Source organism: Rhineura floridana, chromosome 8, assembly GCF_030035675.1.
Source record: "Rhineura floridana isolate rRhiFlo1 chromosome 8, rRhiFlo1.hap2, whole genome shotgun sequence".
Classification (NCBI taxonomy): domain Eukaryota; kingdom Metazoa; phylum Chordata; class Lepidosauria; order Squamata; family Rhineuridae; genus Rhineura; species Rhineura floridana.
The window spans coordinates 35,259,771-35,331,859 of record NC_084487.1 but is presented as its reverse complement, the minus strand read 5'-3'; the positions used below and the strand labels follow the sequence as shown (position 1 = coordinate 35,331,859).

Below are 72,089 nucleotides of genomic sequence, written 5' to 3'. Positions count from 1 at the left end.
ATTGAGGTTCTCGACAACACAAAGCAGCTAAAGAATTTAGCTGATGCAATTAGCAGTAAGTAACTGTCTTTCCTCTACAATTGGTTTCCCCCTTCAAATTCCCAGACCCAGAGCACTGTGTGCGTCTGCTTCAATATCTGTGAAGAACTCATGCACGTGTGTATTGCTTCTTTCCTTTTAATGGAGCCAACAGATTCTTGTGCATACCAAGAAGCAGGGCTGGCCCTACCATTAGGCAGAGTGAAGTGGCCACCTCAGTTGTCAGTTGCTGGTGGGAGGCAGCAAGCCCCTGGCTGTTCCTTCTCACACACACACCCCTCTGATCCTCGCTGTTGGAGGTCATAGCTGTGTATACTTACATGGCCTGCCCTGGGACCCCTCAAATAGTCTGCTGCCTCAGGTGCAGTGGGAACAGATTCCTGTTGCTAATAAGATTCAGCTGCCAGTCCAGTCAACTCTTATACGTGGATTAGGGAAGCTGCACATAGGAACACTTACACTGAGTTATATTTATACACTTACGGCACTTATACTCTAATGCATTATACAGAGTCAGACCATTGGTCCATCTAGCTCAGTATTGTCTACACTGACTGGCAGCAACTCTCCAGGGTTTCAGACAGGGAATCCCTTCCAGCCCTACCTGGAGATGCCAGGGATTGAACCTGGGACCTTCGGCATGCAAAACAGATGCCCTGCCTCTGAGCCAAGGCCATTTCACCGCCATCTTGTCCTTTATTGCCTTAGGTGTCAACATGTCTTGGGCTGAAACCATTGCGGTGGGTAGCAATACTTTCAGATTCAATACAAACCAAAAGCAGTGCTCTCTGTCCCAGCTCCAATAACAAATTTATTCATTGCCCATTGGAATCCGAAGGAATTTCCCTATGCCTTTTAATAGACTAAGGCTGCAATCCTATACACACTTATCTAGAAGGATGCCTCATTGAACACTGGGATTTACTTCTGAGTAAACATGCATAGGATTGCACTGTGAACAGTTTTCTTTTGTTTATTGTCTATCTTAAAAATGTTTTATTCTTTGGGGGAGATGGACTGAAGGGCTAGTTATGACTTGCACCCATGAATGGACCAACACAAAATCTAGTACAATTGGTAGAGCTTCTATATCATTTCAAACACAAGGGCTTTCTATTAAGTCAGTTCACACATTCAACTGCGACTCCTCGAGTGCAGAGTAATCAAGTGTAGAGAAATCAAGTGGTGTATTTGCTTGTTTGAAACCACTCTCGGCCTCCTATTTTAAAAAAGAAGAAAAAAGACTGAAGCAGATATGTCTGCAAAAAAACAAGCTTGAAATCATTTGAGAAATACCTAGAGAAATCTGAGAAGATGTCTGGGATGTCTAGTATACAGTAGTCAAAGGGTGAGGCCACATACCTCTCTGCCTATCCCATGACTTCCAGTTGCAAATAAGCACATATAGCACAGGACTAGAAGTAGTGAGTGGAATCTCAAGCTAGCAGATTATACTTGAATATCAGGTGGCTGCAGTAGCCAGGAGTGCTTTTGGCCAACTCAGACTGGTATACCAGCTGCACCCGTTCCTGGAAGCAGTTGACCAGGCCACAGTGACACATGCATTGGCAACATGGAGGCTTGATTACACTCTATGTGGCACTGCCTTTGAAAACGGTTTGGAAATTGTAGTTGGTTCAAAATGCAGCAGCCGGAATGTTAACTGGAGCACAGCGCAGGGAGCATATCACCCCTGTACTTTATGGGCTCCACTGGCTCCCAATTTTTCCGAGGCCCAATTCAAAGTGCTGGTTCTGACCTTTAAAGCCCTAAACAGCCTTGGACCAGCGTACCTACCCGTGATTTAAGATCGGCTGTCTCTGATTTCCTCTGTGTGGAATGAAAGATGTCAGACTGGCAGGCACACAGGAGAGAGCCTTTTGAGCCATGGCCCCCAAGTTCTGGAATACTCTACCCCAAAAAGCCCACTCTGCTCCCTCCCTGATGGTTTTCCAGAGACCTCTGAAAACTATCTTGTTCTGGAGAGCCTTTGGGAGGGGCTGAAGGTAGAGCTTGTAACTGATTTTATTCTCCCCCTCTTTAGTTTTTATCTCTTTAGTCCCTTTTACTATCACTCTCCTATATTTCTTAATTGTATTTTATATATTTTTATCTGTTTTAATATTTTTGTGGTTTTATTGTGAGCCGCCCTGAATGCCCTATTGTACGCTAGAAGGGCAGGATAAAAACATTTTAAATAAATAAATAAATAATGGATAAAATTAGGAGAAGCTTCCTCACACAGCTGTTGGACAATGGAAAATATTGCCTTAGGGAGATGGAGCAGGGGGTTAGACTAGATGACCTTTAAGATACCTTCCACCTCTCTGATGGGAAAATCTGTTGAAACTATGTTATTTACATGCTACAGAATTAAGCTTTTCATTAATACAAAAAAATTTAAACTATATATTGGTGCAGATTTTTTTAAAAAAAGAAAAGAAATACCATGCAAAGGATGTAGCCACCTCAATTGTTTATCCCCTTTTTTCTCCCCCCCCCAGTTTCAATATAATAAATGCTTATGACTACATCCACACACAGTGCTCTTTCCATTGTACCGAACTGTGTTTTGTCCTGTGAGGCAGATTTGCCCTCTGCAATGAGATGGGTTGTTTTGACTCCCAGTCACTGATCCCATTGAGCATCTTTGGTCAAGAAGGCTCCCGTCATGGTGGCTGATCATGTTGTTCTCCTTCTTTGTGAGCTGTCCATTGTTTTTCATGCAATGTAGTTAAGAATAATTGTTTTAAGATTTCTTGGGTGCCATGCATTCAGCCCATGGCAATACCAATGTGTCCTCTGTCTCCTGTTCATGAGAGGCAGGCTTGGAACAGAGGGTTTGGACAGGGGAGGCCTACTCTCAAATCCTTGCACAGCCTTTTGAGTCACCATCTCTAAACCGAGTCTGCCTAGTGGCATTGTGACAATAAAATGGGAATGATTTTGTATACTGTCTTGTGCTCTTTAGAGGAAGGGTGGGATAAAAAAGTTAACAAAGAGCAAAACAGAAGATTGACTTTCTTGGTTTCTTTGTAGATGAGATGGGACTTCTCTGCAGTGCTCTCCAGAAGATCAAATGAAGATGCTCTCAGACCTCTTTGTTGGTTCCAAGAGCCATGTGGCAAAAAGGATACATTTAAAACAAATATCAATATAAAAACATATACCAGTAATTAATATAATGTAGGAATGTAATAGATATTTAATTTGACTTTTATCATAGTTACATTGTCTATTATCATAGTTATTTTAAAGTCCTATGATAGCTTTAACTGCCTATAGCAGAGCCACCAATGTGTGTGCCCACAAGTACTTCACACAAAAGAGCTGAATAAATATCCCCATAAAAATCCATTTGTTGTTTTTATATGCCTTCAAGTCGATTATGACTTTTGGCAACCCTATGAATCATAATGCACAAGAAACTTTGCTCTTTCTGCTCAGTTCCTGTTTGTACTAGCTCTCCTACATCAAACATCACCCTTAAAACATGTCAACATTTCATTGGATGCCAGGATTGGACACCCACCCGCTCTTCTGTTCTGAACAGAGGAGAGGTGCTTCTCTCTGTGAGTGAGCGTGGCTGTGGTTGATGTAGGTGCCTTTTTTCTGCTGATGGGAGGGCATATCTACATTGTTTTGTGATCCTAACTCTTTTAGACATGGCAGCCATTTTGTGTCCATAACACATTCTCAAAATTCCAAACGTACCCACTGATCCAAAAAGGTTGATGGCCCCTGGTGTATAGGTAAGTAAATAAAACTGAAAAAAGGTTAGCTATCTGATTCATGATTACTTGGAACATCAGCATAAGGAGCTCAAAATGCCAGGAGGTAGAACATTCATTTTCTTAGGGACAGAATTGCACGCCATCTAGATCTTAGAAAACAGCTCAGGTATAGCTTAAGGACCTTGAGTTGAATCAACCAATCCTGCCTTCTGCATCAGTACTGTTGTTGGTATTGACACTAGGTCCTAGAGGAAGATGAGGAATATCAACAGGGAGGATCTCACTCTTCTCTAAGGAATTATTCCCACAATGACTTACAGCATATAGGTAGGGCATGGAATTGAAGGACCACCAAGTTTAATGGGAACTGTACATTTTGGTTAGTCACCTTAATTGTACCTTGTAATATGAGTTGGCAGGGGGAATCAATCATCCAAATAATTTGGTTGTCACATTTGTGTTTTGTACTGCTCATGCAGGGTGTGGGGCTAGGCACCATCCAAATATTCTGGATTTATTGTAGCCATTCTTTTTCACACTTTAATAAGAGGTCATAAAGAGGTTTCAAATGCATACAAATATCACAAAGAAAAGCTCATGGCCATGCAGGGGAGGGGGAGCAACTGCAGACATCACCTAAGGAAGGGGTGGCCTACTTAAGCTGGGGGAGATGCCATTTACATCAGCTATTTCATGTCCAAATGACTCCCTTGGGGACACACAGGTCTCCTTGTGATAAGGTTTCAAGGTTCATGGGGGGAAGAAAACCTGTCTGAAGGGGGGAAAGTGCCTCTGAGAGACCACAACACAGCAGGAGAGCACATGCTGTACATGCAGAAGGTCCCAGGTTCAATCCCTTGCAACTCCAAGTAAGGGATTAGATAGCAGGCAATAGAACACAGAAAGCTGCCTTATACTGAGTCAGGCCATTGGTCCACCTAACACTGACTGGCAGTGGCTCTCCAGAGTTTCAGGCAAGAAACGTTCTCAGCCCTTAATGGAGACCCCATGGGACATTTTCATGCAGGGAAAATGCTCTATGACTAAGCTGTGGTTCTGTTTAGCACCACAGAGAGCTACTGTTCATCCTCTCTCAGAAGAGATGCAGTCACCACTGACCCAACAGAGGCACAGTAAGCTGGTATCAGGATTGTGAGTTACAGATTGTGTTGAAATGCTTCATGCTTTCCTTGTTGGCTTTTTCAGCTGAGAATGTAGCCTGACAGAGGCATACCACGCAATTGTTTTTTATTCTGGTCTCATCATTGACAGTAGGAAGAGGGAGGGGATTCGATAACAACATTGATGGGATTATGGCATGGATGACCAGTTAGCCATACCTGGTGTAAAGAAGAATGTATTATTGCCTCTTTTAGGCCATGACAGTGAACTTGCAAGATAGTTCCATTTAACAAGGACCTCACTGCTGGCTACAGGATGGGGTGGAAATCTCCTGAACTCATGGAGAGCCCCACCTACCAGGCCAACAATGGGGGCACTGTTAATGCAGGGCTATGGATCATGGTCCCTAAATGCCTTGCCCTCCTACTATATTTATGTGGAAGCAGAATCAATGATTGCATGGCAAATGGGTCCTCTTCAAACAGGAGTGATTAACTGCAAATGACGAGGCGTTCTTAAGACTGTATGGAGAACACAACTGTCCCTCTCATAGAATTTGCCAGTGTGGTTGGTATAATGCAGACTTTCTCAACCTTGTGCCCTCAAAATGTTGCCCACTTCCCGACTCCCATTAGCCCCAACCAAAATGGCCAGTGCAGGGATGATGGGAGCTGTGGTCCAGCAACATCTGAAGGGCATCAGGTTGGATAGAGTTTAGGACTTGGACCAGAGAGATATGTATTCAATTCCCTACCCAGCCACAAAGCTTATTGGCCTTCAGCCATTTAACTCTCTCTTAGCTTAGCCTAAAGGGATGGAACCTTCTGAAAATCTCAGTGTCAACCTTAACCACATGCATTTTTTTCTGGTTCCCATCCCACATCTCAACAACAAATGACTCCCCCCCCCAGTTCTGCTAAAAATACAGAATTCTCGTATATAATGTATGTTATTATGTACATCTGCATTCCAGGTTTCCTAAAGTAACCAGCGCATAAACAGATGCATATAACAATGTGTATAACATGTGCATATACAGTATATAGAATGCATATAACTGTATAGAAATATATATGTATTCATGTATTTATAAAATTAGGCTGCAGAAATGTCTTTGAGCATGGGACTCGACTCTTTTATATGTATAATATATGTATTTTTTGCATATATTTGTGCATATAATTAGTTGGACTGTTTAAAAACAGAAGAAGCAATGCATGATATAAGTAAACACTCGATGCAAGAGTCAATCTGATGCAAGCAGAATGGCAAATTCCACGTATAAATATTTCAGCTGGATTCATCCTCCATCTCTAGGTTAGTTTGCCTCACAGGGTTGTTGTAAATATATAAGGGAGACAAGGACAGCCAGTCATGTAAGGCTGCCTTGAACTCTTTGGCAAAGAACATGATATAAATGTAGTTAGGCTGCATTCAGACATGGGGTTTATTGTGATGGTTTTACTGATAATAATGGTAGCACTGCTGTCCCGATTACTAACAGTCCTTTCACACAGCAGTACTTATTGCATTATAGAAATGTGGCTTTTTGACTAATATACCATCATGTCATGCTAAATTTCTTTCACACCAGTGGGTGTGGTGTGACACAACAATGAGCATCACTGGACATGTTGCTACTCCCCCACCCTTTTCACACATGCACATTTGTATTCCCCATGATTCCCCCATCATGGGAAAGTGGGAAAGAAGTGGATGCCGGTATACCACCCCAAATCTCATCACTTTACTCCCAAGATTTTTGGGGTTAATGGGGTTGCAAATGGACTTTTTTCTGGGACTGAGTAACGTGGAAATGACGGCTAAACTTCCACTATGTTCCGCTAGATTTCCAGAAAGATCAAATAAAATGCGGAAACTAACATGTCAGGAAATGTCAGGAAAATGGAACAAACTGCTGTCTGAATGCAGCCTTAGACAGACCGAATGCAAGAAGATACATCAAGTTTGCCTTGAGCCAGGCACAGGGTTCTCTTGACTGCTGAAGGGGAAAAGAGAACCTGGCTGATGCACTCTCCAGGTGCTTTGAAACTCGCATGCCTCCAGACAGCAATACAGGTCAAGCTCCCCTTTAGCTGCATGGAAGAGGAGAGATCTCATGTCATGCTCCCCTTCTCATTGGACTGGGCATTATGCAGTAGTGGCTGGTGCCCATTGGAACTGGTAGGGCAGAAGGCAGAGAGCCCAAACAGTAGGTGAAGCCAGAGCCAAGGACAGGCAGAGCCAACTAATTATGCATCTGTCCTGTTCCTTTCTGCTGAGTTATACAGGGGCCCAACTCTGAGACTAAGCAGAAGGAGGAAACTGACAATCAGTGCCAGCCTCTGGACTTGTTGTAAGTAGGAATGCTGGCTGGGAGCAGACTAAGATTGGTGGGGCAGTCTCCCATTTGCCCTAGTGGGTCAGCCTCCACTGGTGCTAGAGTGTGGCATTAGGGAAAATGACACTTTGGCTGAAGTAAAAAAACCACAAAGAAAAATGTGCACCTTAATTCCCTTGGAGAGGCATAAATCATTCTTCCTTTCAGCCAGATTTTCTGGTCATAAATTAAGCCTACCAATAGCAGAAAGGAAAAGTGATTTCTGGGGAAATGATTGCCAATAACATCACTTTCAGAGGAAGTCATTATTATGCTTTATGATGAGCGTGGACAGACTCTAGACTTGTGGGTTCGACTTATTTTTTTCCAAAGCCCACCTACAGCCAGGAGCTCACTTTCTCCCTGCCTAGGAACGGGAGTAGACCTCATTTCCAACCATTAGATATCCTGTCACCAGCCTTCACTTTTCATAGAATCATAGAATCGTAGAGTTGGAAAGGACCTGTAAGGCTATTGAGTCCTCTAACCTTGAGAGATAAGGACAACTTCTCAAGCTGCGAGCCATTAATATTACTTACAGAGATGAGCTTCCTCTCCAGGAAGATGGCTTTCTTTCTTTCCTCAGATTCTCCCTTGAAATGAATACGTAGCACAGGTCAACCATCAAAGAGATCTGGGCACAGCTGAGAGAGCACTGTCTGTCCTGTGAGCAGTCACAACAACAAGCACTACGAACCCTACCAGTCAAGTTTAAGTGAATTTATTCAGAATAAGGTTTAAGAAAGCAAAAAGGAATAAAAGCACAGTGTGCAAAATCTGTGCTTCAGAAAATATAGCCACGTTCCTCACAGAAGCCATCAAAACTAGGCCACAGTTAAGTCTGAGTCAAAGTTGTATTTTTAAACTATTTCTGATTGTTCATGGATTTTGTTATATTCTGATCTTTAAAGTCACACTTTGTGTGTATGCATATTGTGGTTTGTCTTTGCTGTGGTTGTCTTCATAACCCTATACTGTGTTTGATGTTTATGATTAGTAGACTGAAATGAAACTATAGTTGTGCTGTTGGCGGAGGTGTGGCTATGGTCTGGGATATGTGTATGTAGGACTTGGTATGTGTATGCTGCTCCCCTGTGTAATCATCTTCTCACCCACTACTCCACAAACTTTTGGCCATTCCATGGACATATTTTCACCCACAGAACATTTCTATGGGTGGAATGTTTTGCCAGCATAGCTTTCACACCGCCAGCGTATCTCAAGTTCCACCAGCATAACAGGGCTTCTGGTATATGATATCCATAGGAACTCAGGTATTGGTTTGCACCCTTAATTAGACACTTGTTCATATAAAGCTAAATATTTTGAGCAAATGCAGCTATATTTAAATCCTTCATAAAAATTGCAGGCTAATTTACAGAAAACTGTGCGTTCTAGGTGTTCTTTTTAAATAAAATGAAAAATGTATAATATTATATGTAAATTAAAAAGACATTGATTGTCCCAGTTCATGGAATCTGCTTGCTTTATTTATTTACTTACTTATTATAAATGTCATCTATGCTGTAAAACCAAACTGTACACACCAATCAGCTGAACTGAAATTCTGAAGGCTCCTTTTAAGCCTCCCTCCACCATCTATCCTCACTCCATGGGTGGAGAAAGAGCCTCTTAGCATAAAGTCTGTTTTTGTACCCAGTAGTTTTAAACAATCTCTTGAGGGTTAAAAACTGTGTTGGTGTATTATGGCAATTCAACAACTGAGGGGGAGGCAACGCTTTGAAGTGGAAACACCGTCTTGATGTTGTTTGAAAATGTGGTTTTTCTATTTGCATAATACATTTGCAATGAATAATTCTTACTATAGAGGTAAATCAAACAAAGGAGGTGGGGATGACATGGATCTTTTGGGCACAATCCAGCCGAAGTTAAGTGCTTTAAAGAGATGTACAGTGCAATCCTATGGGTGTCTACCTGGGAGTAAATGCCACTGAATTGAATGGGGCTTACTTCTGAGTAGACATGTATAGGATGGTATTGTTAAGCTGCAATCCTAAACCCACTTACTAGGGAATAGGTCCACCTGGACTTATTTCTGAGTAAACAAGTATAGGATTGCACTGTTAAAACAAGTGCTTTGATATCCTCCATGGAAATTCCCCAGCCATGGTGGTGCTTAATTTGGGCTGATTCATGCCCATAGTATGCAAGGATGTAGAATAAATGGCAAGAATGACACATTACATGAAGGGAGGTAGATATTCTTAATGAGAGCATTTCTCTACAGTGAAAACTTGGTGATAACCGAAAATATCACATCTGTTATAATTGGTAGTGATGCTGCTGTAGTAAATAGTGCAGAGATCCAAGTAAGAATTTAGTTCACTAGAAGGACTGGTGGACTACACTTCAGGACACCCCCTCCCCAGGACTGTGGAGGTTCTCTTCAGATTTCCTGGACCAATCCTGTCCCTGATGGAACTGACCATCTCCTGAAACATCCCTGTCTGTTGAAGACCCTGTCCTTGAAGGCATGGAACTTGCCATCCTGTTCTAGCAGATCCTTCTTTATTCTTTTGAGAGATTAGATGCTTGGTGATTTTATTGTAGAGATCACCTTCCTGGTGATATCATTGTAGAGATCAACTTCCTGTTGCTAGGGTCTTCTTGGGCACCTTGTTATTTATTTAGTTTAAAATACTTTATATTGCTTTTCATTTAGAAAAAGAAATACCAAAGTGGTTCATATCATAATTAAAATATATTATGTTTTTATATCCATAGTATGAAATTATTTTATCCAATACAAAGTCTGCTATAAGCAATACAACCATCAGTAGAATGGCATGAAGTCCCCCACTCTGCAATGACACTGCCCCTTACTTAATCACACATCCAAAAACAGGATGCAGATTTTTGGGTTTTCAGCAGAGGAAATCACACAAGCGCGATTCATCTAAATTTCATGTGGATGCTTGTACTCCACAATTATGATTATTTATTTTAGCATGAGACTGAGAAGAAACTGATAGATTTTTATTTCATTTTATTATTTTAATGCCTTAAAACCTTTCTGTCAATGATTTTCAAAGCAGCTGTCAATATAAATAAACTAATAACAACTATTACAAGTAATACAAAATACAATACATTTTTGTTTAATTTAGAACTAAAGGCTTCTCGAAATAGCATGTCGCTTTGTCTCTAGATCAATCCAGTTTCCACTTAAAAACACAGCAAAATGCCATCAATTCTCTCCATGCCTTTTAGTGCTTAAAATGAGCAACTAGGCTGTGTTTGATTTCTAAATTAAGTCGCTGCTTTTATTACAAACATAGCCATAGGGTTGAACTAACTTTTATTTTAAAAAATAATCCAAAATTGGATTTGTTGTGTATTTCAGTAGAAGGTGTTGTGACGATCCCACCAGCTGTCTGTACCTGTAATACTCCCACCAGGGCCACCACCTGTCAGGATCTCGGTTTTTATTTGTTCTCTCACACGCTCTAGCACAGATCTCACAAGATCCCACTGCTAGGCAGCAGCACCAGTCGCTCCCTGTAAACAATACTGCTAGAGACTTTGCCTTAGTCTCCCTATGGCTTGTTACTTTGTGTCTGGGTGCCCTTGCTGTCCACAACCCCCTTGTATCTTTGTCTATAAAGCATACAATCCTGGGTTGCTCTGGATACTTGACGATGTTACAGTTTCTCTCTTCACCGCTGCCACCATCTATTTGATACTGTTTCCCTCCAGCCTTGGTAATTACCCTGCCCTCCCTTCTGGTCTGTGTATCCCCAGCCAAGGATCAGGCTTTTTGGTAAACCAATAAAAGTATTTATTTGATAACACCAGGTAATAACAAGTTTACTTTAGGAATGTTCAACAAGCATATGGTTTCATATAGTGTCACTCTTTATGTTTCCAGTCTTATATATTCTGCCTAAATACCAGCCAAATATATATAATCCAACCCTCCCTCAAAACTCTGCCAACCAACTCATCCAAATAACTTTCCACTCACGACTCTCACAACTCCCCCCGACTCAACTGTCATCCTCTCATTTATACCTTCAGCCATTCAAACACTCAGCCAATCATCATCCAACATTCTCTAGCATTCTAGCCCATGTACTCCCCCCTCTCACTCAGTCACTTACCATATATTGCTTAATAAACCCGCACTTACCATATTTACAGATATTAAAATACAGGGACATCACAGATGTCTCGTCGCTAACTCTGATATATGCTATTTAAGTTTCTTTTCCTTTTTTAGTAGCAGAACCGACAAGAAGACTATAGGAACCTCTCCCAGTCAGCCCCACTCAGAGGCATTTATATTTTCCCTATGATATACTTGTCCATCCCTAACAAAACGATAAGTGCCAAGGGTTTACAAATATACCAAAACAATTTCAACATGTGTTTTGGAATACCACAATCCCAATGGTTGAGCATCCCGATGGTTAGCCGCCAGTCATAGGAGAAGGTCCAGCTGCAGTGCTGGGTTTAGGAGCCAGGAAAGATGACGGATTTTCAGCACCTCGGACAGCAATTGCCTAACGGAACTCCACCACCTTGCGCTGGCTTTGAAGCATCCCTGTTTGAAGATCACGATCTCTGGTTTGATTGTGTTTTAATGAATTAATGTGATCCCCTTGGGTGGTTCATTTGGGAGAAAAACCACGTTCAAATTAGATAGATGATAGATGATAGATACATTCAGAAGTATAAGTATGAAGCCACACACACACACACACACACACACAGGGCGAACATTAGAATTCCTCTGGACTCACTCGTTCAATCCTTACACCCTTCCTACTTTTTACTACTAAATGGATTGTGTGACGAGGCTGCTGAAACATCAAACACGGCGCGGAAACGAAGATGTTGTTCCAAAAGAGCAAAGGGCCTGGTGCGTATTTTACAAAGGTCGTAGTCGATTGCCCAAGGGCACCGTCTGATTTTATTTCTTTATTACATTGATATCCCACCCCTTCCTTGTAAAAGCTCAAGGTGGCACACATGTTTCTCCTCCTTCTTCCCCTTTTATACTTACAGCAACCCTGCGAGGCAGTTTAGACTGAAAGACTATGGCTAGCCCAAGGTCACACAGTCAGATTTATGGCTGAATGGAGATTTGAATCTTGGACCAACTACATCCCCCCCCCCCCGCTCAATGGATTTCTTTCTTTCTTTTGTTTGTATGAATGCATTTTACATGCAAGCCAAAAGTCTCACACGGTAGTTCTTAAACGGTGACACTTTTGCGTTAAGCAGGTGTCTCCACCACACACACACACACACACACACACGCACACACACACGCCCCGTGCCCCCTCCCTATATGTAATAGTCATACGCTTCCCAGCTCCCCACCCCTGGAGGAAAGAAGAGAATTAGCCAGCTCCGTGACATGATGCTTTATTATTATTATTATTGCAATAGTTGACCTTCGTTTTTATTGTATTTTAAATGTTTTTTTAATTCTATAGTTGTTTTTAAGATGTAAACCGCTCTGATGTTTTTAACGAAATAGCGGTGTACAAATATTTTTATAAATAAATAAGTAATGAACAGTGATTAGGAGAGCCTGGCTGGGAGTCCAGAGTCTGTGAGTTTAAATCCCCCTTCCCTGGGTGTCAAGGGCCAGCTAAAGATAATCCCCGCAGTAATTTATGTGCCCTGCCACCTGTGCAGCCGTGGGCAAGCTGCATAGTCCCAAGGAGCCCAGTTGCCCCCCAGCTGGCAGTTGCGGACAAGGAAGGGGCTGGCTTGTGCAGCTGTGGCAAGCTGAGCAGGCCCTAGCCAGCTGGGGAGGACTAGCCTCAGAGGGAGGCAATGGTAAACCCCCTCTGAATACCGCTTACCATGAAATCCCTATTCATAGGGTCGCCATAAATCTGGATCGACTTGAAGGCAGTCCATGTCCATTTAATGGCTGATGTGGTTTAACATGGAGAAGGCAAAGGGCAGCTCAGAAGAGCTGAGGAAGATACAAAGTAGATGTTTGGGAGAGGAGAAAATGACATCGGTGAATGTGTAGGCGAGCTTCTGGTTCAACTAATTAGCCAATATTAACAAGTTTTAACTTGATTTAAAAAAGAAAAGAAAAGAAATCATACGAATGTGAATTTTATTGTCCATTTCTTCATGTTGTAAACCTGCCTTGGGGACTGAGATTAGAACGGCAGGATACGCAGTTTTTAAATCAAATATTAAGCCATTACCGGTTCTGCAGAGGAGTTTAATAAAGTAAAACTGCTGTTGCTGTCTGCCTCCCCCCCCCCCTCCAACTCATTGAGTTAAACTCGAAAAATTTATTTCTGTCCGTTTTCCAAGTTAAATCTTCCTTTGCGGTTGGCTTTCAGGTGAACGGGTTTAAGAGGCAGCGGGGAAGTTTCCTGCAGCGTAAACTGCAAAGAAATACCACCCTCGTTCTCTCGCGTCCCGCGTTCTCTTCTCCAACACGGATTTCCCGGCTGGAATGAGGGAAGAAAACAAAGGTTTATAGGCTTTTTACACATTTCCCCCCAGGAGGATGGGGCGTGAGTCGGACTCGCGCTAAGAGTAGCGCCGGTCGAATTCTCCCTCTGCCATATTTGGTGGTGTTTTTGAGGGCAATTTTTCCCTGCGCATGAACGGAATCGCTGCCTTCCCGGTGCAATACAAAGCATTTCACAAGCCAAGTGTCCTACGTGCTCAATTGTCATCCAAGCCAGACTGCCTTCCTCAAAAGGCAATGCACCTTTGCAGACCTCTGCCACATTGGTGTGTGTGCGCACGCGTGTGTTTTGACACCAGGCATTTGAAGGGTTGTGAGCTGATTATTGTGCAGCCTGCTCTGTTGTTTTTAACTGTCCTATTAGGTTGATGCGCTTTAATTAATTAGTCCTTTGCTGCATACAGACTTTCTAAGCGACTTAATTTCCCCCTTAAAAATACATATAGCATAACATAAAATCAGAAAAAAGACCAATGCTTTACAATAAAAACATACATAAATTCATAGAACAGACGCAAATTATTACATTTATATCCCACCTTTCCTCCAAGGAGCTTGAAGTGACTTACATGGTTTTCCCCTCTCCCCATTTTATCCTCCTATGAACCCTGTGAGGTAGATTACGCTGAGAGATGGTTAGTGACCTAAGGTGAGCTGTATGGCAGAGGCACGATTTGAACCCTGATCTCGAAAGTCGGACCCTAAACCACATCACATTGCTGGCTCTCTGTTGTGCTGAGCGCTTGGCCGGCTATTTCTATTTTGGCTGCCTATTTCTATTTTATATTCTGTACAGGCCTTGGTAATCTGTAGAGATGGGCTAAATACATACATAATTGACTGTGAATAGTCAATTTATTTATATACCCTGCAAACACATCTGTGCGTAAAGGGTTTTGTTTTTTTAAACGAATTAAATACAGTAATACAATGATACATGATAAAAATATAATATCACTAGAACATAATACTAAAAAAAATCAACCATTAATAATTAAACATACATTTTAGCGAGTTTACCATACATCAGAACTGAAGCGAGCATAAAGCTCACCAATAGGTAAAGTGAAAATATTCAGTAGATGAATTGCTTTTAAGATGTTTGTAAACCTTTTTTAAAAGACGTTGTTAAAGCTTTTAAAAAATGTTCTTAAAGATGTTTTGCTTTATTATGTTTTTAAGGATGTTTTTGTTTTAATAAATTTTAAAGTCTGTTTTTACGATGTTTTAAAGTGTTTTTAGTGCTTTTGTTTGCCGCCCTGGGCTCCTCCTGCGAGGAAGGGTGGGATATAAATGTAATAAATAAATAATGAAGGCAAGCGCCCGGATTTGGACGGGAGTTACTATTAGGTAGGAGCGCCTTTCCAAGCTAGTCTCCCTCCGCCTCTCCAGAGCAGAGACTCTGATCATCTCTTACCCCCTCTGGATCTCATTTATCCCACTTTCATCGTGGGCGTTCCCCCTCCCCCTCGCCTCCCCAGCGGCTCCTTGATCCTGATCCCCTGATATGCTGGCTGAAGCACCAGCACAAACGAGCCACTGCTGCCTTTCCTGGAGGGCGCGCGGTGGACCTGCCGGTGGAGTTTCTGCCTCCTTCCAGGGAGAGCCCGCGACGCCAGGACTGCTTTGAACGGCTGACTATGGACGGGGTTTGCCTGCGCGCCCGCAGGAACCTAATGGAAGAGGAGGACGACGACGACGATGGCGACCTGGCACAGAGGATGGAGCCGTCCAACAAGGAGGACCCTTCGGCCTGGGAAAAAGAGGCTGAAAAGCGAGCCATGCTGACCCTGACCTTCGCCCTCCGCAACGGGAGAAAAGCCGGCATCTCCAGGGCGGCCAAAGTGTTCGAGGTACAGCTCTTTATGTGTGATATCTTGCCTTTCCTCCAAAGAGCTCAAGGCGGATTACATGGTTTTCCTCCTCCCTGTTTTTATCCTGCCCTGAGATTGTTGTGACTTGTCCAAGGCAGGGATGGGATTCGTGGCTTAGTTCCTATCTGCTTGTACTCCGACAGTGATCCGCTGTTTTCCGGTCCCTCTTGCTTTTGCACTTGCCTTCACTCCGCTTACTTTTTTATTTGCTAAAAAAAATACTTAATTTTGAACTAAAATGCTTGTGAAAAGGATTATGGTGTTCCACTTTTTTTTCCTATTTACATATCAGTTAGGCAGATAATTGCCTTTGAGTCTGTCTCTTGCCTGGGGCTAATTGATGTGTTGCTTAATGATTCCTCCATGCTTTCGCTATTTGCTATTCTTGTTCTTTTGCAGTTTGTTGTTGTTATGTGCCTTCAAGTCGATTATGACTTATGGCGACCCTATGAATCAGTGACCTCCAACAGCATCTGTCATGAACCACCCTGTTCAGATCTTGTAAGTTCAGGTCTGTGGCTTCCTTTATGGAATCAATCCATCTCCTGTTTGGTTTTGATTTTTACTGTGGAAAAGTTGACCACCACTGCCTATTTTAACTTCTTTGTTCCTGCTAAATATTAAGTTTCCTAAAAGAAAATAAACAAATACTTTTTACCAATAATTTAAATTGCTTTTTATTTATTCTGTGTATTTATATTGTTATGAGCATGGGGGTTGGGATGGATGATTCCTGTGGGTCCCCTTTCCAGCCTGTGATTTGGAATCCTGAGGAACTCTCTACTGGTCAAATGAGTCTTTTGTTAACCAAATAGATTGGCCAGGTAAGATAATGGGCTGATCAGTTGCCTAGCAATGGAGAATGGGCCAGGAAGACCCCTTTTGTCATTTAAACTCTGCAGGAGAGCCTCCCCCCCACTTCTGGCAGCTAGCAGAAGTTGTGCTTGTAGTTTGAGAGTGTCTAGATCATGAAAAACTATGGAATGCTTTAAAAGAAATGGGGGTGCCACAGCACCTGATTGTCCTGATGCGCAACCTATACTCTGGACAAGAGGCTACTGTAAGGACAGAATATGGAGAAACCAATTGGTTCCCCATCGGAAAGGGTGTGAGACAGGGGGGTATTTTATCACCCTATTTGTTTAATCTGTACGCAGAACATATCATACGGAAAGCGGGATTGGACCAAGATGAAGGAGGTGTGAAAATTGGAGGGAGAAACATCAATAATTTAAGATATGCAGACAATACTATACCCTTAGCAGAAACCAGTAATGATTTGAAACGAATGCTGATGAAAGTTAAAGAGGAAAGCACAAAAGCAGGACTACAGCTGAGCATCAAGAAGACTAAAGTAATGACAACAGAAGATTTAAGTAACTTTACAGTTGACAATGAGGACATTGAACTTGTCAAGGATTATCAGTACCTTGGCACAGTCATTAACCAAAACGGAGACAATAGTCAAGAAATCAGAAGACGGCTAGGACTGGGTAGGGCAGCTGTGAGAGAACTAGAAAAGATCCTCAAATGCAAGATGTATCACTGAACACCAATGTCAGGATCATTCAGACCATGGTATTCCCGATCTCTATGTATGGATGTGAAAGTTGGACAGTGAAAAAGGCAGATAAGAGAAAAATCAACTCATTTGAAATGTGGTGCTGGAGGAGAGCTTTGCGCATACCATGGACTGTGAAAAAGACAAATAATTGGGTGTTAGATCAGATTAAACCAGAACTATCACTTGAAGCTAAAATGTTGAAACTAAGGTTATCATACTTTGGATACATAATGAGAAGACATGATTCACTAGAAAAGACAATAATGCTGGGAAAAACAGAAGGGAGTAGAAAAAGAGGAAGGCCAAACAAGAGATGGATTGATTCCATAAAGGAAGCCACAGACCTGAACTTACAAGATCTGAACAGGGTGGTTCATGACAGATGCTCTTGGAGGTCGCTGATTCATAGGGTCGCCATAAGTCGTAATCGACTTGAAGGCACATAATAACAACAACAAGAGAATTGCTGGGAACTGGAAGGCAGAGAGAGACTGGCTCTCTGCACCATGGCCTTTGGGGTGCCGCCTGCAACCCAGATGGAAAAGCTGGGTATTGGACTGCTAATGCATTGAACCCCTCCATCCTTGAGCTCAGGTTGGATTGTGTGTAAATAAATAAACCATATTTCATAAAGACACCACAGTCTCCGCTGACCTTCTTCCCCAAAGGAAACCAAACCCTGGAGGAGCACAGGGACCCCCGAAATCTCACCGCTTGGAGATTGGGGGAGGCGCGCAACAATATAATTGAAATTGTGAGGGTTATGTTTTAAAGAGCAGGAATAACAGCACGAACGGGCAGGACATTCTTGCTTAACAATTAAAGGTGGAATGGGAGCCTATAGGATAGCCTGTATAGCCTATAGGATTCCTGAACTGGTAGCAGCCCAGCCTAGAGTATTTCCTCTGATGATGACAATGTGGGCGTGCCCACACTTATGCCATATAGCAATAGAATGGGCAATGCCAATGGCAGACAGACGCACACGCTCCATGTGCTTCAGTATAAATAAGCACAGTCATCCCCCTTCTGACAGCAGCACTCAGGGGTGTATGCATATATCTTAGAAAGCCAAAGCCAAACAAATTTGCTTGCTAAGTAGTAGCATTCAAAAAGTTGTGTCCACTGCATTGCAGCGAAATGATTGTTTTTGTAATTGGCATAGTGGGTGGACCTGAGCAATTCATATATAGCAAGGAGAAGCAGTCAGTTTTTTCATGTATGCCTGTAAAATAGCATCGCAATAAGTCAGTGCAATTTGCACACGCAGACTCTGCAACAAAGTGTTGTTTAAGGTCCCGACCTATAGAACACCCACATAGAGTGTCTGTTGTGCTATGTGCGATATTTGTGAAGTTGTGGTAACTTAAAAGAAAAAATTATCTAATCTTTCATAGATGAAAATGAAAAACATTGCATTGCGTTAACATCATTGGGTAGATGAGAAGACTTTGTTCTGTGATTTAATTTGATACTGAATAATGACCGAAAAGATTACTTAACCTAAAGATTATTTAAGGAACAGAGAATTAGAGAACAGACAGAGTCAGACTAAGAAAGAAAATAACATTAATGTTATTGGCTATTTCTGAGAATGAACAAAACAAATAGAAAATTGGAGGGAGGTTAATGGACGTTAATGACGATTATCACCTAGACAGCCATTAAGAATGCATCAACTTAAAGGAAATACAATTACAAAGATAATTACAAAAAAATAGGAAAAAACATTTAAAAAAACCCCATACTGATAGTCATGGCCAGCTGCAAGAAATCAGTGCCAGTCCGAAAAGACAGTGGACTGTCTGATTGAGTTGAAATCTGGTATTAAGTCTGAATTTTGCAGATTTCTCTCCCATCCCTAGTTCAAGGACACCCAGTGAGTTTTTTCGTGGGCATTATGAACCGTTGTCTCCCAGGTCTTTGTCCAGTACTCTAACCGCTACACCACAGTGGGGTCATCCAAGGACTTAGATTGTAAGTAGATCTTACTGTATCCCATATTATATTAAGGCCCTTTCCCACTTTGAAAATCTGGTTTGCCACTGCCTATGTACACTCAACAACAGAACTGGCCCTACCATTAGGCAAAGTAAGGCAGCTTCCTTAGGCAGCAGATTTGGGTGCCTTGAAAAGGCAGGAAATGGATCATTATTTCCTCTATGATTGTGTGTTTTTTCTGCCACAGGGAGGCACCTGCTGTATTTCTGCCTGAAATACCAGAATAACGTGGCTTGCTTTGGGATACTATGCACCTTGACTTGGGGGTGGAATCTTGGCTGTTGTGCAGAAAAACAGCTTGGGACACCATGCTGAACCAGAAGCTGCAGTTGGTCCAACGATTAAAGTGTTAAAAGGGGAAGACAACTAAGAGGGGAAAGAATTATGCATGGCATGGAGAAAATGCTCTCCTGTAATATTAGAAATTGGGATCATCCAAGGACCTGGATTGGCAGTAGAATGAGGACAAATGCAAGGGAAAATCCTTCTTCTCCCAGTACCTGATGAATGTATGGAATTTGTTGCCTGGGTGGCCAGATGCAAAATAAATACATACATACATATTAAAGGCTCTTGCACCTTGAATAATAGCATAAAGAGGGAATTCTATGCAAGCTACTCCTAGTCTACACTCTTCAAGGTGCAGAATCAGACCAATCTTTCCACACACACACACCTGGCCATCCTATCATCGTCACGTCCTTTGTAGTGCATCCATTGTGCATGCAGAAGGTCTCCTCATCTCTAGGGAGACGCTTTTTGTCTGATCCCCTGGACAGCTGTTGCTAGTCAGTGGCAGGTGGACCACTGGGCTATAGGGCCTAATGGCCTGACTTGATATAAGGCAGCTTCCTTACACTGAGCTAGATGGACCAATGGTCTAACTCAGTCTAAGGCAGCTTCCTGTGTTCTGTGTTCCTATGTTTACTCAGAAGTAAGCCATGTTGAGTTCAATGGGGCTCACTCTCAAATGTGTATGATATTACGCCATAAGTGTACATTTTTCTCCTCTTAAAATGGCTGGTTTTAAGGAGCAAGTAGCTCTTATTTCAGAATTAATCCTTACTTAGCTGTATTTCCATTAATGAACTTCAGCTATTTTTACAGAGGACTCTTAAATTTGGCCCTAAGCCTTTCATTCAACAAGGTTTTCAGGGTTTTTTTAAATGGCTTATATGCAGGTTAATAAGGCTTATTTTGATCTTGATTTCCGTTGCTAGAAAGGAATGAACATTTTTAGCAATGGAAAAGTAATAAATAAATGCCAGAGTGGGAGGGGGGGTATTAGCCTTTCACTGATCAAATCAATTCAAAGAACTCATCTCTTTATGAGATAACTCTCCGGAAGCTTGTCCAAAAATTCTACATTAAATGTTAATTTGGAGCATGTGTGTGTGTGTGTGTGTGTGTGTGTGTGTGTGAGTGTGAGTGTAGAGATGTGGTTGTAATTAACACCACATCCTTTTAGTCATTGTGGTACAGGAATGTTTATGTATGTGTCTTAAGAGCATGAGAAGAGTCCTGCTGGATATATTCCAGCATTCTGCTCACACAGTGGTCAGCCAGATGCCTATGGGAAGTCTACAAGCAGGACCTGAATGCAGTAGCACTCTCTCCAGTTGTGATTCCCAGCAACTGGTATTCAGAAGCATACTGCCTCTGATAGCGGAAGGAGAACATAGCCATCATGGCTAGTAGTCTTACTCATGAGTCTAAGTATATTGCTAGGATTGTAGCCCTATGCACACTCACATAGGTATAAATCTTATTGAAACACAGCGGGATTTGCGATTGAGCAGACATATATGAGATTGTGGAGCACAGTTCTACGTTAAAAACAGGTTGGGCTTCAGATTGCTCATGGCAGTTAACTGGCTTGGGATTGGAAGGAGGGCTGGTTGTATTCTTGTTTTGTTGCTTTTACTTGCTTGTTACTTTTATTCAGTTGCTTGATACTTTTGTGAATGATCCTGGGCATTGCAATTGGAAAAAATGCATATATATAATATAAAATACATGCTTATGTATGATTGCCTTTTACAGATGTTTGATGGCAAAATCTATCACCTTGAAACTAGACCAGCTAAAGAATATAAAAACACTGCAGGTGACCTTGAATTTTTTGTCAGATGTGAAGTTCTTAACTGTGAGGTCAGCAGCCTCACAAATTCCTTAAAAAGGGTGGCAGAGGATGTGAAAGTGAACAGAGAAGAAAAAGGTATGTAATCTGTGGGGCTTTCAACTCACTTTAATATTAATTAATAAACTGTAATTAATAAACTGTAATAACTAAGCCGGGTGACTGGCTTTATCATATGCTCCACGTACATAGTGTATAGTTTTAGATTCTGTTTTATGATTGCTGAAGTTTAGGTGCTAGTTTGAAAGCTCTAAGCCTGTAAAGAATAAATGCATGTTGATGACCCCTTATCCAAAAATAAAAACGTTGTTGAACTGGGTTTGGATAAAGTGGAAATATAAAAAACATGATGGGAAAAGCAATCCTATATTCCAATTATTCAAGGGAGGGAGGAGAGAATGCACTGCTATGCTGACAGTGGAATGGCCACCATATTTTCATTGCCCAGGAGGGGAAAACACTCCACTTGAAAACTCCAAAATTGCCTTCCAGGGAACACCATCGAAGCCCACTAATCAGAGACTATACTGATGACACTGCCAACAGGCTGGCAGTGTTGGAGTCAATGTACTCATGATGTGTATACCCTGTGCCAGCAAATGATTTCAAGCAAGCTATTATAGCCTTAAGTTAATCAATATATATTCAATATGTATTTGTTAGCTAGCCTGGAGGTTTGTATTCCCCTTTTCAGGCCCCAGCATCCTTGGGTATGTCAGAGCACCTCATAGCCACCTGCAGTCTAATCTAGGTGTTTTAATGAGGATATGATGGCTTGCCCAGTATGATGTTGGGAATGTATCTTGTTAATGTAAAGGCATCAAAGGAGCCCAATTAGGCATATGTTCAAGTATATGTTTATCAGTGGGTATTTCATAGTTGGCTTGCCCAGTATGATGTTGGAAAGTACCTTGGTAAACTTCAGAGAGCCCTGATAGGCATAGATTCAATGGATGGGTCGAAGGACGGTCAATGAGCAGATAGTGCAGCTGTTGCTTGTTAGTGCACAAGTCAAGTAATGGTCAATGATGAACTATGCTTGTTAGTAAAGATGGAGATAAAGATGGTAGCTATGTAGATTGCCAAGAGAAGATGTCAAGGTGCTCCAGCAAAGATATTATAGTTTTCTAATAATTAGCCTGCTTTGAAGGTGTTCTATGAAAAGGTCAGAACTGCCAATTATATGCAACAGATGTCATTATGTGTTACTTCAAAGTGTATACTCTCATTATTCATATATGTAACTTCATGTGTATGCCAATGATATGTGCCAAGATTTATGCTATATAAACATGACCTGTGCCCGGTATGGGTGTTCAGTCTGACACGAGCTACTGCAGAGCTGTGTGGCTGTTCCACTTTTATTGGGCTACTTGGCTGAATGCTGTAAGTTACTCAATAAATTTTAACTCTTTGTAAGCAAACCTCTTGTCTGCATCTCATCTCTGGTAATCCAAAACAACCTGGAGGTACACATGATGACAGGCGCATAATTTCAGCACTCACACCTACATGACAACACAAATGACTATGGGAAGTGGGGAGAGTGCAGTTGTGCTCACAACCTTTCAGGCTTCCCACAGGCATCTGGTTGGCCACTGTGTGAACAGGATGCTGGACTAGATAGGCCATTGGCCTGATTCTCATGTTCTTAACTATGTCACAGAACACTTAATTATTCAGCCCCAGTGGCTTAGGCAGTCATGCCAGGGGCTGTTTTACGCACAGTGCTTAAAAAACAACAAGTAGTGAATATGATTAATGTAAGCAGCCAACCTGAAGACATCTGCCAGAGAGGCAGGGAAAAAACTTGAAAAAAATCTCAGGGAATTCAGATAAATATAGAAAAACATTATACAGTGTATGGCAGAGGTGACAAACCATTGGCCCACAGACTTGATCTGTCCACACAAGCAATTTCTTTCTGCCTCCTCCCAAAATCCCACCAATTTTGGCAGCAACTGGGAAAAGAAATGAAAGTAGTCACAGTGCTGGACTGAACAGAGAAGTTTAAACCTGTCTGCCCAGCCCAGCTGCGCTGGAGATTCACAGTGCCCTTTCTTCACTCAACAGATCACCTGACGAACAGAAAGATAGTAATTTGCATCTTTGGTATGGTATTGGCTGGGTGGCAATCTCTCCGCCCAACCCAGCACTGTGATGGAGAATCAAAATTGCCTCCTCCCCACTCATCGGATCGATAATAGAAACAAAACAAAACTTTAGCATTGAAATCAATGGGAGGGAAATTTCTTGCTCCAGGTCTTGGGGTAGCACAAAATTACATGGGGTGCAACCACGGTCTCGAGGAAATTATGGTTTAAGTGTGCTCCTCCCTTGTACTAACCGAAACTCCACTTGTTTTGGCCTTTCTGCTGTTCTGTATCTTTGTTTATTATTTATTTATTTATAAAAATATTTGTATACTGCTATTTCATGAAAAACATCAAAGTAGTTTACAACATGCTTAAAACAACAACCATAGAATAAAAAAATTAAGATACAATAAAAACAAAGGTCAATTGTTGAAAAACAAACAAACCCATGTTTTTAATTGGCTGCAGGTGCTTAAAAGTTAAAACAGAAGGTGCCTGCTGAATCTCTGTTGGCAGAGCATTCCAGAGAACCTGGCCAATGACACTGAAGGCTCGATTTCGTGTCAATGTTAAATAAGCCTCGCCAACTGTTAACACTACAGCCCCACCAGTTTGTCTGGAGTGTTTCCCTGGTGTACCTGGGGTGTTGCATCTAAATGATATGAGCTGCAGCAACTCCAGCTCTTATGCAATTCCTAGTGAGCGCATAGATGTCATGAATGCATAGCTGCCATTTATATCCTTGTCTTGCAGCCCCATGGTTCCCAAAGAAAATACGAGATCTTGACAACTGCCATCAACTGATCACCAAATATGACCCTGATTTGGATCATGACCATCCGGTGAGTTATTTAGACCAGGTGATACTTTAGACTATTTAGGCCTGGTGGTGCCTGAGTACTGTGCAGACAATGAAATCGGTGATTTAGTGATCCAAGTGAAGACAGCTGCTAATTTCATTTATCCTCTTCCATGAGGTTTTCCTTTGTTATCTCACCCAATGTCAAAATGTAGATTGTAAGTTCCTTGGGGCAAAGGAATGATGATTGTGGTATTCTCTCTCTTTGGAACAAGGCTTGTCCCTCTCAGTGTTTTCATTTAGGCACCAATTGAAGATGGACTTGTTCACCCAAGGTTTTTGGAATGAAAGGGATTTGGTACCTAATTGCTACTGTGGCTTTGATATTGTATTATGGAAACAGCTGACTGACTAAATGTATATATACATAGTTGCATGCACCCCAATCTCCAAGTGGTGAGACACTACCAGATGTTCCAGTGCTTACCCAGGGTTTGGTTTCCTTGGAATGAAGGTCATTGGAGACTGTGGTGTCTTTAGAATATATGGTTTTATTTACACATATATACAACCTGAGCTCAAGATAGAAGGGTTCACAGCATAAACACTCCAAAAGATCTTGCTTCCCCATTAGGCTTCGAAGCTTTGGCCTTGGATTCAGCACAGAGAGCAAGCCTCTGTCTTTTAAGTTCCAGACTAAAATGTACAGGCTACCTCTTGGCCCTAGGATGAAAGGGGGGGGGGTTCTCTCATCTTGGAAAAACATCATCTGTTCCCATGGCTGACCAAGTCTAGACATGTAGATTGGGATTGCATATGTAGATTGACAGACCCAGTAATTTAACAAATAAAGTGGCTTGGCCAGTTCAGCATTACAGCTATAGAATTATACTCTTGGAGGGGATCCACAGACACCACCCATACCAATGACTCAGTCTTCTAACTCTAACTCTATATGGAATTGTTGATGTTTTTTCAGACTATGTTGTCTTTGGGAGGATGGGTGACTGTAAAGCACCATGCCCATTAATGGTGCTGCATACATTTATTAATTAATCAGAAATAATAGAAACAACCACATGAAACTAAAACAAATTCACTTGCTCAATGCTTTTGGCAGTTTCAGCTGGTCCTATGAATAGCTCCACAGGAAGTGAGATGGTAACTGCCTGTGTTCCCATTAAACTCCATTTTGCAAAGATGTTTGAAAGCATCACAAAATCTATTTCAAAACTTTAAAAAAATCACCCCACCTTCTAAATTAAAATTTCACAATATAGTTTTGAATTTCAAAATTCACCACCTCCTCCTCATAAGAACATAAGAACATAAGAAGAGCCTGCTGGATCAGGCCAGTGGCCCATCTAGTCCAGCATCCTGTTCTCACAGTGGCCAACCAGGTGCCTGGGGGAAGCCCGCAAGCAGGACCCGAGTGCAAGAACACTCTCCCCTCCTGAGGCTTCCGGCAACTGGTTTTCAGAAGCATGCTGCCTCTGACTAGGGTGGCAGAGCACAGCCATCATGGCTAGTAGCCATTGATAGCCCTGTCCTCCATGAATTTGTCTAATCTTCTTTTAAAGCCATCCAAGCTGGTGGCCATTACTGCATCTTGTGGGAGCAAATTCCATAGTTTAACTATGCGCTGAGTAAAGAAGTACTTCCTTTTGTCTGTCCTGAATCTTCCAACATTCAGCTTCTTTGAATGTCCACGAGTTCTAGTATTATGAGAGAGGGAGAAGAACTTTTCTCTATCCACTTTCTCAATGCCATGCATAATTTTATACACTTCTATCATGTCTCCTCTGACCCGCCTTTTCTCTAAACTAAAAAGCCCCAAATGCTGCAACCTTTCCTCGTAAGGGAGTCGCTCCATCCCCTTGATCATTCTGGTTGCCCTCTTCTGAACCTTTTCCAACTCTAGAATATCCTTTCTGAGATGAGGCGACCAGAACTGTACACAGTATTCCAAATGCGGCTGCACCATAGATTTATACAACGGCATTATGATATCGGCTGTTTTATTTTCAATACCTTTCCTAATTATTGCTAGCATGGAATTTGCCTTTTTCACAGCTGCCGCACACTGGGTCGACATTTTCATCGTGCTGTCCACCACAACCCTGAGGTCTCTCTCCTGGTCGGTCACCGCCAGTTCAGACCCCATGAGCGTATATGTGAAATTAAGATTTTTTGCTCCAATATGCATAATTTTACACTTGTTTATATTGAATTGCATTTGCCATTTTTCCGCCCATTCACTCAGTTTGGAGAGATCTTTTTGGAGCTCTTCGCAATCCCTTTTTGTTTTAACAACCCTGAACAATTTAGTGTCGTCAGCAAACTTGGCCACTTCACTGCTCACTCCTAATTCTAGGTCATTAATGAACAAGTTGAAAAGTACAGGTCCCAATACCGATCCTTGAGGGACTCCACTTTCTACAGCCCTCCATTGGGAGAACTGTCCGTTTATTCCTACTCTCTGCTTTCTGCTTCTTAACCAATTCCTTATCCACAAGAGGACCTCTCCTCTTATTCCATGACTGCTAAGCTTCCTCAGAAGCCTTTGGTGAGGTACCTTGTCAAACGCTTTTTGAAAGTCTAAGTACACTATGTCCACTGGATCACCTCTATCTATATGCTTGTTGACACTCTCAAAGAATTCTAATAGGTTACTGAGACAGGACTTTCCCTTGCAGAAGCCATGCTGGCTCTGCTTCAGCAAGGCTTGTTCTTCTATGTGCTTAGTTAATCTAGCTTTAATAATACTTTCTACCAGTTTTCCAGGGACAGAAGTTAAGCTAACTGGCCTGTAATTTCCGGGATCCCCTCTGGATCCCTTTTTGAAGATTGGCGTTACATTGGCCACTTTCCAGTCCTCAGGCACGGAGGAGGACCCGAGGGACAAGTTACATATTTTAGTTAGCAGATCAGCAATTTCACCTTTGAGTTCTTTGAGAACTCTCGGGTGGATGCCATCTGGGCCCGGTGATTTGTCCGTTTTTATGTTGTCCATTAAGCTTAGAACTTCCTCTCTCGTTACCACTATTTGTCTCAGTTCCTCAGAATCCCTTCCTGCAAATGTTAGTTCAGGTTCAGGGATCTGCCCTATATCTTCCACTGTGAAGACAGATGCAAAGAATTCATTTAGCTTCTCTGCAATCTCCTTATCGTTCTTTAGTACACCTTTGACTCCCTTATCATCCAAGGGTCCAATTGTCTCCCTAGATGGTCTCCTGCTTTGAATGTATTTATAGATTTTTTTGTTGTTGGTTTTTATGTTCTTAGCAATGTGCTCCTCAAATTCTTTTTTAGCATCCCTTATTGTCTTCTTGCATTTCTTTTGCCAGAGTTTGTGTTCTTTTTTATTTTCTTCATTTGGACAAGACTTCCATTTTCTGAAGGAAGACTTTTTGCCTCTAAGAGCTTCCTTGACTTTGCTCGTTAACCATGCTGGCATCTTCTTGGCCCTGGCGGTACCTTTTCTGATCTGCGGTATGCACTCCAGTTGAGCTTCTAATAGAGTGTTTTTAAACAACTTCCAAGCATTTTCGAGTGATGTGACCCTCTGGACTTTGTTTTTCAGCTTTCTTTTTACCAATCCCCTCATTTTTGTGAAGTTTCCTCTTTTGAAGTCAAATGTGACCGTGTTGGATTTTCTTGGCAATTGGCCAGTTACATGTATGTTTAATTTAATAGCACTGTGGTCACTGCTCCCAATCGGTTCAACAACACTTACATCTCGCACCAGGTCCCGGTCCCCACTGAGGATTAAGTCCAGGGTTGCCGTCCCTCTGGTCGGTTCCATGACCAACTGATCTAGGCAATAGTCATTTAGAATATCTAGAAACTTTGCTTCTTTGTCATGACTGGAACACATATGCAGCCAGTCTATGTCCGGGTAGTTGAAGTCACCCATTACTACCACCTTTCCTAGTTTGGATGCTTCCTCAATTTCATATCTCATCTCAAGGTCTCCCTGAGCATTTTGATCAGGGGGACGATAGATCGTTCCCAGTATTAAGTCCCTCCTGGGGCACGGTATCACCACCCACAACGATTCTGTGGAGGAGTCTGCCTCTTTTGGGGTTTCGAGCTTGCTGGATTCAATGCCTTCTTTCACGTATAGAGCGACTCCGCCACCAATACGTCCTTCCCTGTCCTTCCGATATAGTTTATATCCAGGGATAACCGTATCCCACTGGTTTTCTCCATTCCACCAGGTCTCCGTTATGCTCACTATATCAATGCTCTTCTCTAAGACCAAGCACTCCAGTTCTCCCATCTTGGTTCGGAGACTCCTAGCATTAGCGTACAGGCACTTGTAAGCAGTGTCTCTCTTCAAGTGTCTTTGGCACTTGTGGTTAGGCCTGTGGTAATTTTGCTCTTCTGAATTTATATCCTGTGCCCCTGCTCTCACAATGCCTACTTCTAGGCCTACCCCTTTTAAAATTTCATCATTTCTTTGGTTTTTATCCCAGGGGGGAGGTTTATTCCGAACCGGACCTTTCTCAGCTCCTGTCGGGTTTCCCCCCTCAGTCAGTTTAAAAGCTGCTCTGCTACCTTTTTAATTTTAAGTGCAAGCAGTCTGGTTCCATTCTGGTTCAAGTGGAGCCCGTCCCTTTTGTACAGGCCTGGCTTGTCCCAAAATGTTCCCCAGTGCCTAACAAATCCGAACCCTTCCACCCGACACCATCGTCTCATCCACGCATTGAGACTGCAAAGCTGGGCCTGTCTGGCTGGTCCTGCGCGTGGAACTGGTAGCATTTCAGAGAAAGCCACCTTGGAGGTCCTGGCTTTCAGCATCCTACCTAGCAACCTAAATTTTTCTTCCAGGACCTCACGGCTGCATTTCCCCATGTTGTTGGTGCCAACGTGCACCACGACCACTGACTCCTTCCCAGCACTGTCTACCAAACTATCTAAACGACGGGCGATATCCGCAACCTTCGCACCAGGCAGGCAAAACACCTTGCGGTCTACACGCCCATCACACACCCCACTGTCTATGTTCCTAATGATCGAATCACCCACTACAAGGATCCCTCCACCCCCTGGAGATATATCCTCGGCACGAGAGGATAGCTGCTCATACCCCAAGGAATGGGTCCCTTCTAAGGGATCGTTTCCCTCTTCCTCAGCTGGATGATCTCCTTCCCCGAGACCATCGTTCTCCATGATAGCAGGAGAGCTATCATCGTTGGAGTGGTACACAGCTATAACGTCCCTGAAGGCCTCCTCCACACACCTCTCTGTCTCTCTCAGCTTTTCCAGGTCCGCCACCTTGGCCTCAAGGAAATGAAGTCGTTCACGGAGAGCCAGGAGCTCATTGCACCGAGAACACACGCACGACTTCTGTCCAACAGGCAGATAGTCGTACATGCTGCAGGCGGTGCAAAACACTGGAAAGCCCCCACACCCCTGCTGGCTTCTTACCTGCATAGTTTTGTTTAAGGTTTATTACGTTAATGGGTTGGAGACTGCGGTTTAGTTGAGGTCAGGGAACAGACGGGCAGAGTGGGGGGCCCTGGCCTCCTCGCCCTGCTGCCGAACTCGCTCTGCTGCTTAACTCGCCTTGACTCTTTGTCAGCTGGGGCCTTGACGCTTTGTCAGCTGGGGCTCCCTCTAGCTCGTGGAGCAGGCTCCTCAAGTTTATTTATATGCTGCATTTCCAAACTATGCTCAAAAGTGGCTTTCAAGAACAGTAAACAAATGGTCATAGGTACAAAAAAGTGTCCTAAATATAAATATATTAAACACATTTCATAATATAATAATTTGCACAAGTACATAAAAATAACAAAATTTCTCTGAAAACTTACCAAAAAAACCCATATTCTAGACACCTTAGCAGTCTTTCTGTGCAAGCCTATTAAATGTTTACTCAGAGGAAAGTCCTACCGTGTTTAATGGAGCTTACTCTCTGGGTGGTGTGTTTAAGATTACAAACTTTATAGCTAGAGTTGATCTCAAGACCCTGCTTTCCCAGGCCAGGTGGAAGTGAGCCAGACCAGGGCTTACAGGACTCACAGCTAAGATGACCTCTCATTTTCAGAACTACATTCAAGCACTAATAATTTGTATTTTATTATATTTTTTCAGTTTGCTACTGCGACTGTATTGAAGCATTTTCTTTCTTCCTCTTTCAGGGATACACAGATGCTGCATACAGGGAGCGGAGGGCTTTTATTGCTGACCTGGCCTTTAACTTCAGACAGTAAGTGCACAGCAAGATAAAACAAAAACAACAATCTTCCATTTTTTTCTTCACCTTTTGCACATTCATGCAGTTGTAGTCTAGTTTTCTGTGGACACCGATGGCACCGTCTGTTGGAAAACTGGGATAATCATCAAAACACAGGAGGACTTCTGAAAGATCTTGAATGGTTGTAGGCAGTCTTAGAAATGTTTGGGGTTGATGAGTGTCCCCCCCATCTCTCTGATATATATCCTGGCTGGGGCTAATGGGGCCCAACTGCATCTGGAAGGCCACAAATTCCCCGTTCTTGTCTTATGGCCCATTAGCCACTTTAACAATTCTATCAAATTTGCACGTTCTATAAAACAAACTTAAAAAAAACCCCACCCAATTTTGTTTATTTATTTCATTTATAAGTTGCTTCCTATGAAACATCCTGAAGCAATTAACAATAAAAACATACAAAAACAATTTCAAATCCAATACAAATCAATACAGACCCTGAGTTAGAATATCTACTAAAAGGCTTGCTGAAAAAGGAAGGCCTTCAATAGGCCCCCAAAAGACAATGGAGACAGGCAGCACCCATCTAATATGTAATGGGAGGCAGTTTCAAAGTGTAGATTCTACCCCACTAAAGGCCCAGTTCCTACATCATATGAAACAGACTTTCTGATGAGATGGTATCTGCAGGAGGCCCTCTCCTGCAGAGCACAATCATTGGCAGCCTCACTTTCTCCATCCCTGTAGTACGGAGGTAGTGGTGTCCTCCAGATGTTCTTGGACAACAGTTTTCATCAACTGCAGTCAGCATGACCAATGGCCTGGGATTATTGTAGTTGTAGTTTAAGAACATCCAGAGGACACCATGTTGGCTATGTCTGCTGTAGTAGCTTGCCACAGGAGGAAGCTGCTGGACAGAAGATGGTATTGCAGCTACTGGCTCAGCTAGGGTCAGCTGACACAAGAGACCAATGGAGTTCTACCTGGCCCTATGAAGCCTCTTACTATAGTCTGGTGCTTCAGTAAAGAACAATACCGCTAAACCGCTCTCCAGCAATACTGTTTGCTTTGTTATTAGTCTGGAAAATAATACCCCAAGGAACACTTTCTAGATCCTTGGTATCTATCTCATCTGTGGTCTGTAAATGACTTTTAATCAAATGTGCTCTTTTACAGGGGTGACCCTTTACCAAGAGTTGAGTACACAGCTCAAGAAACTGCTACATGGTAAGCGCATGGCGTCACGATAATCCACAAGAATGTAAGCACAAGGGGAAAGTGGGAATGTAAAATCATTCCTTCCCACCTTTCCATTCTCCTAATCAGATAATGGTGGTGCATTTAATTATACACAGTACTGCACATCTGATTCCAAAGTTGTGAGTAGGGGCCCTTCTCCAGGTTCGAAAGGTGGTGACAAGAGAGAGGGTCTTTTTGGTTGTGTCCCCCAATCTAAGCAATGCTCTTCCCAGCAAAGCCTGCCTGGGGCCAACATTCATATCCCTTTGGTGCCAGGTTAAGATATAGCTCTTCTCCCAGGTTTTTGAGGTAATATGATGATCGTTGCTCCTTCTGTGTTGTTCTGGGATGGGTGAGTGTTATTTTATTGTTAAACAATTCCTTGCTCTCCTGAACTTTTTCTGACTGATTATGGAAATGGTCCAAAGCTTGTGCAGCTTTTTTACAGTATTAATAACAGCCACTGTTGTAAGCTGATGTCTTTTGTTTCTCATTCTTTCTTCTCATTCTTTAACTTTGTAAACAGAGACAGCCATTATGGGATGCTGGATATTGCCCTTCAATAGCAACACTTGTGCAGTGAAAAAAGGAGACAGAAAGAAATACAATACTCAAACAGGAAAGCCAACATTTCCAAGAATGATCTCAATTTCCATAAAACAGTGTTTACAAATGTGTTAAAACCCCAGAGCTGAATAACACAAACTTCTCCTTCCATGCCACTGCATGATTACTTGCTCTCTTTCCAATAAGTAAATATGTTGTGGGTTTTTTTGTTTTTTTAAGGAGAGTGCCAGTTTCAAGCAAAGTAATGTTAAGATAGACTAAATAGAAGCACTCTATCAGAGCAACATTCACATTTTGAGAAATGTAGACTGCAACCCTAAACATGCTTAAGCCCCATAGAACACAGCGGGATTATTTACTTCCAAGTAAATGTGACTCAGATTGTGCTATTGATATCTGTTCTGAAGTGAACTCTTTCAAATGGTATCTTTCTTTAAAATTGACAAAGCATCTCCAAAATGTCAAATGACTGAAGTATTCCATAGATTTTCATTCAGTCACATACTGAAGATGTCATTATTATGGAAAATTGATGCATATTAATTCAGCAGTAACCAACGTGATGCCCTCCTGATATTGTTGAACTCTAACTTCCATCCACCCCAGTCAGCACGGCCAAAGGTCAGAGATTATGGGAATTGTAGTCCAACAACATCTGGAAGGCCAGAGATTCCCATTCCCTACCTTAAGGCATATCTAGAAATAACTGACTTCCAAGTGCCCCAGAATAAGGCAATGCCTCTAAATGATAAAGTAGCAGTAGAGTATGGAAGGCCCATATGAGATATGCACATTGTAAGGAAGCTGTGCTATGATTCCAGCACATATTTCCCAAATATGTGTTTGTATGTTCCATATATACCCTGGCCTGGAAGTGAACCAAGAGAACCAGAATGGATGCAGCTGGACAATTACTGCCTTGTAGTTCCATTTTGCTCTGATGGTATTCTGGTGTTTTGGCTGGCTTACTTCTAAACCTTTGGCCTGTAGCTAAGGTTGAATGATAGCTTAACTAAGGTAGATCCAAACTTTACACAAGAGATGAGGAACCTGTGGCCTTCCGGATGTTGTTGTTGGAGGCTATCTCCCATCATTCCTGATCATTGGCCATGCTGACTGGTGGGGTTGATGGGAACGACATCTGGAGAGTCACAGGTTCCTCATCCCTGCTTTACATGGTAAATTATATTGCACATGCACAATGATGTTTGCTGTGGTGACCACTGTGATGTCAGTGGCAGATTACTAGGACATGTCCACTGGGTGCCTCCATGTGTGTAGGCATCCCCCCTTCACATTTTATGGAGTATTCACATGCATGGATTCCTTTGCCACCAACATCTTTTTCATTTTGCGCCACCAGTGATCACAGGTTATTGCAGGTATCTTTTCAGCTCTCTGTCCTCCTGCTCTGTTTTCAGATTTTCATACCCCATACATTTAGCAGTCTATAAAAGAAACACACATGATTCTCTGTGCAAGGTTTATCATCTGAAAAACAAAAATCCACCAAGACTGCAATCCTAGCCACATTTTTGTGGAAGTAAGTACCATTGAACTCAGTGGGCTTACTTCCGAATAGATGTCTATAGGACTGCACTGTAAATCTATCCCCCCCGCTGCCCCAGTCAAATGAAGAGAACAGCTCTGTTGTAATGAGAAAAGGGTGCCTGGCGTGTGTAGTGTATCATTAAAAAATGCTGTTTGCAGAGACATCAACTGCAAGATAACACAGTTGTTGTTTTCAGGAGAGAAGTCTACCAGAAGCTAAGCAGTCTCTACCCCACGTGTGCCTGTAAGCAATATCTGGATGCCTTTAATCAGCTGGAAAAATACTGTGGATATCAAGCAGGCTGTATCCCTCAGCTTCAAGATGTCTCTGCATTTTTAACAGGTAAGATGGGGTGGCACTAGGACTGCAGCATCAACATCTGGCACCCTCAGGCAGCTATCAAGACCCAAACATTGTGTCAGGGCTTACCAGCACTGACACCTCCTTTAGTACACCCATCTATTTTGTAGCCCCGGACGACAGCTGGATCTGGGAAGCCATTTGCCATTTTTAATTTCTCAAAATTCCCCTAAGAATCTAGTCTGAGGGCAAGAATGCTGAATGCAAGACTGAATGTTTTGGTGCTGATGAGTGCACAAACAAATCTTCTGCACACTGTAGATTTTGATGACATAATCCATGACTTTGCAGCAGCAAAGGGAATAAAAGGTCAATTGTAAGGAAAGGCTCCTGCTTTGTAGAACTCATTATTTCATCTGCTATTAGACACATACCCACAGTTTTAATTTTTAGAAACCTGTTTACAACATTTCTTTTTATTCTGGCTTTTTGTAGTGTATAATATGCCATTGTTTTATTATTGCTGTTTTATTAGTGGTTTTCAGAATTGTACACCATTTAGATATGAATATGCAATACATTGCAGTCTACAAATACATCTAATAAAATAAACAAACATTAATTCAAAAAGTTTTTTTAAACAAATCATGTATTCCTTTCTGGAGGAGGGGAGACCTTTTGGGTAACTGCACCAGATCCGACCAGCTTAATCTAGCCTTGGGGATGGGGAACTTCTGGACCTCCAGATGTTGGACTACAGTTCCCACCATCGATACCATTGGCTATACTGGCTGGGGCAGATGGCAGTTGGAGTCCAACAACATCTGGAGAGCCACAGGTTCCCTGTACCTGGCCTGGTAAGTTTAAAAGGTCCTGTTGTGTCAGGGACATATCAGTAGCTAGGACTGGGCAGTCACTGACTCTGAAGCAGAAAAACAATTCACATATTTAAACATCAGTTCTTTAACTAGTACACCATCATGTCATGTTCTGGGCATCTAACTAACACTTTTAATTAATCACCCTTACTCAGGAAGAGTCCATGGTGATATGCATCAAACATATGAACAAAATTTATTTTTTAAATGTATAGCCAGAGTCCTCCCAAATGAAGTTTATCCCACATTACAGATGCCTTCTGAGGCTGAAAGATAATGAAGCCCTATTTTTATTGGAGAGCCATGAATCACAAGTAAAATATTTTACAAGTTACCATTCTTTGAAAAGCCATTTCAGTTCCTGACTACTCTGCAGTGGAGTCTAGAACTAAAGGGAAGGGCCCTGTCAGGATGGAAAGGTATATGTGTGAGGGAGGTGTTTTCATGATGTGACAGTGTGCATGAAAGTTGAATAGTGCATGATAGACTGCATTCAGTACTTTTGATTACCAGTGACAGTGGAATGGTTTATCACATTGCTTTTCCTTACTATGACTTACAGGCCTGGTTCAGACATAGTGAACTCAATCCAATAAATCAAGAATTAGCATTGTTCCCACATACTCCCTTCTTCCCCTTTTTTCTCTTGTGTGCCATAATAGAAAACATCTGGAACTTCTTAAACCAGTTTCCCATTACATCCAAACCAGGAAAATGGTTTAATCCATGGCATCAATGGTTTGATATTCTGGTTTGTTAAAGGTTAAACCACAGTTTCTTGGTTTGGATGTAATGGAAAACCTCTGGTTCAACAAACCATGTAAATGTTTCATTAAGGGGAGGAGGAAAGGGGAAGAGGTAGCTCATGGACACAGAGATCATTCTAGAATTCAATAAACCATGGCTTATGGGACCAAGATCATTATATCTGAACTGAGCAACATTCTTCTATTTAAGCAGTACATGGTCAAACTGTCTGAGCTCCATCATATGCCTTCAGATCATTCTCTGGGCTCAGAGTCATCTTTATTAATTTTAAGAACTAGTTGTGTGGGGATGGGGGCAGGATAGAGGTTTGAGAAACACCCAACTTGCTGCAGTTCAAATAGACCTCAGTTAGGCTAATTTAACTCTTTGAATAAAATTGCCACACCTGTTTCCAGCTTTGGCTTCCTTTCCACAGATGCTCCCTCTTCATGCTACGCCTTCTTAGGCCACATCCACAGCATGCATTTAAAGCACTATAGCACCGCTTTAACCATCGTAGCTTCCCCCAAAGAATACTGGGAATTGTAACTTGTGGCTTAACAATCAATCCCTCTTCCCAGAGAACTCTGGGAATTGTAGCTCTGTGAGTGGAACAGAGGTCTCCTAATAACTCTCAGCACCCTTAACAAACTATAGCTCCTAGGAGTCTTTGGGGATAGCTATGACTGTTAAAGTGGCATAATAATGCTTAAAATGTATGATGCCGATGTGGCCTTGCTGTCCACTGCTACCATTTTCAAATGTCACAAACAGTTAGAAACAGTGTAGTTGTGAATGTACAGCATTAGAAACAGTAACCCTGTTTTCCAAACCACGATCCCAGGTGAGTTCTGGCTCAGATTCTGTTGGTTGGTTTGTGAAATACACCAACTTATCCTTTCCAAAGAACTCCCCGAGGTGAAGAGTAATGAAACACAGGTTAGCAACACTAATACAATTCATGAAAAACACAACATAATAAAACCCAACTGAATGTTTCTCATACTTAGCTCCAGAATATCATGTAGTGCTGGCCTGGTACAATGAATGGGGAAGTGTGCAATGCTGGTGCCCAGCTTGTGGCAATGGAGATCACTGTTGTGGGTTGGGTTCCAATGTTCCAGCACTGTGAAAGCACAGTTAGTGGAAATATTCTTCGGCTGGGATGGATGCGGAGAACCATATGTGGAGATCACAATGGGAGCTTTTACATCTACTGCAACCTCTTTGGGCCTCTGAAAAGCTGCCCTATGGAGTGGACCCCCCCCATAGACTGCAGATGGGTTAAGGCTGCAAAGGGGAACTGAAAGAAATACAATGCAAGGCCATCTACTTACACAAGGGGATATACTTATGTATGTACACAAGAGCAATGTCAAGATGGTTCTTGCGGATCATTTAAGGCAGTGTTGGGAAACCTATAACCCTTGAGATGTTATTGGACTACAGCTCCCATCATCCCTGATCTTTGGCCTGATCTGTGTTGGATGGAAGTTGAAGTCCAACAGCATCTGGAAGTACACAGGTTCTGTACTGCTGACTTAAGACTCTGTGGCTGGCATGTTAGTATCACACCTGTGTCCTTCACCACCACCCTGTTCCAAATTTTACTGTTCGGTTAATTTCTTAACTTCTCTTACAGAAAGAACAGGCTTTAAGTTGAGACCAGCTGCAGGGCTTCTGTCTGCTCGGGATTTCCTTGCTAGCTTGGCATTCCGTGTCTTTCAGACTACACAATACATAAGGCACTCATCTTCCCCAATGCATTCCCCAGAACCGTGAGTATGAGCCAGATGATAATGTAATCTTCCTCAGGCACTGGCCAGCGAGGTCAGTAGTGGCTCTGTGTAGGCTGACTCAGTGCCTCCATAGAATATACAGTATCTCAATTCTGGCAATACTGGGCTGTGAGAACTGTATTTCTCAGAGAGTAGCTTGGAGCAGAAAAAGGTTATAGGAAGTGTTCAGGATTCTCACTCAGTTTGGCATTAGTTTAGTTCTGACTGTCAGCATTAATCTATTGTAATATGTTCACACGCAACACCCTTTCTGGCCATACAGTAACATCTATTATCCATCTTTTCCCCCCCATCCTTATTTTGTTACATTCCACTTATTTTCAGATCTTGAGATTGGAATCCAACATCAGCATTCGAGCTGCCAGATTCCATATTTTGTTAGAAGTTGCGTACATTTGTCTGAGGTTCAAACTACACTTGGCATTGATCACATGTAGTCCCCACCCCCAATTTTCTTTTGTTTCCTACCTAGGACAGCCATCCTGGCTGCAGTCTCCAGTGAGAGGTCAGCATGGAGGGGGGAGGGACGCCCCACAACTCTTTCTTCTCTGCTAGTTTCCCACCTCCAAATCCCCTTTGTTGCTTTAACAACAAGGGAAAAGAAAATGGGCACTCGTTTCTCACTTTCACTGGTAGCCTGTGCGGGAGAGACAGAGAAACTAAATGGATCATCATTAGGGATGGATGGATCAGCCTATTCTTTGTCAGTTTCATATGTGTGCAGTCACAAGTCTGTCCCATCCTGGTTTTTGTGGATTTAAAAAAATGCATGAAAAATGTATTTTTGTAAGCATTTTCTCCATAAAATACATATTTATAATTGCATTTTTAGAGCTGAACATGCATTGCAAAATTCGGGGAAGTGCATAATTCAGATGATAGCACTGTTCCAAAATGCATATAAATCCAAGGACCAGCAGATTAGGTCAGTTTGCTTTAAAAAGCTGATTGAATTAATTTCTCCTCCATCCCTTCTCATCGTGTGTAGTTTAAGTTGGTCTTTGCTGATAATAAATTTCATTGAGATAGAAAGTTGTAGGTAGTAGCTCCCCAAATGCATGTTTGTGCATGGGCTTGTATATTATGTGCAACACAGAAGATGTACTCTTCCCCCCCTCCTTTCTGGCCCTGTCCAAGCAGCCTTCTCAGGTGATGAGGGGTGGAGTGAGGATACGCTAGCAATCCATTGTACCACATCACCAGCCCTGCCACCTTCCAGCACTGAAGGGCAAACATATGCCTTAGGGAGCCTCCTGTACTCATTGAAGCTCCCTGCATGATATAGAACCTTGCATGATATGTAGGGATGGAGGGATCTGTCAGTTTTGCTACTCTCAGTTTCTCAATTTTCCAATCTTAAATTCAATTCTCCACATTTCTGCAGGATTTTTTTTTTAAAAATCTCATAAAGATTCTTCAGCATTTTAGTATGAAATCTAATAAAGACATTTTTGTATGTAGTATTGATAAATGTACACATCTTTGCATGCAATTTCTCCTAATATAATGCATTTTGTATGTTGTTTTCATGAATATATTATTTTTATGCACAATTTCCCCTAATATATGCGTTTTTGCCAATACTGCACTGCAAAATCAGATACTTGCAAATTTTGAAGGACGGCTGTGTTTTGGTTCTCATATTGTTTTGGAAAGTGCAAATTTGATAGATTCAGTTTTAAATGCAAACTGAATCAAAATCCCCCCCAACCCTAATGATGGTAGAACATCTGCTTTGCACTCAAAATGTCCCAGGTTCAGTTTCTAGTATCTCCAGGTAAGGCTGGGACTCTGAAGAGTCTCCGCCAGTCAGCGTTGACAGTACTGATCTTGATGGTCTAACTCAAAGCTGCCCTAGACTCCTGCTGGGAGGAAGGGCAGGATATAAATATAGTAAATAATAAATAAATACAAGGTAGCTTCCAATGTTCCTAAATTGTGTAGAAAGTCTCTGTGAGTACAACAGGCTCCCCACTGGAGATGTTTGCCATCTAATGTGTGGTGGTGGAGACAGGGATAAGACAGGAAGGGGTGGGGCTAGTGAGAATGTTCCCATGATTATCATGAGTGGGATTTGAGCATCCAAATAGGGCTAATGTCTGTAGAAGTTGGCTTGTTTTTTTTAGCAGTGCCTTCCCTACTACCCATTGGCACAGCTAAACATAACTCTCAAATGCATAACGTGGGTGCAAGTTCTAATGAGAAATTATGAGACTTATGTCCGTGGTAGGTATTTAAGATCGGCATGCCAACTCCAGTCCTAAGTGCATACTCAGCAGTAAAAATGTTCAGAATGGGAGATGTAAATATAATGAGATGTCTACACACTAACTGGAAAACAGGGTAATTGTGAGCTATGCATGTTTTTACCTTACACCACACTTTAACACTTAACTTTCTGTGGAACTTCTAAAAGAAGCTTCTTGAGGTTAAGAGCGGTGCAACTAATTACAGTAATACCTCGCATTAACATACTCAATGGGACCAGAGCGAGTACGTAAACCGAAAATGTCCTTAAAGTGAAGCACTACCTTTTAAAACTTTTTTTACGTCTCCTTCATGCGGAGCCTCAAAGCCCCGCGCTAAAGCCTCTGCTGCTGTGCTGCCTCACCTCCCAGCTGATCGCGATCGCGCCTCCCAGCTGATTTGCGGTGGCGCAATTGCGTCTATTTCCACCCCAATGCCTAAAGCCTTTGCTCCTGCGCTGCATTTCTGGAGAAATACAGGCATATGGAGCATGTACATTATAGAGAGGCGACGTTAAGTGAAGCGACGTTAAGCAGGGTATGCCTGTACCTAGAAGAGGCATGGGGAACCTCCAGCCTGCAGGCCTAATTCGGCCCAGCAGGGGTTCTGATTTTGCTCATAAGGCTGTTTTACCCAAGCCATGCCCACCTGCCCTGCCTCTGATGTCATATATGATATCAGGTGTGGGGCAGGTAAAGACACCACTCCCTGCAGAAAGCACAGTTTTCACCAATAAACCTTCACACCTTTACCTGTATGGTTTCATTTCAGACTGTCCAGGCAAATGAAGGGCAAGGAAACTTTTACTGCCAGTGGACTGGATCCTCACCTTCTCCAACCCCACGGTTTTGACAGGTGGGCAGAGCTAGCCACCCATCAATCATCTGATGTCACCATGACATCAGGTGAAACATTTCCCTTTGCACGTGAGCAAAAGAAAAATGTCACCTTATGTTGTGGTGATGTCAGGTGATTGACAGCTGGGCGGCACCACACATCTGCCAAAGTGGCCTATGGGGGTTGGGGGAGGTGAGCATCTGCCCCGCCTGCTGGAAAAGGTTCCTCATCTATGAACTAGAGGGTTGGTGGTTCTCTCTTTCTTGAGATCTTCATACAGAAGCTGGGTAGATATCTGTTGGGGATGCTCTGTCTCTTTATTTCCTGAGAAGGGGGTTGGATCAGATGGCTTACCTGGTCCCTTCCAACTCTGTGATTCCATCCTAATTTTCATCCAGGTTTAAAATATAGAATGAAGACCCGATGTTTTATGGCACTGTAGCCTGATTTCATAGAATCATAGAATTGTAGAGTTGGAAGGGACCTATAAGGTCATCGAGTCCAATTCTCTGCTCAATACAGGAATCCAAATTAAAGCATCCCTGACAGGTGGCTGTCCAGCTGCCTCTTGAATGCCTCCAGTGTTGGAGAGCCCACCACCTCCCTAGGTTATTGGTTCTATTGTTGTACTGCTCTAACAGTTAGAAAGTTTGTCCTGATGTTCAGTCGAAATCTAGCTTCCTGCAAATTGAGCCCATTATACCATGTCCTGCACTCTGGCATGAATGAGAAGAGATCATGGCCCTCCTCTGACAAACAATGTGGCCCTAGAGTGATTCCCTTGGGCCCTGCTACATGGTGTTAAAGATTCTTTGTGTGCTCCCCTCACATGAGAAAGATTGCGTTTCTATATAAAAACAAACTGTTAATGCTTTAAAGTTGCAGTCCTACACACTTACCTGGGGGAAAATTCTGTTGAACTCATAGGGACATGCCTCTTTGCAGACATGAATAGGATTGTGCTATAGTAATACTATTCTATCCTATTATGTGAGAAATCTTAAAAAGGCCATGTTTTGCTCCATTCCTGAGTGTTCTCTATTCTTTCTTAAGGTGACTTCTATCCATTTGTGGATAGATTTAAGGTTTAAATGAACTGCTTGCATTCACAGAGTGTGATGTCAATAGGACGAATTCCAGGACAGAAGATAAATATGGAGATGTCTTGGCACTCTCCTGAAGGGAAAGAGCTCATCCCTAGGAATGGGATAGTGTCTGAAAGACTGGAAAAAAATAGGACCCAAAGGAGTGAACAGCAGGAGAGACTTGGGAAGTTGGCCAGACCCTCAAACTGAGCAATAGTTTTATATGGCTCAAGTGGGTAACAGTAATTTTGGACAATTTTGAGAACTGATCTATACATTCTACATTTGTCCCAAGTTAGGTTTGTACTGGTTCAGCACAACCACTTAGCAAACATTGAAAAGGAGAGTGAGATAATATTAAGAAATGGATAGGCTCCTGCTATCTCTTGTGGTTGTTATAGAGTCATCAGTAGGGCTATGCATCATATCCGAACTGTTTTGGCCGAGTTGGGTTCAGACAGCCATAGATCACCACAGGTTGGATTGGATGACCCAGAGCTACCTGGGGCTGTCAGGCAGGAAGAAGAGGCAGCCATGCCTCTCCTTCCTGCTTGAGTGCTGTCCCACAGGATCACTCCTTCTGCTCATCAGCTGTACAACCAAGGGAGCGATCCTTGGGGATGCGGGGTTTTTTGCAAAGGGCTTTGCTGCAGGAAAAGCCCTTTGCAAACCAGCATCACACAGGATTGCACCCTTGGCTCAACAGCTGATGATTGGGGGGAGCAATCCTGTACAGAACTGACTCTGCTTTTGGTTGGAGGGGCAGACGCAATGTCTTCTTCCCCCTCCTCCCTCCCATCGTATGTTTAATTCATCCCCCCCAATTAAACATTAGCCCTGCCTCTGAACTTTTTCGGCTGTGGCCCCAAACCATGGCAAATGGTTCCCGTGTTGACTTAAGGTGTGTAGACCTGATGCCCCCCACCCCCCTGGATTGGAGCCACAAGGTGGATCAGGGGGTCTGTGCACAGCCCTAGTCATCAGGTTGCTGCCTGGAGAATGGGCATGCACCTTTACATTCCCACATAGCGGGAGGCAACACAATTATGGGATGATGATAACGATGACAAGAATAGCCCACCTTTCACTAAACGGTCCCAGAGCAGGTTACAAAAACATCACAATTCAAAAGAAGGTACACTATCATTAAAAATCATAAAATTAAAACCACAGATCCATATAACAAAATTAACAGAACATCACTATAGGTATGGAGGTTGTAAAGGTGCAAAGAAGACCCAAAAGGTCTCAAAAACAAGAGGGGACCAAGAAACACCCCAATGAGAGAAAAAAAGGAAGATGAATTGCTAGAAGCAAGGGGGAAGCATGTGCTGAAGGAGGGCATCCAAGCCTCCAGCATGAGAATCAAGCATCTCTTCCACCCCACCCCCCAAAAGTTAGACATGGAGCAAACCGACTCTCTCAGTTGGACCACATATGTGGTGTTTTCCCACGTGTCCCTTTCCCACTCTTGCCATCCTCTGCATTCCCCCATGCTGTGGTGAGCTAGAGTCCAGCTGTGCCATACTCACAACATGTGGAGGAAGAGGACTGGGAACAGAAGTCTACAAAAGCCTTGGTACTTTGATCTCTTGCTGCACTGGGTAGTTTAACGATGCATGTTATGTACATTCTCTAGGGAGTTTAAAGATGCATGTTATGTACATTCTCTGAGTTGTGATGTGACAATCAAAGGATTGTCAGGTGGAAGCAAGGGACATGTTTTGTGATATTTTTAAAACATGATTTTGTTTTCACAGTGATTGCTGTCATGAACTGCTGGGCCATGTTCCCATGTTAGCTGACAAGGAATTTGCCCAGTTCTCACAGGTAACATTTATGTTGCTGTGATATTGGGGAAGGGACCATAGCTTGGTTGTAGAGTACATGTTTTGTATGCAGGAAGTTCCTGGTTCATCAATCCTTGTACCTTAAGTTAAAAGAATCAGGAAGCAAATATTGGGAAAAGTCTGAGTCCCTGGAGAGCCTCTGCCTGTCAGAGTAAACAACACTGGGCTAAATGGACAAATAGTTTGATATGGGATATGACAGCTTCCTATATGAGTTTGTCCTATATTCAGGGCATGGGGAACCTGTGGCTCTCCATATGTTGGTGAACTCCCACTCCTTTTAGCCTTAGCCAACATGGCCAATGGTCAGGGATGATGGGTCTTGTAGGCCAGCAGCAAGCATGAGAAGGCTATCTAGTTTCTGTGCCTAACAAAAAGCCAAGTTCAACATGGAGCGCTCAGCTCAACTCCATTTATATTAGTGCTGGGCCAAATTATTTGGCCCAGCAATTTTCACAAGTTTCAAGGGACAACATGGTCTCTCAAAGATTTCTGTGATCTTCAGGGGCTTGGCAAACTTCAAAAAGGGGAGGGGGCTTTTCTGACAGATACAAGGTGGCAGAAGGTTGTAGCTGGTCTTTCTTTTACTTTTTAAAAAAAGCTTTGCTTCAAATAGTGGCAGAGCAGTGTTACTTCCTTCTTGAGAATGGAGCAATGGGAATAACACTTCTCATAACACAGTTTCATTAGATTTCATTGCAGGTGAAACACAGGTCAAGCGCTCTCCTATTCTATGTAGGGCTGAGCATTGTTGACTTGCATCACTTTTTTAAGGATGAACAACATGGTTCCCAGTTCTGCACTGACGTTGCCAGATGTTTCTCAGATCACATGGGTGTGGACTAGGAAAGATCACTTCATATTAAAAATTTGTGCTGTACTTCCATATATCCCTTTCTCTTGCTAAACTATAATCCAGATATGAAGTATTATTATTATTATTATCCTCCTCCTCCTCCTTGATATAATAGATTTAACTGGGGGAAATGCAGGCTTACATAACTACACAAATGTTTATTCTTAAGCTAAGGATCTTACCTTCAGTGTAATAATTCATAGAAAAAGGACCAAATGTTCTCATAAACCAGGCTTTCACACCCTGTGTCAGAGCTTGGAAAAGTTACTTTTTAAAACTACAACTCCCATCAGCCCCAGCCAGCATGGCCACTGGATTGGGCTGATGGGAGCTGTAGTTCAAAAAAGTAACTTTTCCAAGCTCTGCCTGTGGTGCCTTCCAGATGTTGTGGCCTATGGCTTCCATCAGCACCAACCAACATGAGCAATGGTTGGCCACTGCAAGAACAGGCTGCTGGGCTGGATGGGCTACAGGCCTGATCCAGCAGACTCTTCTTATGTTCTTATGCAGTGGTTGGGATGATAGAACTTGTAGTCTCAAACATCTGGAGGGGCACCAGGTTAAGGAAGGCTGTCAGTTCATGGAGGATAGGTCCATCAACTGCTAATAGCCATGGAGTTCCCATGTTTAGAGACACTTGGCTATACCATACTTCTGATTACCAGTTGCAAAGCAGCTACATATCCTTCTTGCCTTCATGTCCTCCTTGGGGACTTCCGCCAGAGTGATCTGACTGGCCACTCTTAGAAACAGTGTGCTGGGATAAATAGAGCCATGCTCTGAACTAATAGAGCTATTCTTATAGTCCTAGGATCCCTGCTCTGATGCCATCAGGTCAGGGGTGGAGGTCCAGGACCTCACTCAGCAAAATGAGCAGGAGGTCTTCCAAATACACATTGTTGTCTAAAGAAAAGACCCCATCATAAGACCATTAAGTCCATCGTATAAAATTCACTGCTGGATCCAGGTCATGTCCACATAATACACTTAGAGTACATGGCTTCCCCAAAGAATCCTGGGACCTGTAGTTTGTTAAGGGTGCTGGGAATTGTAGCTCTGTGAGGGGTAAACTATATTTTGCAGGAATTTGGGGGGGAAGCCATGTACTTTAAATGTATGGAGTGGATGTGACCCCACTTGCACTTTCTCAGCTTCACTTTGTCACAACTCGCCTGGCCTCTTCCTTTTTTTGGCAGGTGAAAACTGGCCCTTTTTAGCATACCTTCATTATTGTTTAATTCTTCTCACTGAATTGCTTGGGTTTTTTTTTTTTTTAAAAAAACTGTTGCTTTGTCTTCTTGCAGATCCTGTTCACATTTTCTTTGCTTCTCTGAAGTGTTTTGAGAGTTTCCTTTATATTTTATGTTTTCCTTTTATTTATTGAATGCTGATGGGAATGGCCTTTTTGGGTGGAAAAGTGGTTTTAATATAAATAAATATATTGATCCTTGCTATAGGATATTGGACTGGCGTCTCTTGGCGCATCTGATGCAGATATAGAAAAACTGTCAACAGTAAGTATAAATACATGACATTTTCATACTGGAGGTACAATATCAAATGCTCAACAGAGAACAAAATGCCAGGACATTTGGATGTTTGAGCTAAAAAATCTAAATGGCACCCTCCTTGTTGAGATACATACACACGTATGCAAATAAAAACCAGATTGCATCCAGACAACCTCTTACTTGAGCATTCATCCTTTGTGTGTAGAAAGTTTGCAGAGTGGTTATATGATGCTGGATGTTCATGGAGCATTCATTCTGATTTGTTTGTTGGGAGATTATGTATAATAATATCACGTCAAACAATTATCCCACATTCATCAGTGCATTTTCCATTCGCTAAAAGTCTGTTCATTTTGTTGGTGGGCTTGTTACACAAGAATGCCAAATACACTTTAACTATGTGAATCCTGGTACATCATTGAATCCTACCCATAAAACAGCAAGGCTGGCAGGACTCCCAGTCTCCAGCATTTTGTCTCATTCTTGAGACATGTTGTCATCACATTCCAGTGCAGGAGTAGCCGACATGGTGCCCTTCTGTTGTTCTTGGATTCCAACTCCCATCAGCTCCAGCCAGCATGGCCAATGGTCAAGGATGACTGGAGTTGTAGTCCAACAGTAACTGGAAGGTACCACACTGGCTACTCTCTTTTAGTGTGAGAAACAGAATCCAAGGTGTTCCTAGCAGATGCTTTTCCTTGACTCCCTCTCCCCCAACTAAGCTTTGTTGGCCACAATTTGATTGAAAGCGACCATTTCCCCCCCTACAATACATGGGATGTTGCATCAGTTTGGTGGGTGATGTGGGATGCAACAGCTGTCAAGAGGCAGCTGCCTCTGAGGCTCGAGGTCAACACAGATGAATAAATTTACTGCCTTATGCTGTGTACATTTTCCAGGAACATGGTGACTATATACCGTCACTGGATAGCCTGGGAATGATTGCTGGGGTGTGGTGGGGTTTTCCAAAGCCTTTTTCATAGTCTGGTCCATTCCTCTGTGTGTATTTATCAGCTCTACTGGTTCACTGTTGAGTTTGGCCTCTGCAAACAAAATGGATCGATTAAAGCCTATGGTGCAGGTCTCCTGTCCTCCTACGGGGAACTGATGGTAAGTTTTTTAAAAAGCACTTCTGACTGATTTGGGATTCTTTCAGAAAGGCAAACTGTTGGGAGTTGTGTGTGTATCGTTTAACATGAGATAAACTTACTAGCTGAGATCACTAGAGGGCAGCATTGAGCCTAAAGTTCATGTGGTTCAAAATGAAACTTTTCCTCATGTTTCTAATTAATGGTGAAGCCACCAAGTCACCAGCCAAGTGCAGTGAAATAATGGGGTCAGAAGATATTGAAAACAATGCTGGTTTTTCTTGTCTTTTCCTTTTTTCATCTTAAATCTCTAAAACTTGCTTGGAATTGCAGTGCTTCAAATGCACATTTGCATCAAGAATATTATATCCCCCATAAGAACATAAGAAGAGCCTGCTGGATCAGGCCAATGGCCCATCTGTCCAGAAGCAGCATTCTCATGAACCTGCTGGGGACCCAGCTCCCTTGGAGGCCCTAGCATCGCATTGTCTTGGGTCCTCTGTGCTGGATGGCTGAGCCACCATTTGAATCTCCCATATCGACTCAATTTAATTGGGGCATTCCCATAGTGAGCCAATTAAAATGGCCGCTCAAACCCAGCTGCCCCTTCCTGATTGAAGTGCCACGTTTGCTGTATCAGGACTCGCCGGTGCAGACGGGAGTCCACAGTGGTGGCTGATGACTTTTGGACCTAGTAGGCCAGAAAGCAGGGAGGTCAACAGGAGGTGGTGCCAGAACTAATGGCTGGCAGAACCAACTAATTCTAGTCTTGCCCCCATCCTCCTCCTCCTCGCTGAGTTCTTCAGGGGTGACATTGGGACTAAAGAGGAGGAAGCTGACAGCCGGTGCTACTTCCTGGATGGGCTGCAAGTAAGAAGTCAGGCAAGTGGGGATTGGCTGAGGGCAAGCTGAGGCTGGTGGCTTACTGCCCCTTCACTCTAATAGATGAGCTTCTGCTGGTAGCCCACTAGAGGGCATATTTGGCCAAGGGCCCCCTCAGACCTAAAGGTGGTCTTGAGATTGCTTCACTATGTGCACATGTCACTCTCTAAAAGGTTTAATTTATGTATTATCACCACGATAGCATCTTTCCAAGAAGGGATGACTCCATATTTGAGGGTAGTATAGAGCACTCTGGTGGGCCCCCATGTCAGTGCCCCCCATTTCAGCAGGTGGCTCTTACTGATGTTGCTTATTTCTGCACAGGGAGTTGGTCAGATGGCCTTACCAAGCAAAAGGAGCAACACAGGTGTTAATAATGGTGGTGCACTTCTAATTACTGCTGGGTGCTGCAGTTATAATTCCCCACAATGCCCCAGAGCAACGTTGCACCACTCTGGGGCATTTGGGGCAATTGCAGTGGGGGCTGCCTGGCATTCATTGGAGTGCAGGAAAAGGGATTCTTTGGCAGCAGCGGTGGGCTATCAGCATCTGCTAAGATGGCCATGTGTCTTACCTTACTGAAGACAGTCCTCTGTATCAAGTGTGGGGAACCTTTAGCCCTCCAGATGTTGCCTGACCTACAGCTCCCATTAGCCACAGCAAGCATGGCCAATGGCCAGGGAAGGTGGGAATTTAGTTCAAAAACATCTGGAGAGCCAAAGGTTCCCCACACATGCGCTGTATGAAGGACTCCTCTATTTGGAGGGCAGTTAAAGTCTGGTTTAATGATAAAGAAACCTAAGAAGGGAGAGCAAAGGCTTTGAAGTGAGCTGTCAGCTGTTTGCGGCCTATTGCCGAAATAAAACACAAACACCATTCATTGGGTTAAATCATGGGCCACTTTATTAAATGGAATCAATTAGAATAATGAACCTGCAGAGGGGAAATCAAGTGCGGGAGCATTCTGATGATCCAGGCAAAGCCTGCTTGCAGCCATAGGGTGACCAAACCTTGCCTGAGCCCGGGGCTGCCCTGTGCCAGACCCCAGCTCAAGCCACACCCTGAAGATGTGTAGGGGGTCCAACCCGCATCACCGCCCCCCGGAGCCGTGAAACTCCGAGCGGATGAGGCACGTTGGCCCCAAAGGCGGCCCGTGTTCTGCCCCCCGGGCTGTATAGCCCAGAGCTGCAGGCCCCCGGACCGCCAATTGCCCCCAAAGGTGCCTAAAGGTGTCACCTAGCTGCCCTTTCCCTTTAAACCTTTTCCCGCACTTCTTTGCCACAAAAGGGGGACAAGCCTCTGCTTAGTCTCCCTTTACCCCACACCTGATAAGAATCTTATGCAGACCCCTCTGCAGGTCCATCAGGAGGATGGCATTGTTGCCTCCCGAACTGCATGTCAAGCATGTCTGCCACTGAGGGCCTTGCCCTCCATGTCTGACAACAGCAGACAACCCAAGGCTACCGAGGCCTCAACTGCATGTCCTCACATGCCTGCCACTGAGGGCCTTGCCCTCCATGTCTGACCACAGCAGACAACCCAAGGCCACCAAGGCCTCAACTGCATGTCCTCACATGCCTGCCACTGAGGGCCTTGCCCTCCATGTCTGACCACAGCAGACGACCCAAGGCTACCGAGGCCTCAACTGCATGTCCTCACCTGTCTTGCCCTTCAGTAACCCAGGTAATTCCCACCCAGGGGAATGACCCCTCCATGTCTGACCACAGCAGACGACCAGAGGCTATCGTGGCCTCAACTGCATGTCCTCACATGCCTGCCCCTGAGGGCCTTGCCCTTGAGTAACCAAGGTCATTCCCACCCCGGGGAATGACCACCACTTGCGGGACCTTCCGCACTGAACCCTGCTGGAACAACATGGATAGGAGACCATCCCCAGCGCATACTCTGTCGACCCAGCCACCAAACTGTGGCCCACCATCAGAGGCCTGGCTGTGAACCAATGTGCGTTTGCAGCCCCACGGCCAGCCTAGAAGATCATGCCATGGCTGCAGAGTAGGCTGTGAAACTGCTCCATCCCCGTCCATCAACCTGCCAAAACAGAAACAATCGTGAATAATTGGGTCCTGGACCTTCAGACTCACCCCAGGGGTGAATGTACTCCAGGTAGGCAATTCACCTGCCGGGTATGCAGCCCTAATTCCATAGGAGCATGTCCCCCCCAAACCCCCATGCGTCTGCTCCTAGGCTCTGTGACGCTAGGCCGAAACTTTATGAGGGAAGATCCCTCCCCCTGATTATCAGGCAATCGGGCCTGTAGCTACAGGCCAAAAACAAAAACAAAAACAAAAACACCATGACGCCCTCACGGGACAAGTGTCCAGTCCTGGGGCAGGATAAAATAATGGTGTGCCTCTTGCGCCCCTGGTCTGCCTGGAAACAAACCTTGGACAGCCGGATGGTGTGAGGGCCGCTGCCTGCAACAGCTGGTCACCGGGCACCTCCCTGACCAACCATCCCTGGCGGGTCAGGTGAACATGGACACTTTGTATAGCCCCTGCCGGCCTGTAACTCCCAGAAATCCTCTCCTGCTCTCTGATAGCTGGTGAGCATGCTGGGGCAAAGATAGGCATATGGCCATCTCTGACTCCCCTCCCCCATCTCCCAGTGTGTGGTATGGGACTAGCAGTTCTCACCCCCCCCCAGAGTCGGTCCCTCCTCTAACTGAAACACCATGGGCACACTGCAGGAAAAAAGGGGGGGCACACCACAGGTTGGTACGTAAGGCAGCCAAAACAAAACAAAGACAAACCCTGAAGCTGTGGTAAGGAACCTGCACCCAAAGTCCACCCTACCCATGAACCGTAAATCATGAAAATAGTGCCCTACTACTTCAGAGCCCCCTCGTCTCCTGACTGTCCCTTCCAAGAAGGAGCTGAAGTGCTCCATACAAGAATACAGCAGCCCATAGGTAATGCTCTGCTGCATAATCGACCAAAAAGGCAAAAACTCGAGAGCCGGCAATGCAGGCACATTATCTGCCACATTTGCCCATAACGCACCTCTGCCACAGGCGCACACCACATTGAATGCAGTGTAGTGCACTGTGCATAGACTATCTGGTATGAAACCACTACTGACTTACCCCACTTGTAGGGATGATGGGAAGGGGCCAATAACCCTGCCCAAGTGTATGTACCTAAGGCTGATTTAAAATTGCCGGCCATAAGGGCAAGCCGGGGGCCACAGTATAGGATCCAGAAAACCACCTAATAAAGAAAAACCGCATCATCAAATGAGTCTCCCCAGAAACCGGGCAGTCTGCCAGCAGCCTCTGCTATACTTCTGGCGTGTTTAATTGCGGGTTCATATCCAGCAGTTGTTAGATGGAGTTGAGCAATGTCATCTTCTAATGTCTGCAGATCAACTGACTCTTAAAAGCACAGGACTAGTGGCCTGTAAAACAAGGGTGGCCACCTTATCTACAGTCAGTTTGCAAACTAGCTAAAGAGAAGATGCAAGCAAACATGCAGCCTGTACATGATTACTGCAAAGAATTCCCTTATGTTTAGATAATTTACTCAGAGAAATATGACATGGACCAATTCTATGCACATTTACTTATGAGAAAATCCCACCGAGTGTATTGTTACTTCTTCCCATGGAAGGGCGTCCATGATTGCGCCCATACAGCAGAATCCCAATTATGTTTACTCAGAATATCGCAGGGTTTTGAAGAACGTATTTGGGGAGGAGAAGCTTGACAGTGAAAAGAGGGGATGAGCTCCCTGTGCATTTGCGGAAGTGAGGTAGTTTTGGAGGTGAAGTTGCAGCACTAATTGGGATCCCTACTGGCTCCTGCAGCCTCCTTTCTGCCTGTGGCTGCCACCTGCCCTCCCCAAAAAGCCTCTGCTCTTTATCATTACATTGCATAGCTCCAATCCAAATGGCCTCCAACTGATGGCCACATGTTTCTCCCTAAATGCTCTGGGATGAAACATCACCCACAGCGTTCACTGCTTGCGGCTGCCATTTTAATGGTGCATGCCATAGAGGCCACCATTATATGATATCTCAGAATATTGCTACGTTGTGACAGAGCATCTCCAAACTTTCCTGGTTTGCAAAGACAGTGTGGAAGTGGAATGGCCTTTTCAGTACATCCCTTAATAAAAGCATCCCCACAGATGGCTGTCCAGCTGCCAGATAGCCCAGCACCTCTCTAGGTACTTGGTAAATGAATAGAAACAGTTGGTTTAAACTAAAAATACACTTCAGTATCAAGAAGAGGAGTCTACTCCTATTTCACCTTCTGTAGTGGGCAAGGGACCCCCAATAGAAGTGTCTCCTGCATTGGCTATGTTCCACTCCTCCACAGCTGGGGGTGGGCATCTACCCACCGCCCTGGGGGCCCTGCCCTCCCCTTTCGGCCCACTTTGCCCCTTTTGGGTGGCATCCTGAGATTGAGCGTGTAGCCAGGTCTATTCCCTTCCGCTAAAGCCCCCCCCCCGGCCTATGCCCTGTTGCAGAAGCCAGGGGAGTGCCTCATCCAGAAAGGAGAGGTGGTAAGCGTGAGGGAGCACTAGAGGGGCCCTGGCACCTTCACAGCCTGGCCGGACTGTGCCCTCTTCTCACCCTGCACCCCCCAGTCACCAACCAATTGGCTCCCCCGTACAGCCCCAGACAATCCAGGCCTCCTGGGCCACCAAGTGACCTAATGGGGGGTGTGATGGGGCTTATCTGGGTGTACCTAATGGGGTGTGTGACGGGGCTTATCTGGGTGCACCTAATGGGGGGTGTGACGGGGCTTATCTGGGTGCAGGATAATAAAGGTGGGAATGCTTCTTTATCGAAAACAATGCGTTTAAACATAGAGGAGAGTGTCATATACAGCTGTGTTGCAATTGCGCATTTGCTCTGTTGTGGCCTAGCTCCTACTTTTAAAAGCATATTCCAAAATCTGTGCTCAGCCTCTGTTTGAGAGCAAAGGTTATGACAGCCAGGAAAATGTCTTGCACAGAGGAGGCAGATAACGTTACTGTTCTCCTTTATCATGAATGGGGGTGGGCGTCTACCCTCCGCCCTGGGGGCCCTTCCCTTCCCTTTCGGCCCTCCTTGCCCTTTTTGGGTGGCATCCTGAGCTGGAGCTTAGCCAGGTCAATCCCTTTCAACTAAAGACCCTCCCACGGCCTATGCTCCATTGCCAAAGCAAGAGGGAGGGAGTGCCTCCCCAGAAATAAGGAGTGGTCAGCTTGGGGGTCCCTAAAGGGGGACCAACACCCTCACAGCCCAGCCAGACAGTGCCCTCTCCTAAGATAGGCCCCCTTATCCAGCCCCAGCGATCCAGGCCGCCTGGGCCAACAAGTGCCTACTTGGGGGGGGTGATGGGGCTGGAACCCAATTCCTTTACTATGGGGTGAGTAAGGGGCAATAACCTTCCCACCCTCCCACAGGGATCCCCCTGTAGCTATCCTACAAAGAAAGCAGCCACAGGGCCGCGTTGCCTGAGTAGCGCCGCTTCCGCTAGGCCTTGCCGCCGCTGTGGTCAGTCGCTGCTGCTGTCGTCTGCGCCGCGCCACAGGCTCTGCTGATGCCTCCTGCCGCTGCTGGAGGGACTCCCATGGCCGAGGGCTCCCTGCTGCCAAACTGCTGAGCCAGGGGCCTCGCCGCCGCACCACACTGCCCCGAGAACGAGCCCTAGGAAGCTACGTGCACTGGCGAACGAGCCGCCGCCGCCGCCGCCAGGGCCTGGCCGCGTAGGCTTCGATGCCACCGCCAAGCTCCGCTATGCCCAGACTCGCTGCCGCTGCCTCCCTGTCTCCCGAGGGGGCGTGGGGGGGGCGATCGCCGTCGAGCACCTGGCCTGGCCTCAGAAAAGCCTCCGGAGGCCCACGTGCGAAGGCAAAGGAGCCGCGCCGCGCCGCTGAAGCCGAAGCTCTGTCGCCGCCAAAATTCAAAGGAGGGCGGGAGGCTGGTGGAGTGGCCTTAAATGGCCTTCAGCCGCCCTGCCTCCTTTCTGCGTGTTACGCTGGCACGCCGGCGCACCGCGTACACACACACACACACCCCTGATGGCGGCCTGTGCTTCGGCAGCGGCCGCAAGCTTGCCCTTTTGCCTGGCATTACCAGGCACAGAACGGGAGATCAGGCACCCAGGTCACCTCATCAGTCTTTCTCACTTAGCCAGCAGGGTGGAATCTCCAATTGGCCTGCAAGGCTGTTTGGGCCAAACCACACTCACCTGCCCTACACCTGACATCATATATGACAAATATATTACATTGGGTGTGGGGCAGGGATTGATGTGGCTCACTGCTGAAAGCGAGGTTTGCAGACACAGCTGATCAGCAGTGCCTGCAAAACCCTGTGCCTTTGTGTGTGTGGTTTGATTTCAAACCACACGGGCAAAGGAAAACTGGTCACCTGATGCCATCAGGTGATGGACAGATAGGTGGACCTGCCCACCTATCAAAGTTCACCTGTGTGGAAGGGATGTAAGCAGCTGCCCCATGAACCAGTTGCCCACCTATGATCTGTTATAGTTCAATTAAAATTATAGCCATTATTTCTACATTTGCATCTATGCATCTAAATTAGCATATGCAATTGTTATGCAATACTGTATTGTGTTTTATGCAAAATCCTCTTTTTTGCTGAAGTCCAAGTGGCCACCCTAGCAGGTGCCCAGGGCTGTCAGCTGCTGCTATCAGGCCTGCTGCCAGTTGCTGGGTTTTACCTGGGTTTTGTTCCATTGTTCCTGACAATAACCCTTTGAAGAGGCTGGTCACAGAGGGTGTGATTACCTCAAGGTCATCCAGTGAGGTTCATGGCTGAGTGGGGATTACAGCACAGGCTTCCCTGGTCCAACAATCCATGGGTTGTATTCAACTCAGTCCTACTCAGGGTAGACCAATAGAAATTAAAGAATGTGCTAGTCAGTGGGTCTACTCTAAGACTAGCATTTAATGGGTACCCTATCCATAGTAGATTATATCCATCTAAATTCTACTCACAGTAGACCCTCTGACATTAATGGGCTCAAGTTAGTTGTGGCCAATAATTCCAGTGGGTCTATACTCTGAGCAGAACTAGCATTGAAAACCACCCTATGTTATTCTGCGTCCCTCCAAAGCAATCAGAAACTCTGAAATTGCTTTTTAAAATATGTGTTTGTTTTAAGCAATGGATATTGAGCGCTTTTAGTTGACAGCTTTTGTTTTGGCTTTGTAGCTGAGCCCTGAAGGTAAACGCTCAATCCTGTTTTTCAACCATTACTTGGCCTACAAACTTAACATTGTATTTCAAACTGGGGGGATGAGATCTATACAACAAAATACAAATCCAGAACAAGCATGAAAGAGTTTGCTTGCTGGCCAACCTCATGTTTTCTGAGCTACAGAATGCACCCAAGACACTTAGTGTTGCACTGTAATTTTACTGTACTGTCAGCTGTTGTACATTAAATAAAATGAATTTTCTGTTAACACCCAGGCTGGAGTCTAGCCTATGTGTACAGTAAAATGGAAAGGCCCATACTTCATGATTGGCAGACCTTCCCCTTCTGCATGCTTCACTTGCAGCTGAAAAACAAGGCTCCCTTAGCTCCTACAGGTCAAATGGGGTCATCTGATCATTTTTAAGCATAACTTCCCACAGCAAAGAATGAAGGATTCTACTTGAAAACTTGCGTCTAAGATTCTAAAACCTTTCAACTTACTTTCCCAATGAAACACAATATATCTGCATATTATTACTAAAGCATCTGGTTTAGATTGAGAGAGGGTTCTCAGAGGGATATCCTACATATACTGTTCTGCTAACCAAGGAGCTAATCTTTGGTCTACCGTAAACGATATAAAAGTTAACTTTTAGGCAGAGAGAGTCAAAGCAGCTTTTTCCTCCTGAGGTTCTTGCACCAATATACAATTGTAGAAGCGGTTTTATTGCTTTTAGTTTACTCAGGTTTGTAATATTTTGTGTTTCAGTTTGTTTTCTTGTATTTTCTTTGGTAATCTTTGGCTGTGAAGTGGCAAACAAATAAATAACCTCTTTGGAAGAAACGGCAGGCTTAGAAATACTTAGCGATCAGGGCAAGTTCGGAGCTGGAGTGATCTTGAATACAAGCTGCACAGTTTAAAAAGCTACACCAATCTAAGAACATATTAGGATTTGCCCCTATCACCACCACTAGGCAGCCCTCCTCCCTACCTACTCCTTTCCTTCCCTTCCTCTAAGCTTACATGGCAGTAGCAGTGACAAGGGCTCTTAAGAGGCATCCTTGGCATCTAAGAGTACTGCAGCAACAGTATCCATGGAGCCTGGGGAATGTAATCCACATGGTCGTGCTCTGCTGCCATCTGGTAAATTATGGGGAATGGGCAGGGAAGCAGAGGTAGGGGGTTGCTGACAGGGACTACATGGGTTTAGAAAGGGGAGTTGTTTTGCTGCATTTGCACTTGTGGTGATGCCATTGGTGGTAGCACAACTAATTCACTGATAGCACAACAAATCCAAATTCAGAATTGAACTTTAAAAAGAAAGGCAACAGCTTTTTCCAGGTTTTGGGGGGAGAGGGGATATTTTTTGCCACAGTTCCAAACCACACAATGGGGAGTCAGGTCACTCATCATTAGAAATATACACTTCTGGACTATAGATATGGGTAAGCCAAATGAAATGGACTTCAGGCAATGCTTAAAGAATATAAGTGAGCAGTACATGTGATTAAAGGTGATGGAAATACTGATCTTTGAGGAAGAGAGCGGAGACAACCCTCACCTCATTACTAATGTTAAACATCAACACCAACCCCTGTTGAAACCCCATAGACTGCATGGATACAGATTCCCCTCTGCCTTCCCACATTCATTTGTTTTAATGCTTTGGGTGCTACCTGCTTGCATTTTAAGTCTACATTTTTGACATCTCTGAACACATTCTAAAAATTGTTGCTGTTCTTTACTAAAAGTATGCTTTGTCAAAGAAGCCAGAATACAAACCCTTTGATCCAGACGTGATGGCACTCCAGCCTTACCAGGACCAGACCTTCCAACCCATCTATTTTGTAGCAGAACACTTTGAAGATGCAAAGTCTCAGCTCCAGTAAGTCTGACAATGGTACCCATTCAAACAGATTTAGGAAGTAGCCAGATGAGGAGGATTTGGCCTTTGGAACATCTTTGGTTGGATGGGTATATGGAAACACCCATGGACCTCATAAAGTGTTGGTGTCCTTTCAGAATTCTCACCTTGTCATATGCACCAAGGCAGTGATGTAGTGGAGCGGGGTCAGGTAGGAATGAAGCACCGCCATTTATTTCACAGCAGGGACAATGAGGTTATCTCCTGGGGTGCTATTCATCAGTCCTCTGCATGCCAAATAGGCATGGAAAGATCTGTCAATTTTGGTTTTCTCAGTTACTCATTTTTTCCAATTTTAAATTCAGTTCACCTTTTTGCCGCAATTTGCAAATTAAAAAAAATCCTCATGAAAATTCTTCAGCATTTTAGTGTGAGTTTCTCCTATTAAAGACATTTTTGTATGGAGTTTTGACTAATTTATACATTTTGCAAGCAATTTATCCTAATACTTATTTTTGTATGTTATTTTCACTAATATAGTCCTTTTTATGTACATTTCCCCCCTAATATATGCATATTTGTAAACACTGTTTGGTTAGGGAATGCAATTGCAAAATTTGGATAAGTGTGATTTTGAAGGACGGCTGTGTTTCGATTCTCATATTGTTTCAGAAAGTGCATTTAGATGCAAACTGAATCTAATTTCTCCCTCATCTCTAATGTCAGATAAATAAGCTTTTTTTAGAGAGAAACACACTAAATCAGCTAAGTGGAGGGAGAGGTAGCCATAGCTAACGGTTAAACTCCAACTTTTACTTTAAAAATCCAGAATGCCACAAAATAATGAGCAAGCTTTTGAGTCCACCAGAGCTCTTCAGCAGAGGCATGTGAGAGAAAAAAAGCTGGTTTACTATTGAGGCCATAAATGTCTTCATTGTTCAACAATTCAGTTTTGTTGTATAGGCTTAGAAAGGACATGGCTGTATGGGGGTTCCTACGGAAAATGCTTGTGCTTCAGAATTTACCACACCTCTGCTTATGGATGAGAAGGGAAGACCCAGGGCTCTTTTGAGCTATATGAGGATCTCTTCAGGCACAGATAATGCACCCATAGTCAGAAAGATCATCCCCATACAAAAAATTTACTTCATAATTGTTAGGGCCACAGTGCACTTTTGAAAGTGTTGCATTTTTCTATTGTGCCACTCATAAAACTGGGAAAGAACACACTTTCCTCCAACCCTATAAATTTCCTACACTTGTAAAAATGTATAAACGCATCTGTTGATCATTATTATTTTTTCCTCAACAGAAAGTATGCTCTTAAGATCAAGAAGCCTTTTACTCTTCGTTACGACCCCTTCACCTGCAATGTAGAGGTTCTTGATTCACCACAGAAAGTGAAAGAAATTGTCATTCGCTTGAAAGAAGAACTGAAAATCCTCTGTCATGCCTTCGAAAAGCTTTCTTAAAATAGTTGGCCTTGTCTGTCACAGTTACAAGATAATAATTAAAGAAATGTTATTTGCAGTGATGGGTCCTCAGTCAAAGAGGAAATGTATTCACTAGCCTGTTCTTAGCAGTCAATCTGTAATAAAACATAAACTTGTGAAAGTGACAAGCAAGGAGGGCAGGAAGTACCCTGAATGTTAAGATTGCCAATTCTGTCAGAGGGACAGGGTGCTGGTATAAGTACATTTGCTTCCAAGCACAACTTTGATTCATGACCCTAAAAAAACCTAACATCAATCCAGAAGCATGAGAACAGAAGACATTTGCCTTATACCAAGTCAAACCATTGCCTTATACCAAGTCAAACCAGTGCTGTCTGCACTGAGATCTCTGCCAAAAGTCATTCCCAGCCCTGCCCGGAGTTGCTGGGGATTGAACAGGCAACCTTCTGCACGCAAAGCGGATGCTCTGCCCCTCAGCGACAGACAAGCCATTTGTGTTCTTTACTGCTGGGGCTTCTTTGATGTAGTGCTGCAGGATCAGACCAAGAATTCATCTAGCCCAGCATCCTGTTTCACACAGTGGCTGATCAGATACCTCCAGGGATGTCTACAGCAATAGCCCTTTCCAGCTATTGCTGCCGGCAACTGGTATTCTGAGGCATAATTGGATGATTTCTCTGGTCCAGAGATGTGGCCGTCCACAGGCTGTTGACTACAGCTCCTGTCATCCCTGACTTGCTGGTTGTGGCTGATGGGAGTTGGAGTCCAACCGTCTCGAGGGCCGCAGGTTCTCCATCCCTGATCTACACTCACTGACAGTGGCTTTCCAGAACTTTGGACAGGGCTCTTTGCCTGCTCTCCCTGAAGATGCCAGGGTTTGAACCTGGGACCTTCTAGATGCAAAGCATGTGCTCTACCACTGAGCAACGCCCCTTCCCTCATTTTTGAAAAATATTTGTGTCTCATCTCAACCTCTACTTTCCCAAAGGAGGCAGAGAAGAGAGACAGGCAGATTTATTTGCTTCTAGTTTACTCTCATTGAATGAGATTTCCAATACATTCACTTGGCATGGCTTTCCTTTCTTTTGTTTCGGAAAACTATTTGGGCCATCGCATCTTGTAGCAATTTGTTTCTATTTCCTCCCAATTAGATGGTTGATAGCTATTAACTGACTATAACATTTTCCAAACCATGTAAGGCATAAAAGAATATTTGTTTTGTGCTTGTCTTTGTATTGGTGCAGAGAAGTGTGTCTGGGAGGGTAGGAATGCCAAAAACGAAGAACCACACTCAATATCTTTTCTCTAGATGGATGTTTTGAGTCTTAAGATCACTGCCTTGTTTTCTTGCCCCATGGAAATGCAGCTTGGATGTTAGCAAACACCCAGATTTTTTTTGGAAGAAATGAAAGACTTGCTAGGTTTGATTGGGTGAGATCTCTTGGTTTCTCCGGAGGACCTCCTGATGGCCTCCATGCCATTGCTTTTTCCTCCTCCTGCTATAAAAGAAAAGAAAAACCCTACACCCACCCACACCATACATTTAAAGCACATTGACAGCACTTTAAGAGTAATGGTCCATCCCCTGAATCCTGGGAACTATAGTTTACCTCTTATAGAGCTACAATTTTGAGCACCCTTAACATATTACAGCTCCCAGGATTCTTTGGGGGAAGCCATGCACTGTAAATATATGGTTTGGATGTGTCCGATGACTATGGTTCCCTATACGTATGAGCTCAGCTCCACATGATCAAGGATCTGCACTGCTAGCCCCATAGATAAGGTCATGTGGCTTCTCCCATCCCCAACACCAGTGCAATTCAGCACAGAAATGGCTAGGCTTTCCCCCTGCAGATGTCCATGACTATGTCATCCCCCTTTTTATTTCATCCACATTGGCTTTGTGTGTTCCTTTGCCCTGATTTCATGTCCCACGTGTGCTCCTAGGATAGAAACACACTTGCTGTTCTGCAGGTTCCAGTGCGTCTCTTCTGAAAATTGGAGCACAAGATGCTAAACCCGCCCCTTTTTACTGTAAAACCTGGTGGGAGCAGCTTGAGTACTTTTTAAAAAAAAAAATCAGCCTCAAAGAGATTTGCAACTGATCGGCAGATCAATCCATTCTACCCCCAGGTGTGGCTAATGGAAATTCTTTGCTCTGGCAACTAATGTGTTCACAGCCTTAGACACACAGAGACTCCCCCACCCCGGCAGATGTCCGTAGGTAATGCATGGATGTCAGGGGCAGGCACAGGGAAAGTTGTTTGACAGGGGAGGAGGACCTTGAGGACTCTCCCTTTGGCCCTTGGGATTCTCCCCTTCCTAGCCTACACCCCCTTCTCCCAGGATAACACCCAGGGGTGTAGTCATCCAGGGTCACGGGGAGTCATAGACCCCTTACTTTTTTGGGAGCAGGTTTACAGCAGGGTCCCTATGTACAAGCCAATCAGTATGAAAGGGGAGCATGTTAACCACTGAGAAGAGTCTTCTCACTTAGCTAACAACATGCTTCCTTGTTCTTTTGTGCTGATTAGCGCCAATGAGAGTGAAAAGAGGAGAGCCAGTCACTGAGAAGACTGTTCTCAGTACATAACACACACCTCTCATGCTGACTGGCTTGTAGGCAGAGCTTGGAAAAGTTACTTTTTTGAACTACAACTCCCATCAGCCCCAGCCAGCATGGCCACTGGATTGGGCTGATGGGAACTGTAGTCAAAAAAGTAACTTTTCCAAGCTCTGCTTGTAGGGTAAGTGAGAAGTGAGCTCTATGGCAAAGTACCTTGGCCTCCCAAATCTTAGTCCCCCACTAGACTTCAATTCAGAATCCTTAAAATGAAAAGGTTTCTCGCAACATTCAGCCCCGAGAGAGAGAGATTTGAAGTGGGAAGCCTATGCACACAGCAATTTTATTCTGGTTTTACAATTCTATGATTGCAGAAGAGACAGTGAATCCTGGAGGTGTGACTGTGAGGGAGTGTGGTGTGACTACCATGAAGGGACCCTGCACTTCTGAATTTGCCACTACACTACTAGTAACCCCTCACTGGCACTGCTTGGCACCCTCCTTGAATGTTTTCGCCCTGTTGGAGGGTGTGTCCTTGTAACCTAGTAATGCCTTTTGATTGGATAGCTGGAGGATAGATAGGAGTGTATGAGTGTGTGTGTAGCAACCAGGCTAGTGTGAAAAGATAACACTCGCATGTCTGCATGGAGCATTAAGGATGGACTTGAATCATTGGAGAGCCAGAATAGTGTAGTGGTTAGAGTGTCAGACTGGAACCTGGGAGACCAGGGTTCACACCCCTGCTTTGGAGGGGCCCCAGCAGAGAAGCCTTTGCAGCACCCTTCCTTTGAAACTGGTCCAGATACTGAGGGTAGGATTATACATTTTATTCGACTCAGGTCTTGCTTGCAGGCTTCCCATAGTCATCTGGTTGGCCCATGTGAGAACAGAATGGTGGGCCTTTGGCCTCATCTGGGAGGGCTCTACTTATATCCTTATTCTATTGGGCTGTTCTATGAAACCCAACACAATACGCTTGTAGACAAGGCAGCCCCCTTAGTAAATGATCAGGCGGTGTGTTTTGCGATTGTTCACATCGTATTTCAGCATCCCGGTGATAGTTCTACTTTGTCCACAAGATGGCACTGGAACATTAACATCCATCCTCTCGCTCCCTCCTCTCGCAGGAACTGAAATAAAGACATTGTCTCCCCTCTTCCGTGTTACTGTCCAATTATGAATAGGAAAACTTTGTCTTGGGTTATTAAGGGAAAGGGAAATGGGGGAGGGAGCATTTGCTTGATTTCCCCCCTTTTCTCTGCCTTTTCAAGAAGAGGAAAGTGAGAACCAGGTTCTCCTAATGACTGTATGCGAGGCTGACCCCATTAAGATTAAGATCCGAGCCCGATTCAAGGTGTTGGTATTAACCTTTAAAACCCTAAACGGTTTCGGCCCTGCTTACCTGAAAGAGCGCCTCCACCGCCACCAACTATGCCGCCCAACTAGATCAGCCACACAAGGCTTTCTCTCAATCCCGCCAACCAAAACAGTTAGGTTGGTGGGTACTAGGGAGAGAGCCTTTTCTGTGGTGGCCCCCACTCTCTGGAACTCCCTCCCATGTGATCTCCGACATGCCCCTTCCCTAGACGTATTCCGCAAGGCCCTGAAGACGTGGCTATTCCAACAGGCCTATGAGGTCCTGGGGACGGGTAAATCTCCATGATTTGTCATCTGTCGTATGCTGCTAATATAACTGTTTTTATATGTATTGATGACTGTCCAATATCTTATTTATTGTTATTATGTGATTGCATTTGAAATTTTTGTATTTTATCTCATTTTAATGTACGCTGCCTAGAGTGGCTAATTGCCAGATAGGCGACAAACAAATTAAATATTATTATTATTATTATTACCCCTGGGCCCTCCTAACTGTTTGCATACTGGAAGAGAAAGAGTTGCGGTGGGGAAAAGCAATTTGAAACCATACTGCATCAGCTTCGTTTCATGACTGATTCGTGGGGATGGTGATGCAAATCACGTTGGAGATCACCATCATGTTTGACTCTTTCCAAGTGTTTTAGTGGTCATAAGATCACTGGCCCCAAAGTGGTGTAAAAAGAGATAAAACACTTTCCCTTTCCTTTTACTGCTTCCACTTTATACCGCACGCTCTCATTGCCCTACAAGATCATTCTATGCTGTCTCAGTTAACCTGCTAAACAACCTTGTATGAACCATTCTGGAGACTCAGCATTGAAAGAGGAAGGGTGTGAGAGGGCACGTATGAGTGGTCTATTAGACCAAGGGTGGGGGGACTTCAGGGTTGCAGATCTGCTGTGCTTTTTTTACTTGAACCCAGAGGTCCACCAACCACAGCCAGGCGCAAAAGAGTGGCTCAGGGTGGGGAACAAAACTCAGCCCAGGAATGTGTGTTTTCAACATTAGAACTGAGCTCCCAGTCCGGTCACCAACATTCCACTCCTTGTTTTCCCCTGCCTAGCTTTCTTCAGCTCTGAAGCCTAATATGGGGGGGGGGGACCTTTGCTATTGTTAAACAATTGGGAGCCAGAAATCCTTAGTGATCTGATCTTCCAACAGGCTCAGGTCTACCTTCTGCCACCCCCACCCCATGTTAGACCACAGAAATCCACATTCCCATCATGCTTATACAGATTGTTGTACGCCTTCTATGTCCAATCCATCACTGCGCTCTGTAGGTGAGGGCTTCCTTGATGTACCATCTTATCAGGGAGCTTGTCTGTATAATATAGGAATCGGGCCTTTAGTGTCGTGGCACCTGCCTTTTAGAATTCCCTTCCCTTAAATATGAGACAGGTGCCGTCTCTGCTGTCTTTTTGGTGCCTACTGAAGACTTTCCTCTTCCAACGAGCCTTTTTAGAAGAGATCTTTCCCAGTCTGTATTGGAATACTTTCAAAGATGTTCTTAGTGTTTGCCGCCCTGAGTTCCTTTGGGAGGAAGGGTGGGATATCAATAAATAATAACTTTAAATACTATACTATACTATTAATCCTTAATACATTCTCATATTTATAGATTAAATTGAAGCCACTGTCAAGTTTTTTTTTTAAAAAAAGTGACTAAATTGATCTGTTTAACCTCAATATCTGATTGGCATAGAAGAGTTAAAGCTAATTGATTCATCATCTGTCTTTAATCTAGCACACTTGGAGTGCAATCCTCTGCATGTCTACTGAAAAGTAAGTCCCTTTAAGATCAATGGGTTTTCCTCCCAAGAAAGTGTGCATAGGATTCAGGCACAATTAATTCCTACACATTACTAAAACCTCAATATAGATTCCTTTTTGACAGTGGCGGCTAACCTGAGGTCCTCCAGATGTTGTTGGTCTACAACTCCCATCATTCCTTACATGCTGGCTGGGACTCATGGGAGTTGGAGTTCAACAGCATTGGGAGGACCACAGGTTAACCACAGCTGCTTTTTGAAGAACAAACACAACTACTCTCCCCCCTTCATTCATATAGGAGCAGAGGCAGTGGCTGCAGTGTGTAGGGAGAGGTACAGAGAGAAGGGAGGTTTTTCCTTTCCTTCTCTCCTTGTCTGCCACCTGGACATGCTGTGTAGTAGCACGGCAGGCAGCCCTTGAGTGTACAGCCACGAGAGTGGCTGTACACTATAGCCAGCGTGGATTTTTCACATTCCGCAATATTAAATTGAAAATACCCACATGCCATTCTGCTGCTTCCCATAAGCTCATTTCAAAACAAAATCTTACAAAATTTATAATCCTGAACTCAGAAACTCTTGCTTAACAACCCTCTTAACTTTTCATGGTGATACACAAAACACTCAGAGAGAATCCAGAGTTCAAAGTGTAAAACAAGAGGAAAAAATCCAGACTCCTGTTGGACTTTTTTCTGTCAGTGGTCTCAAAATGTGTTGAAATTAATTAAAAATCAGCCATGTTCCCAGAGTACTTGTCATCCTATTTCTGACCTTCATCTTCTGCAGTTTAAAAGTTTAAAAAATGCATTGCTAGTTTTTAATTAATATAAGAAATGTAACATTGAAGTCAATCATAAGCATAGGCATGCTCAAAAAGAACCAACAATCAGTACTCTAAAAGCCAGACTCACAGCTGTTTGACTTGACTAATCAGGGGGCCACAGCCATGCCAGACCTTTATTTCACTTTAGACAGTCATGGCTTCCCTCAAAGAATCCTGGGAAGTGTAGTTTGTGAAGGGTACTGAGAGTTGTTAGAAGGCTCCTATTCCCCTGTTAGAACTCCAGTGGCCAGAGTGGTTTAATAGTCAGTCCTTCTTCTGGGAATTGTAGCTCTGTGAGGGGAATAGGGTGTCTCCTAGCAACTTTCAGCATCTTTCACAAACTATACTTAATAATAATAATAATAATAAATTTAATTTCTTCGTCGCCTATCTGGCCAATGGCCACTCTAGGCGACTTACAAAATTATTAAAATACAATTAATAAAATACAGTAATACAATAAAAACAATAGATCTACAACAACAATATTAAAACTGGGTAGGAGGCATTACAATTATATCGATTAACCCTCCCCTGATACCCCGAAGGCCTGCTGAAAAAGCCAGGTCTTTAAGGCTTTCCGAAATACATTTAGGGAAGAGGCATGCCGGAGATCTTGTGGGAGGGGGTTCCAAAGAGTGGGGGCTGCCACTGAGAATGCCCTCTCTCTTGTACCCGCCAATCTGGCTGTTTTTGTTGGTGGGATTGAGAGAAGGCCCTGTGTGGCCGATCTTGTCGGGCGGCATAATTGGTGGCGTTGAAGGCGCTCCGTGAGATAAACTGGGCCGAAACCGTATAGGGATTTAAAGGTCAATACCAACACCTTGAATTGGGCTCGGAAAACAACTGGAAGCCAGTGTAGGTCGAACAACTTCCCAGGAACCTTTTGAGGGGAAGCCATGACTGTTTAAAGTGGAATAAAGGTCTGGTGTGTATGTGGCCAGGGACAGCTTTGGTTTAAATTCGGGCGGAAGACTGTTCTACATGCTGTAGAATGAAAAGGTGGAGGAAATCCTGAAAAATAATTACACTATTCATAATGTTTTTCTTTTGGAAAGAAAAGGGGCTTTCCCTTTGCCCAGTGCCCACCCACCCAATTTTCTCCTCTCCCCCTCCCTCACCTTTTCCCCTCCTCCCAGCCCCTCCACCAAGTCAGTTTCACCTATCCTAAGCATGATTGCGCAGGAGTAAATCCCATTGAACTCAATAAGCATGTAAATGATCAAACCTGCCCTCCCCTCCTCCTATCTCCTCCTTCCTGCCCCTCCCCTCCCCCTCTCTCTTCCTCTCCCCTCCCTTTCTTCTCCCCCTCTCCTCTTTTCCTCCCCAGCCCTCCCTCCCTTTTTCCTCCTCCCTCATGCTCATTTTTACCTATCCTAAGCATGATTACATGGGAGTAAATCCCATTTAACTCAATAATCATGCAATGGTCAGACCTGCCTTTCCCCTCTCTCTTCCCTCCCCCCTCCCCTCCTTACCGTTCCCTTCCCTTCTCCTTCCCCTCCCATCTTCCTCTTCCTCCTCCCCTGCCCACTCCAGCCTACCCTCCCTCCCCCTTCTCCTCCTCCCCCTTGGTCAGTCTCACCTATCCTAAGCATGATTGCACAAGAGTAAATCATACTGAACTCAATAAGTATGCAAATGATCAGACCTGCCCTCCTCCTACCCTCAGCCTTGCTTCCCTCCCCCCTTCCCCTTTGCTCTCTCTCCTCCCCCTTCTTCCTGTCCTTCCTCCTCCTCTCTTATGGTCAGTTTCATCCTAAGTATGATTGCAGGGGAGTAAATCCCATTGAACTCAAAAAGCATGCAAATGAACAATACATTCTCAGCAAATTTGCACAGCATCCCATTGTTACCTTCCAGATTAAAAAGCAAAGAAATTCATTAACAGGCAAAAAAATCCAACAGATATTTCTATCAAACTTTTAAAAGCAGGGAAATTGGGCAGCTATTTATTTATTTATTTATTATTTTATTTATATCCCACCCTTCCTCCCAGCAGGAGCCCAGGACAGCTATAAATGAATGCACATGGGGAGCAGGAGACCTGACCTCCTCTCTGAGATATTGTACTGCCCTACAAATTTGTAAAAATGCAAACACAATCTGGGTTGGTCTTTCACTTCCTGTGTAGCTTGGAAGAATTTGGTAACGTGCCTCTGAGCATATGGTGAGTGGTGGCAACACTTGCAATCAGCCCAGATAACAGAAACAAGGCGTGTGCTGTGCCGATCTTGTTTTAGCGGGGAGGAAACAACAATGTTAAGACAGTTGATATAGTTCAGATAGTCACTTTAAATATGTTTGACTCGTTATTGGGAAAAGACAAATTGGGAGTAAGCTGGCCATAAGTCTTTGCAATGCCTACAACCATATGCTTTGTTAATTGAGACAGACTATTATCCAGCTAGATGAACATATTCTGGAGGTTACCCATATGGGAGAAGTTCCATGATAATAAAAATAAGGATGAATGTCAAAACATGGTAACAATATTACAGAGTGTTTTGTCTGCTGTGCAGCAGCCACATCCACATCACCATAAAAGGGAATGGATACATTCAGGGTGATTGTTTTATTTTGTTGAAAGATAAGAAAGACAAGGGGTGACTCAGAATAAATCTGAACCATACAGATAGATAGAGTAATACATAAATTAGTTGGCATAGATATTTATTTTAAAAGTAGTGAATTAAGACTGAATGTGCTTGTTACATAAACGTCAGGTGGCCATTTTGAAATCAGGAAGGCTTTTGATGAATCTTGTCAGAAATCATATAACTTAAGGGTGGCTAACCTGCATCCTTCAAGATGTTGCAATTCATCAGCTGCAGCCAGAATGGCCCAGAATGATGGGAACTGATGCCAGGCAACATCTGAAGGGCCACAAGTTAGCTGCCCCTGACAAAACTGGACACTTTAGCCTTGTCATGCCTAACCTAGGCATTTTGGCAAACTTTCTTACTTTTTTTCAAGCAATTCATGCCAAAATTAGAACAAGTGGTTCACACATTATTTAACAATACAAAATCTTTACACGGGTGCAATCACAGATACACAAAACCACTCAGCACTAACAAAGAACTGGAGTTCAAATGCAAAATCTACAAGTCAATGAAACAAATGAAATTCCCAAAGTTTGATGTTGGGGGGTGATTGCAAACACACACACACACTTCAATTTGTAGGTCTCCCACAATTTAAATCAGGGGTAGGGAACATTTTTGTTGTTGTTGGGGGACCGCCAGGGCCAGTACTATCACTAGGTCAACTAGGCAGCCGCCTAGGGCACAGAACTCAGAGGGGCGCAGTACTGACCTTGGAGGGGCACAGTTTTATACAGATTAGTTTTTTTTAACCCTTGGGAAAAATCCAACTAAAATAAATTTAGCAGTTTCAAGTTTTGTGCTTTTCATTTTTTCTACAAGACATCTGTTTTTGAAAATTGAAGTTAGCAATTTTTGGGGGGTCTGTGTGCAAGTAGTTAGCCTTGCCTAGGGCGCAAAATAGCCTGGCACCGGCACTAGACCACATTCCCTCATGGGCAATCTGTCAGTGGGTGCGTCATTGGGGAGTGAAGCGATAGGGCAGCCTTGTCTCGTCTCAAGTGGCAAAATGACTTGAGCTAGCCCTGAATAGGGGCTTCACACAGTCAAGAAGCTATGACGAAGAGGCACCATCAGTTGTAATTTGGGAGCTTCTCCCAAAAGTGTCAACTTCACAGCAGTGATTCTGAAGTGACAGTCTAGGATCCAGCGTGGCAGGTTTGTCTCTGGGTCATGACAACACTATCGGAAAATAGGCATCCATGAAATGGAGCAAAATCAATGAATGCATTCTGCAAATGGATTGTTTTGAAATGCTATGGCTGTAGTATATGCAAGCCCATCCTGTGCCTTACTACCACCAACTAGACATCATCAATATGAACTGAGTTTGGCAATAGGATTTAGACCTGCAACAAAATGTTACAGTGTGGAGTGCCGGGGTGTAATCGCCCAAGGTCTCAGGGGGTCTTAGACCCCTTACCTTTTTGGGAGCAGGGTCCCATTAGGGTCCCTATATCTCCAGAATCCTATGAGCCAATCAGCATGAAAGGGGAGAGAGTTAGCCACTGAGAAGCTAACATGCTTCCTTGTCCTTTCCTGCTGATTGGAGCCAATCAGAGTGAAAGGAGGTGAGTCAGCCACTGAGAAGACTAACACTGAGTGCTAACACACTCCCATTTCATGCTTATTGGCTCCTAGGAATGTCTGTTGTTGTGGGAGAAGGGGCTCATTTTCAACCCAGAAGCAAAAAAGGGCAGCGGGGGCTTGGCGGTGACTAACATGAAGGGACCCTGCACTTCTGAATTTGCCACTACACTATTGGTGGAGTGTTTTTATTGATTGTTCCAGTCAGCCAGCCATGCCCTCCTCCATGAAACTCCAATCTCCCTCTGACCCAGTTTTATCTGTCCCCTCCCCCCCAGCCAATGATAAAACTCAGTTATCTTTGGGCCGTTTTGAGGTGGGTGGGCTCCCCTCCCTGGAGTGTTTGTCTCTAAAGTTTTCTTATTCTTGTGCAAGCCTTCTGGCTTTCCCTAAGCCCGCTGATACCTCCTTTGTGTGTATGGGTGGTGCTGTTTTGGCCACAGAAGCGCACAGAACTCTCCCTATGAAGACTGGAATTATTAGTATATGTGATTAGACTGCAGGGAACGATTTGGGAGTCACTGACCTATGGAACACAAAAATCTGGATTCTGTCATGTGGCAAATCAGCTTGTTGTGTTTATGCCAGCTCTGTTTGTGTGACTCAGGGTCCAAGCAACAGAAAACAGGAACCTTCATTACTTTGGCAGGGAACCACTCTTCTAGTTTAAGGGGAACAGACCAAAATGAACAGTTAGTGCTTCTGAAAAAGCTGTAGCAATCCCAACAAAAGGATCTGCAGGCGTGTGCTGCTGTTACTGCCAAGGGGTCTGTTGCCCCCAACCTTGACAGGAGAAGGGAGCAGGAAAGCCAAACTGAAATAAACTTGTCTTATGGAGAGAGAGAGAAAAATGGCCAGAGTGAGATGAGATTAGCCTTTGCCAAACTGGCGCCCTCCAGATGTTTGGATTACAACTCATGAATGGTAGTCCATGACATCTGGAGGGTGTCAGATTGGTGAAGGCTGGGTTAGGAAATGAGAGTGATGGCTGGCAAGCAGGGATTGAGGTGAAGTGTGGTAGAGTGGGTAAAGTGTCAGACTAGAACCTGGGAGACCAGGGTTTAAATCCCTACTCGGCCATGAAGCTCTCACTGGGTGACCATGGGCATTGTCTTTCAACCTAACCTAACCTACCTCACAGGGGTGTTGTGAGGATAAAATTGGGAGGGGGAGAACCACGTTTGTATGCCACCTTGAGCTCCTTGGAGGAAAGATGGGATACAAATGCAATAAGAAATAAAAATAAAAAATAAAAGCAGAGGTGAAAGAGTTTTAACTCATAGATCTTCTATAGTATGGGATCACCAGGGCCTAAAATGTTAACCCCGCTGCTTTAAAACAAAATTGTACCTGCTCTGTGTGTGTGTGTGTGTGTGTGTCTGTGTGTGATTGTTTGATAACTGAAACATTTTTCTTTTCTTTTCTGCAATAACCACACACACTGAAGATGTGATTGGCTATTCCCATCCTTGCTGTCAAAGGCAGATAGACAGGGCAACCCAGACAAATCATCCTAGCTGCTTATCACCAGTACACAATTGTTCCATATGAGTGCATCACAGACCTGCTTGCGCATTGGCTCCACACCACTGCCCAAATGACCCACTTGGAGGTGCCGAATGGCCAACAGTGTGACCACACTGTTCCTGCTTTTGAGGTGTGAACCAATACCAAGGGGTGTAGTCATCCAGGGCTGCCAAGAGTCATAGACCCTTTACTTTTTTGGGAGCAGGGTTCCAACCAGGCCCCTATCTATGAGCCAATCTGCATGAAAGGGGAGTCAATGAAGCACAGAGAAGAGTCCTTTTGTGCTCATTGGAGCCAATCAGAGTGAAAGGAGGCAAATTAGCCACTGAGAAGACTCTTCTCAGTATCTAACACACAGCCCCCCCTTCATGCTGATTGGCTTCTGTTGTAGTGGAATGTGGACTTGCAGATGACTCAGAGAGCAAGGGACATGAGGGAAAGTGGGAAAAGGGGTGTGGTGTGACTCTTATGAAGGGACCCTGCACTTCTGAATTTGCTACTGCACTACTAGCACCTCCTAATCTTTCCTCCCATCTCCTACTGTAGGAATGGCAAACCTGGGGCCCATCAGATGCTGTTGAACTTCAATTCCCATCAGCCCCAGCCAGCATGGCCAATGGTCAGGCATGACAAGAGCTGTAGTTGAGCAACTTCTGGCAGCCACCACATTTGCTACCCCTAGTCTTACTGTACTGGAGCAACTCAAGACAAAAATAAAGGCACATAGCCAAGACTCAGACCTGGGATTATGCCAACGGGTGTAGCCTGTTATGTGGTGACATGGGATAGGACCCTCTCTCTGGTAGCGTCGTGCTTATGTAACCCCCTGGAAGTGCAGATGGTTCCTACCTTATTAGCTTCCAACATCATGTACACCCAGGTGTTTGGAGGACGTTGATCTTCGTGCAAGGTCTTAGTGCACCTCTTGCTTTCTGCTGTATTTATATGATGTGTTGCTTTTTAAATTCTGGTTGTATTGTTTTAGCTTGTTTTGGTCGCATTTATTGGTGATGTCTTAATTTGTATTTTGTAAACTGTCCTGGAATCCTGACAGAATGAAGCGTGATTTAAAGGTTGATCAGAAAAATAAACTGCATCCATTTGTGTTCCACATCAGGGCCAAACATGTGAAGGAAGAAGAAAGAAACACCCTCTGTGAGAAGAGAGCCTTGCTGTAGTAGCTGAGTCACCATGGCTTATGCCGCAAAAAACTTTTGAAGACAGAAATGCCTGACTTAAAATCTCCTTGACATTTGCTCTCTGGCGGAGGAGCTTTTCAAAAGCAGAGGGTGTGGTCTGAGGCTCAGCCATACCTTTTTTTTAGAAAGGAGCAACTGAATATTGAATGGATGGAGGAATTCGCACAGCTTTGTTGTGGCTGCTGGCCAGACTTTCCTTTGTTAGACTGGTTGCAGATTAACAGTCCAGGATGGAACTTGATGTTTCATCAGTGGGATGGTAGTTGGGGTAGCCTCTGTCT

The 72,089-nt window shown here is 44.0% G+C and overlaps 2 protein-coding genes across 2 annotated transcripts in view; both read left to right on the top strand.

The window, feature by feature from the left end:
• The window catches only part of PAH (phenylalanine hydroxylase), a 61,763-nt gene extending 58,367 nt beyond the window's left edge, over window positions 1-3,396 (top strand). The window contains exons 12-13 of the mRNA XM_061638871.1: window positions 1-55; window positions 3,079-3,396. The exon at window positions 1-55 is cut by the window's left edge and continues 61 nt beyond it. Of these exons, the coding sequence (XP_061494855.1) occupies window positions 1-55; window positions 3,079-3,122 (99 nt within the window). The 3' untranslated portion in view covers window positions 3,123-3,396. The remainder of the gene's footprint in view (window positions 56-3,078) is intronic.
• Window positions 3,397-13,198: 9,802 nt separating this feature from the next.
• LOC133363136 (tyrosine 3-monooxygenase-like) lies at window positions 13,199-58,369 on the top strand. The gene is made up of 13 exons (XM_061582281.1): window positions 13,199-13,276; window positions 15,229-15,600; window positions 21,230-21,404; window positions 24,176-24,264; window positions 30,368-30,435; window positions 31,597-31,647; window positions 33,975-34,120; window positions 37,346-37,481; window positions 43,432-43,501; window positions 45,835-45,891; window positions 46,903-46,998; window positions 56,785-56,918; window positions 58,210-58,369. Exons 1-13 carry the CDS (start codon window positions 13,199-13,201, stop codon window positions 58,367-58,369), a joined length of 1,632 nt encoding a protein of 543 aa, XP_061438265.1.
• The last annotated feature ends 13,720 nt before the right edge of the window (window positions 58,370-72,089 follow it).

Coding starts and splice junctions, on each gene's coding strand:
- LOC133363136 (XM_061582281.1), top strand. CDS start 13,199: ATGGAGAAGGCAAAGGGCAGCTCAGAAGAGCTGAGGAAGATACAAAGT. Junction 15,601..21,229: donor GGGCGGCCAAAGTGTTCGAG/GTACAGCTCTTT, acceptor TGCCTTTTACAG/ATGTTTGATGGCAAAATCTA. Junction 45,892..46,902: donor ATATAGAAAAACTGTCAACA/GTAAGTATAAAT, acceptor TGTATTTATCAG/CTCTACTGGTTCACTGTTGA.